General features: G+C 35.9%; 8 protein-coding genes and 1 long non-coding RNA gene across 11 annotated transcripts; 4 read left to right on the top strand and 5 right to left on the bottom strand.

Annotated features, from left to right (window-relative positions):
* The first annotated feature begins 6,184 nt into the window (after positions 1–6,184).
* On the top strand, positions 6,185–15,664 carry LOC105960629 (Transducin family protein / WD-40 repeat family protein). Its single transcript, XM_088825202.1, has 20 exons — positions 6,185–7,322; positions 7,767–8,229; positions 8,886–8,973; positions 9,122–9,303; positions 9,469–9,605; positions 10,223–10,289; positions 10,391–10,559; positions 10,648–10,759; positions 11,469–11,544; positions 11,647–11,829; positions 12,041–12,201; positions 12,461–12,569; positions 12,743–12,938; positions 13,036–13,316; positions 13,446–13,567; positions 13,682–13,826; positions 13,939–14,031; positions 14,588–14,661; positions 14,880–14,933; positions 15,012–15,664. Exons 1-20 carry the CDS (start codon positions 6,325–6,327, stop codon positions 15,307–15,309), a joined length of 4,008 nt encoding a protein of 1,335 aa, XP_088681328.1. The 5' UTR covers positions 6,185–6,324; the 3' UTR covers positions 15,310–15,664.
* Positions 15,665–17,699: 2,035 nt separating this feature from the next.
* Positions 17,700–20,286, bottom strand: LOC105960686 (putative clathrin assembly protein At4g32285). Of its 3 annotated transcripts, none has more exons than XM_088825600.1 (2): positions 19,939–20,286; positions 17,700–19,554 (listed from the first exon to the last, which is right to left on the bottom strand). In XM_088825600.1, exon 2 carries the CDS (start codon positions 19,550–19,552, stop codon positions 17,885–17,887), a length of 1,668 nt encoding a protein of 555 aa, XP_088681726.1. In that variant the 5' UTR covers positions 19,553–19,554; positions 19,939–20,286; the 3' UTR covers positions 17,700–17,884. The 3 variants fall into 3 exon arrangements, with proteins under 3 accessions (XP_088681726.1, XP_012840339.2, XP_012840340.2); XM_012984885.2 differs by having other exon boundaries at positions 17,700–19,564; positions 19,939–20,276; XM_012984886.2 differs by having other exon boundaries at positions 17,700–19,699; positions 19,939–20,079.
* Positions 20,287–21,663: 1,377 nt separating this feature from the next.
* Positions 21,664–24,278, bottom strand: LOC105960685 (beta-1,4-N-acetylglucosaminyltransferase family protein). Its single transcript, XM_012984884.2, has 2 exons — positions 24,080–24,278; positions 21,664–23,121 (listed from the first exon to the last, which is right to left on the bottom strand). The coding sequence occupies exon 2, from the start codon at positions 23,116–23,118 to the stop codon at positions 22,009–22,011; it is 1,110 nt and encodes a 369-aa protein (XP_012840338.2). The 5' UTR covers positions 23,119–23,121; positions 24,080–24,278; the 3' UTR covers positions 21,664–22,008.
* A 1,414-nt stretch (positions 24,279–25,692) lies between these two features.
* LOC105960628 (auxin-responsive protein IAA5) lies at positions 25,693–27,355 on the bottom strand. The gene is made up of 4 exons (XM_012984818.2): positions 26,962–27,355; positions 26,559–26,836; positions 26,039–26,120; positions 25,693–25,911 (listed from the first exon to the last, which is right to left on the bottom strand). Exons 1-4 carry the CDS (start codon positions 27,171–27,173, stop codon positions 25,860–25,862), a joined length of 624 nt encoding a protein of 207 aa, XP_012840272.2. The 5' UTR covers positions 27,174–27,355; the 3' UTR covers positions 25,693–25,859.
* Positions 27,356–34,165: 6,810 nt separating this feature from the next.
* On the top strand, positions 34,166–35,628 carry LOC105960643 (uncharacterized). Its single transcript, XM_012984830.2, has 3 exons — positions 34,166–34,444; positions 34,748–34,877; positions 34,972–35,628. The coding sequence occupies exons 1-3, from the start codon at positions 34,312–34,314 to the stop codon at positions 35,465–35,467; spliced, it is 759 nt and encodes a 252-aa protein (XP_012840284.2). The 5' UTR covers positions 34,166–34,311; the 3' UTR covers positions 35,468–35,628.
* A 2,791-nt stretch (positions 35,629–38,419) lies between these two features.
* On the top strand, positions 38,420–40,042 carry LOC148766770 (uncharacterized). The gene is made up of 2 exons (XR_016034283.1): positions 38,420–38,857; positions 39,098–40,042. It is a non-coding gene; the product is annotated as an uncharacterized LOC148766770 (long non-coding RNA).
* A 974-nt stretch (positions 40,043–41,016) lies between these two features.
* On the bottom strand, positions 41,017–44,193 carry LOC105960683 (receptor-like cytoplasmic kinase 176). The gene is made up of 6 exons (XM_012984882.2): positions 43,678–44,193; positions 43,089–43,393; positions 42,593–42,728; positions 42,368–42,501; positions 42,164–42,287; positions 41,017–41,559 (listed from the first exon to the last, which is right to left on the bottom strand). The coding sequence occupies exons 1-6, from the start codon at positions 44,069–44,071 to the stop codon at positions 41,150–41,152; spliced, it is 1,503 nt and encodes a 500-aa protein (XP_012840336.2). The 5' UTR covers positions 44,072–44,193; the 3' UTR covers positions 41,017–41,149.
* A 1,854-nt stretch (positions 44,194–46,047) lies between these two features.
* LOC105960684 (uncharacterized) lies at positions 46,048–51,357 on the top strand. Its single transcript, XM_012984883.2, has 5 exons — positions 46,048–46,668; positions 49,294–49,429; positions 50,409–50,626; positions 50,719–50,892; positions 51,008–51,357. The coding sequence occupies exons 1-5, from the start codon at positions 46,456–46,458 to the stop codon at positions 51,092–51,094; spliced, it is 828 nt and encodes a 275-aa protein (XP_012840337.1). The 5' UTR covers positions 46,048–46,455; the 3' UTR covers positions 51,095–51,357.
* Positions 51,358–52,031: 674 nt separating this feature from the next.
* LOC105960642 (calmodulin-like protein 3) lies at positions 52,032–53,116 on the bottom strand. Its single transcript, XM_012984829.2, has one exon. It carries the CDS (start codon positions 52,923–52,925, stop codon positions 52,299–52,301), a length of 627 nt encoding a protein of 208 aa, XP_012840283.1. The 5' UTR covers positions 52,926–53,116; the 3' UTR covers positions 52,032–52,298.
* Between the last annotated feature and the right edge of the window lie 1,479 nt (positions 53,117–54,595).

Here is a 54,595-nt window from a genome sequence, read left to right as displayed (position 1 = left end):
TGCGAACTTGGTAATAGCCTTTTTGTAAGTCCATCTTTGTGTATATCTTGGCCTTACCAAGCCTATCGAATAAATCGGCTATCAAGGGAATGGGGTACTTGTTCTTCACAGTTACCTTGTTCAATGTCCGGTAGTCTACAGACATCCTCCAGGAGCCATCGTGCTTCTTTTGGAATAAGACCGGTGCGCCATAAGGTGCCTTTGATGGCCGGATCTTCCCCGTCTCGACCAACTCGTTAAGTTGTTTCCAGAGTTCCTCAAAGCTCCGGCGGTGACATGCGATAGGGAGCCATGGCGGGTGGCTTGGATCCCGGTTCCAACTCGATGGCGTGGTCCACCTCCCTCATAGGTGGAAGCTTGTTGGGTAAAGTCGGCGGCATCACGTCTTGGTTGGCCTCCAAGACGGTTTGGATGATTGGTGGCACGTCCTCCTCTTTGTTGACGGGCGGGCTGTCTTCTTTTAAAGTGGCTAGAAACGTTGGCTCGCCTCGTCGAACTCCCTTGGCAACTTGCATGGCCGATAGTTGCCTTGGTTGTGTGTTTTCTTCCTTAGTGGTGCCGTTGGTGGACGACACCATGCAAGGTGTTCCCTTCTCTAAGATGCAAATTGAATTGAAACAAGGCATCGGGATAGCCATTACCTTGCGGAAGAAATCCATGCCTAGCACCACCTTGAAGTCATCCATCGGTGCTACCGAGAAATCCACTGGCCCTTCCAAGTGCCTAAGTGTAGCTCCGCGTCTCGTGCTACACCGTTGAGCGGTTGTGCCTTAGCGTTGACGGCTTTGAGCCAACCGTCCCGTTTGGTCCACCGTAGGCCAACCCTCTTGGCCTCGTCATCGGTGATGAAGTTGTGGGTCGCTTCCGTGTCCACCATCACCTTTGCTGGGGTACCGTTGATGCGGGCCTCCACGTACATCAGCGCCTTGTTAGATGTTGCCGACATCGGATTAGCCTTTAAGGCGTTCAGAAGTTGGAGCGATCCCATGTTGTTTAGCGCCTCGTTTGTGCCTTGCTCGGCCTCTTGTTGTTGTAAGAGGGCTGACAACGACCCCATCTTGGGACATTGACTCATCGCGTGCGGCCCGGCACACGAAGCATCCTCCTTTGGGCACAAACGACTTTTTCTTCTCCTCAAGTTGTTGGCGCGAGGATGGCTTGTCTCCTCCCCTTGAGGTTGATGCTCGCCTTAGGTCTCGGTTGTCTCGATGGTCCCGACCATGATTGTCCTGTCTCTCTCCCCCGCCTTTAGTCGGGTTCCACTTCTCCTTTCGCAACGAATCTCTCGATTGGTACTCGGTTAAAGACTCGGCGGCGGCAAGGGCTTCATCGACGGATTTGATGTCTCGTCGGTGGAGTTATTGCTTGGCCCATCCTTGTAATCCATCGGTGAAGTGGAAAAGAAGGTCCTCCTCGGAGAGGTTTGGAAATTTGAAGGGTGAGGGTGGTGAACTCCTTCACGTACTCGCGGATTGAATTTCCTTGCTTGAGTTCCCTCAACTTCCTTCGAGCCTCATAAACGACGTTCTCCGGGTAGAAGTGTCATTTGAGTTCCCTCTTGAACTCTTCCCATGTATCGATCCGGCAAGTGCCTTTCTCGATATCGGCATGCTTTCTACGCCACCATAACATAGCCGTATCGGAAAGATAAAGGGAAACAGTTCTTACCTTAGTTGTTTCATCGACCAAGCCGATACCCTCGAAATATTGCTCCATCCTCTATAGGAAGTTCTTAACTTCCTTGGCGTCCCTTACGCTAGATATGGCCACGGGGCGGGTCGGGTCCGGGTCCGGGTCCGGGTCCGGGTTCGACTTTTAGGGGACCCGAAACCGACCCGCGGGAAGCCAGGTCCGGGGCGGGTCCATCCGGATCCGGGGCGGGTCCATCCGGATCCGGGCCGGGTCCGGATCGGGTCCGGGTCCAACCCAGTTTTTCAATTTTCTTTTCTTTTTTTTTAACAAAAAAAAACTTATATTGAAACTTGAAAAAATATGAGATTAACTTTAAATTCAAAATTAAAAAAATAATTGAATTTAAACATTAAATAATTTTAGAAAAAAATGAAACGATTAAGACCTTGAGACATAAACTAAATAAAATGAAAGTCGTGAAAATTGGATTATGGGTATTTATAAGTGAAAATAATAATTGAGAAAATTGTCAAAATTTCAAAAATCAATATTCAATCAATCTTTCTTTTAAATTAAATCGTATTTTTTTATATTTTTCAAAATTAAATATATATGCATTTGTTATTAGTCGGGATTTTTGATATTAATAATAGTCAATATGACAATTAATAATTTGTAAAACATTAGTTATACAATTATTATAATCATTTGATAGTGTTATTTATATTTTTATATTTATAGTTAGGATTATTATAACAAGAAATATATATAACATAAACAAAAGGTGTAAAATGATTATAATAAATAATATTAAATAGATTATTAATTATCATATTCATTATTATTAAATAATTTAATTAAATTATTAAAAAAAATGAATGGACTTGAGCTTAATTCATTTAAATCTTACGATTCGATTCTAATATTTGAATAAAATGTAAATGTAAAAAAAATGATTAAAGCATATGATGTATGATTTAATTATTACGATTTTTACAAACTAAACCAAGTATTAAAAGAGAAATCACATCATAATATTTTGATTATACTAGTCATATATAATGTTATTTTTAAAATAAGAATATTAATTGAAATGAGATATAATCTATTTTTGTTAAAATAAACATCATTAATATTTTTAAACTTATGCACGGTTCGGCGGGTCGGGTCGGCCCGCCGGTTCAATCCGGTTCCGGGCCGGTTCCGGGTCGGCCCGGAAAATTATATTTATATATATATTTAAAAAAAAAATACTTAATGGATAAATAAATTAAAATAATTACTTTTAAATAGGAAAAAAACAAAAGAAAATAAATAAAAGGACTTTAACTTAATTTTATAGGAAAAAATGGGGTGTGAGGGTATTTATAAGAAAAAAATGGGGGGAAAAAAAATTCAAAAATAGCGAATAATGGCCGGTTCACAGGGCCGGTTCACCGGCTGTTATATGCTTTTTTTTTTGAATTCTTTTGATTTTTTTTTTTTTAAAAAAAAGAAAAAAAAATCCGGGTAAACCGCCGGGCCGGCCCGGCGGTTCACGGTTCATCGATTCATAGAACCGGACCCGTCCCGGGGACGACGGGCCGGTTCACGGGTCCCGGGCCGGTTCACCGGTCAACGGGTTGGGCCGGATCGTCAACGGGCCGATTCCGGGCCCAAAACCGGCCCGTGGCCGTGTCTACTTGGACGCTCCCATTACCCGCCTTTCATCAAATCCACGTTCCCGGAAGCTGATTATTTGTATTACCCTTAGAGATCCTCTTGAAATTCGTCGTCGTCGTCGTCGTATTGCATGGGTTATCTACGACCCCACCTCAAACGATTCAATTTCTCCCCCGCGCTGTTTCGGTAAGTTTAATCGATTGGAAATGGTCTTTTGGATGTAGAATTTTTTATCGTATCTCTAAGCTGCTGTGTTTCTTTAGTACTATCACTCCGAATATTCAGTTTCTTATGTTTATTTCAGAACCAAGTTCTTGTCGGTGGACGAGTTCCCAATCTAGGGATAGGCCCCGCATTTCCTAATTGTCCGCCGCATAATGTGTACGGTCTTAGAAAACTCCCCAATCACCCGCGGCATTTTCAGCCTCTTATGGAATGAGGGTATTTGTTGGTGCCTTGGGGTTTGATCCTTACACCTATAGGCATCGTCATGTCGCTGAATGTGGATCTTGAAAGTTTATCTTTCGACATGCCAGTTAATCTTCCTTTGCGCCCTCCTCGGCCGGGCCATGTGTATGTTATCTTCATACACCCTAATCAACCACCACTTAATACGGATCTTGGGTTAGGCCCTAGTGAGAACCCACCCTTGATGTACAAGCGTCCTTTGCAATGTCCGTTTGCGAGCGGCTGCCGAATGAAGAGCCCGACACTAGTCTTTATGTAGTGCATGGGGATCCCGCTGCATTGCCACGGGTGCAGCGCCTTCAGGGAGAGGAGAAAACTTACTTGTTTCTACTCCATGGATACGGCTTTCGGATGTATCAAGAGATGATCCCTGAAAACGGGATGCAGCTTTGAGCAGAAGAATCTTGAGGTAACTTCCAGTCCTATTAAGTCAACTTTTTAAATATTATGGCAGACTGATGTGCCACTTGTTTTTTAATTTGGTTTTTTTGTCTTTCTCCAACATGGTGCTATTCACTCCTATCACTAGATTTATTTGTTTTAGGTTGAACTACCGAAACTATATTTGAAAGCTGGTCTAATTATAAAAGCCGTCCGGCTAGGTAACTTCAAAAATTACACGTACTCCGTGGTATGTTGGATGATGCAGTTTGTAAAACATGGACAAACATCAAAGGGATGAATAATTTACAAACTTGACTTTTTTTTTTTCCAGAACTAAGTTGAGTTTGAAGAATATAGTTTTGCATGCAACGGTTTATTTTATATGTTTATAGAGAAATGAGTATATAAGCATTTGTTTTGTCCAATGTTACTTTTGGTGATTAAGCGGGAAGTGATATTGGAAACCGCAATTTCATTACATGAACGTTTTATTATTATTCGACTGTAACTTGTATGAAATCAGACTACATACATGTTGTTCAGCACGTCGGAATTTATTACTAGATTAGGTAGTTGTTGACCTTATGCATATTGGACGTATTGTGAGAGATATTATGTGAATGTAAAGACATATTGATGATGCTAAAAATAGATCACCTCAAGTAGTTGAGATATGATGAGCTGGAAGAGCAGAGTGGATCACTGGCTCACGAGCTTGATGACCTTGAGATACCTGCGATCATAGAACACGTGAACTACGCCGGGGGTTGATCCGGCGGAAACCCCTCCGACGCTCAAGTCAGATGTGCGGATAGTGGAAAAAATTGAGAGAATGTGACTCCTAGTATTATTTAGATAAATAGGGCTTACCTTAAGGATTGAGTTCAAACCTTTATTTATAGCTTAGTTGAGATTGTCGGGCGCAAACCTTACTTGAAGGTGATTGGGCCTCGATGATAGTGGTCTTAAATATTGGGTTCGTGGCCCACTAGATAAAGAAATTGTAGGCCCATTGGGTTGGCCCAATTATGCATATCACATATATATAGAGAGTATGTGTAGGGGATATACTAGACACGACCACGGGCTGGTTCGGGCCGGTTCCGGGCCGGTTCAAACCGGTTCACGGTTCACATTTTCCGGAACCGGAACCGGTCCGTAGTATGGGCGGTTCAGCGGGCCGGGTCGGCCCGCCGGTTCGGGCCGGTTCCGGGCCTATCCGGGCCGGTTCCGGGTCGGCCCGGAAGTTTTGAATTTTTTTTTTTAATATTTTATGAATAAGTAAATTAAAAGAAGTACTTTTAAATAGAAAAAGGGAAAATAAAATAAATGAACAGACTTGAACTTAATTTTAAATTCAAATTTTAAAGATTTCGAATTTAAAATGATTTTTTGAAATATTTTATGAATAAGTAAATTAAAAGAAGTACTTTTAAATAGAAAAAGGAAATGGTAATAAAATTGGGTGGGGGGGGGGTGGGAAATCGGGTTGGGGTGTGAGGGTATTTATAGGAAAAATTGGGGGAAGAAAAATTCAAAAAAAAGTAAATAACGGCCGGTTCACCGGGCCGGTTCACTAGCCTTTATTTGCCTTTTTATTGATTTTTTTTTTTTAAATTCGGGTGAACCCCCGGGCCGGCCCGGCGGTTCACGGTTCACCATTTCTCAGAATCGGGCCCGTCCCGGGTAGGACAGGCCGGTTCACGGGTCCAGCCTGGTTTGGGCCGTCAACGGGCCGGTTCGGGCCGGTTCCGGGCCCAAAACCGAGCCGTGGCCGTGTCTAGGACATACCACAATGACCTTAAAGTTATTTAAGCTTACCTCAAGAGTGTGGGTGTAATTTACCTTTTTTTTTTTTTTATAAAACACATCTTGAGCAAAGTTGTCCTAATTAATTATACAAAAATTACAATTCCCTCCATTTTCCCTTCAATAATGAACACACACACACACAAAATTAAAAAATAAATGACAATAATTAAAAAAAAAATCAAATCAAATAATTATAAATAATTGTCCTAGTTGAATTTTTCATTTTATAACAATTTTTGTTTTCCTCGGACCGCAATTTGCATGTAAGAACTCAGATCTCTTCTTCCACTCTCATTCTTTCATCTTTCTTTCACAAGTCACAATCTTTTTACAGTAATCGGAGAGAACAAAGCTTTTGTATAATCAATGCCGCGGCCGCCCAATGAGCCCTCATGGGACTGCATGCTGCCGGGGCCGCCGTCCAAGAACAACGCCGGATCCGCCGATCTCTCCTCCGCCGGCCTCCTCGCCTACGCCGCCGGCAGCTCCGTCGCCATCCTCGACACTCACTCAATGCAACTCGTCTCCACCCTGCCCCTCCCCGCATCCCCTTCCTCCGCCGCCTCCCCCTTCATCACCGCCGTGCGGTGGTCGCCGCTCCCACTCCCCCACCACCTCCTCGAGAGCGAGACTTCCTCCCCGCACCTCATGCTCTCCGTCGGCGATCGCCACGGCCGCATTTCCCTGCTCGATTTCCGCTCCAAATCCCCCATCCTCTTCCTGGAGACCAATTACCCCAATTCGTCCAAATTAGGTATTCAGGATCTCTGCTGGATTCAGACGCGATCCGACTCTTGGTCCCTCGCCGCCATTTCCGGACCTTCGCTTCTCTCCATTTACAACACCGCCACCGGCCGCTGCTTCTTCAAGTACGACGCCTCGCCGGAGTACTTCTCCTGCCTCCGCCGCGATCCCTTCGATTCCCGCCATTTCTGCGCCCTGGGGCTCAAGGGTTTCCTGCTGTCGGTGAAATTATTAGGTGATGATTCTGAAAACGACGTCGTTTTGAAGGAACTTCAGATTCGCTCTGACACTTCGGAATTGCAGAGGCTGGAGAGGGATTCTTCTTCTTCCTCTTCTTCTTCTTCTAGTGGTGGTGGTGGGGTTAACAATGGGGCGCCGGCATCTGCTTTATTTCCCAATTACGTCGTAAAATTCGCATTCTCACCGCACTGGAAGCATGTGGTACTAGTGGGGTTTCCAAGAGAGATGGTGTTGTTCGACTTGCAGTACGAATCGGTGTTGTTCGCCACAGGGTTTCCGAGGGGTTGCGGCAAGTTCTTGGAGGTTTTGCCAGACGTGAATATGGAGGTCTTTTACTGCGTCCATTTGGACGGGAAGCTCAGTACATGGCGACGTAAAGAGTGAGTGTTGTATGTCTGACGTAACTTTGAATGTTTTTTCTTCTGTCGGTTGTGTAACATTTTGTGTTTACCTTGAGCTATATCGATGATCTTTGATACATGTAGTAAACTGTTATCAAATAGACGAACTCGATAATCAAATTAGTACTGGGTAGACTAGAGAACCGGTGGAGACGAGTGGGATATGAAACCTTAACAGTTGTCAGAAGTTTAGTGAATCAAGAAAGGAGAAGAAACCTATTTGATGGTTATAGATTGTGGTTCTTGTAACCTCGTTAATTTGCTAATTCAGTTACGCACCAAGCTGTAGTAAGTAAGAATAATGCGACGACGTGCTTCTCTTGTGAAGTAGTAGTAGTAATTCTGTGTTATCTTAGCTATATTCCTGTCATTTTAGAGTACGATTTTAGAAAATCTAACTTGAGTCACTGATTTTTCTTTTAGGGAAGAGCAATTGCATATTATGTGTTCGATGGATGAATTAATGCCCTCAATCGGCACAACTGTTCCTTCTCCCTTAGTTCTTGCAGTCGCCATCTCGCAGTCAGATTACACGCTCCAAGACATTCACAAGCTTTGTCCTGACTCGGATTTAGACGTTATGGATTTCAGTAATCCTTTTGATTTCCTTGACGAATCTCGTATCATTTCGAAAACACATTTAATATCCGTTTCGGATGATGGGAAAGTGTGGAAGTGGCTTCTGACCGCTGAAGGGTCTAGGGATAGTCAGAAGGATATCGAGAGTGCGAAAAGGGTTGCCAAAGTTGGTGAAGATTCACTGGCTGAAATTGAATCCCGATCAGAAGGTTTTTCTGCTGTTGAAGTCACACAGGTGAATGATACAAATAGCAGAGAGAAGCGCAAATCTGGTCCCGCTATTGTTGCAGATGAAGTTTCATTTAAGGTTGGTTGTCTCGTAAATCTTATCTTTTGAAGTTAGTAATTTCTATCTTTGCTTTTGATTAAATACTGCCCGTTGTTTTTGCTGTTACTACCTTTGACTGGATTAGATGTTACAGGGATTATAACTGGAGATGTAATGTTTTGCATGTTATAATTATTTTTTTTTCTTTCTATTTCTTCTGAAATATATATATTTCATCCAATAAAACGGGCTGTTGTGATGCTCCTAAAATTTGATTGGTAGCAAGACTGTTCTTGGTGTTTATTCGATTTGAATAGTAGAATTCTTTTGCATGGTGTCAACCCGATTTTGAAAAGTAATAATTACTTTATTCAGTTGAGCCATGATTGTAGTTCTGTTCTAGAAGGTATGGAAGGACACCCTAGAAATCATGTTCTTTGTATGCATATCGAGTCGAGTATTAGCTGAAAAGTGTTTGGCCTATTCCCATTTTTCAAATTTTGCTGTTGAATTAATTGATCTTATACGACTGTTTCCTGTTGAGTTTTTCAATCATTGAATTCTTTTCAGGTTTCGTTCGATTTCCAGAAGAAGGAAAAAATCTTTATGTTTGTTTTGGATTTTGAATTGAGAGTGTAGGTTATGCTGTCCTTCGTTTGCATATATTTTAAATTGCTACTGTACCTGTAATGCAGATGAATCTAGTCGGACAGCTTCATCTTCTCTCATCAGCTGTGACTATGCTAGCTGTACCATCCCCTTCACTGACAGCTACTTCGGCACGTGAGTGATGTTCCACTTTTCCATGCGTGAAATCCTTATTCCCCCTTACACTCCCCCCCCCCCCCCCCCCAAAAAAAAAAAAAAAAAAAAAAAAGGAAAAACGAAAAATGTGGCAGCATTTAGTGCATTAACTATGCAATACATGTAGGTGGTGGAAACTCTCCTGCTGTAGCTGTTCCACTGGTTGCTTTAGGAACGCAAAGTGGCACGATTGATGTGATTGACATCCCTGCCAATGCTGTTGCTGCAAGTTTTTCTGTCCATAACAGTGTAGTCAGGGGCTTACGCTGGCTCGGAAATTCAAGACTGGTGTCGTTTTCCTATACGCCGGTAAGAATTGTCTGTTTGGAGCCAATAAATTATTGAGAGAAAGCAGTTACAGCTCCTTTCATACAATTTGTTTAGGATATCTTGATAATTGGTTCACATTTATTTCTCTTATGGATATTTTATTTTTAAACTGCAGCTTCTTATAGAATATCTATCTTTATGCAGGGAACAGAGAAAACAGGAGGATATGTCAACAAGCTTGTTGTAACATGTCTAAGAAGTGGTCTTCATCGAACATTTCGAGTAATGCAGAAGCCAGAGCGAGCACCAATTAGAGCATTAAGGTCTTCATCTTCTGGAAGGTTTGTTGATTTCTTCGTCGTTCTTTTTGTTTGTTTTGTATTTATTTACACCATTCTGTTGGATTTCCTACCCAACTACCGAAAACTTGGTCTTCTTGTGAATGCAATAAATAGCTTTAGCATTTAGTTTTTGATATTTTTTTTTATTGTGGATATTAGCCACAATCTGTAGTAAGCATAGGATTGAAATCACGTATCTACTCATCGTATAAAGTTTTGGGATAGCTGAGTTTTTTTTTTTTTTGGGGGGGGGGGGCAATCAAAAGTCTCGATTTAGTAAAATATTAAAACTTAGTATTGCTTAATGTTGCTAATCCATGATCGACCATTGTATTCCCATATTGAACTTCAAAAAGGTAATAAACGATCCAGTTATGTGTGTTCGCCTGTTTAGGTGAAGTAAAATAAGACAAAAAGAGAGTTGAAACTGTGTTTTATGCTGTAAATTCTAGTTGATGAAGTCTATGACTTGATTAACCTCTATGATTTATGTTCTATTATTTCTAATAGTGAGTTTTCTTTAGTATGCAGTTGTTCAGAGTGATTTTTCTTCTTATTCCACCACTTCTTATCAATTTTTTGGATCTTCTTTCTCATGTAGTTACAAATTCTTTTAGATATCTTTTGATCTTGTTCCGGGATGCACCTGTAGAGGTTTGGGCGATGACAAAGACTCCAATAATGGTTAGTTTTCCGATTCTTCTTCTTCTTCTTGTTTATCTGCCGTTTTTGAATTGTCGTTCAACCTTTACAGTGCCGAATTGATAATTTTTTTTGTAATGCAGCTGAGATCATTGGCTCTCCCGTTTACTGTTCTTGAATGGACTCTTCCAACAGTTCCAAGGCCGGCCCAAAATAAACCTTCGAGGACCTCTTCGTTTTTATCCAAAGACCGTGGTGGCATCCCTCCAGCTGGGACCTCTTCCCCTACTAAAGTATCTTCACCAGATGCAAGTAAGCAATTTTTGCTTTAACTTTTTCTTTTTTATAATTAATTTAAAGCTTTCTCTAATATTTACATGCAATAAATCATGAATTGCAGAGGAAGGAGCAGATGGATCTAAAGATGAATTTTCGGAAAGCTTTGCATTTGCTTTGGTGAATGGCGCACTTGGAGTTTTCGAGGTCCATGGACGAAGAATCCGAGACTTTAGGTATGGGTTTCTCTTGATGCTTCATTTCTCATGTTATATAGGAGGCGTCACCATTCGCATTTCTGGCTACATCGATGTTAGTAACCAGCAGCTGTGAAGTGGAACTCAAACTCAATTTGCTCACGAATCAATTTATTTGTTTAAAGTTATTGCTGATAACCATGCCTCTAAAAGTAGTATTAAATCTTGATGAACTTGGCTCTTGCTGATAACCTTTTATATCTGTTCCAACTTCATGGCTGTTTTTACCTGCGTCGTATCATAATGTAAGGCTGCATTTGGATCGAGAGATTTGGGCGAAGGAAATCAAATCCATAATAACAAATCATTGAACTTGTGATTGATTTGTCTGACAATGGATTTCAAATCCTTAGCTCTCGTTTTTAGAATTTTTTTTGAGTCGTGGTGGATTTCAATCCATCTCATTTGGAGCCATTTGAAATCCTTCCCCAAATCCTCTCCTCAAATCCAAATCCTTCAATCCAAATGCACTATATTTATACTTTCATGGTTTCGCCTTGTGTTTTGTATGCACTACATTTCGGCTTTACAGTCATACTTCAATTTCCGTTCGCCAAGTAACTATTTCATGTTAGTTTTTCTGCAGTTCGTGTACCAACTTTGAATCTGCATGGCTTTCTTTATTTTCTTAACATCATGAAAAGTACTCTATTTCGTTTAATCTTGAATGAATTTGTCATTATTTCAGACCAAAGTGGCCATCGTCTTCATTTGTTTCCTCCGACGGATTGATTACAGCTATGGCGTACCGCTTGCCTCATGTAGTATGTACCAAATTTCATGGCTAATTTTTCATTACAATTTAAATTCAGTTTTCTACCTTTTTGGGATGTTTCATATGAAAAGGATGTATACTCAAATTTCAGGTCATGGGCGATAGGTCAGGAAACATACGGTGGTGGGATGTGACAACTGGCCAATCATCTTCATTCAACACTCACAGGGAAGGTATTCGGCGAATCAAGTTCTCCCCAGTTGTTCCTGGAGATAATAGCCGTGGACGAATCGCTGTTCTGTTTTATGACAACACATTTTCTGTCTTTGATCTGGTAAGATTACACGTCACTCGTTGAATCCTTTGTCAGCGTGTCAGTCATTACGTGTGAATTAAGCCGTCAATTTTCACATATCATAAAGTTGCACGTATGACGATATAGAATAAAATGATATTTATTCTCTTCGTCTATCAGTTTTAAGAAGAGCCGGATTACGAAAACCTTTCCTACCCGATTCTAAATTTCAAGTGTTTCTGAACTGTAGGATTCACCCGATCCATTGGCTAATTCCCTTTTACAACCGCAATTTCCTGGAACTCTAGTACTCGAACTCGACTGGCTACCTTTGCGGATAAATAAAGACGACCCGCTGCTATTGTGTATTGCAGGAGCCGATAGTAGTTTCCGTCTCGTTGAACTAAATGTGTACGTCTCGTAATTCCTTGACGTTCTCTATATATTTCCATATTTCATGTTTTTACTTGCTTCATCCACGTGTGTGTGTGTGTGTGTGTATATATATATATATATATATATATATATATGTATGTCAAGTGCAAGCTGCTTGAAAAAGCACATGGTCGTATTTATTATGTTACTCGATCATTATATACACTGGTTATCACTATGTAAATATACACCACCGGATCAATATAGTCGATAATCCAAATTTCTCTGTATGCAGACACGACCCGAAAATTGGGGATTTCGGATCCCTAGCCCAACCATCGAAAGAGAGGTTTCGGCCCGTACCATTGCCCTCTCCCGTATTGCTCCCCACGCCACACGCACTGGTATTTTCCGAAACTTGATTTCGTGTTCTACAAAATGGATCTACGAAACACTGTCGCTATTTGATACGATTATAACTACACACTGCAAAAATGTTTGACCATTAGAAGTCGGAATTGATGATGAGTACTCTTTTATCAACCTGCTTATTTTCTTGCTCGTTTGTTTTCTACAGGCACTGCGTATGGTTTTACAGATGGGTGTGAAACCGTCGTGGTTCGATGCATTCAGTACAGCCATGAACGAGGCACATATTCCCGGAACGCCATCAGCTGGAGACCTTCGTGGTTATATGATTGATTCGCCACGTGTCGGTGACTCTGCTGTACCCGAGATGCTTCTCAAAGTATTAGAGCCTTACCGTAAAGAAGGTGGTTTTTTCCTATCCCACTCGCTACTAATATAATATTACTTTATGCAAGCTTAAAAATTTAATTAATTTTTGTTCTTCCTCTACATATTGTTAAGGCGGCCTCCTCGATGAAGACAGAGTAAGGCTGTATGCTAAAATTGTTAAAAAAGGGTCCACTTTGAGGTTGGCATTTGCAGCAGCCATTTTTGGCGAATCCATGGAAGCGCTTTTCTGGCTGCAATTACCTCGTGCTCTCAACCACTTGATGAATAAATTGGTTAACAAATCGGCACAAAAGGGCCCACGTACAGCTCATGCTCCTGAAATTGACGAGGCGTCCATGTTAAGCAGGATATCTTCAAAAGGAAAATCAGTGCCTGGAGAAAAAAGTATTTTGGTTAGTCAAATTGTCCGATAATTTAAAAAAAAAGTAAAAAAAAAAACCGTCTTTGCTGGATATGTTCGTGTTAATTTATCAACGATATGCGGTAACTGAGATTCTTTGCGATGAATTTGTCTCAAACAGGGTAATGGTCAACTTAAACTGATGGCTTTCGAACAGCAAGAATTGTGGGAGCGTGCTAACGAACGTATCTCGTGGCATGAAAAATTGGACGGTGAAGAGTCGATTCAGAACCGCGTACACGAGTAAGTTTTTACCTTGATACATAAACATTTGGAGAAACTGAATTATACGTAACTTTTGACGCGAACAAAACAAAATGCGCGTGCCTTATTATGCTCCATCTCCTTCGTGGTCAGGCTTGTGTCGGTTGGAAACTTGGAAGCTGCTGTTAGTTTGCTGCTCTCAACTTCTCCAGAGAGCTCGTACTTTTACGCAAATGCTCTACGAGCCGTCGCTCTTTCTTCTGCCGTGTCTTCGTCTCTACTCGAACTCGCTGTGAAGGTACTTACCCTTTTTTTTTCGTTTTTTAATTGTGAAGGTACTTACGTATCTCTTCTTAACTGCCTACTTTCCCCCATTGATCATACTATTGTAATTTACTATTCGTCGATAGGTAGTTGCAGCCAATATGGTCAGAAATGATAGGTCGATGTCTGGGACCCACCTGCTTTGTGCAGTAGGGAGATATCAAGAAGCTTGTTCTCAGGTAGAGCTTTATCTTTCTACGTATCTGGCATATTGTATGTACCTACGGGTGGAAATTGGAACTGAATTTCCGATTTCCGCCGAATTAGATCCGAATTTTTCCAATTTCGGAACAAGATTTTTTATTCCAAATTCCGATTTTTTTGGATTGGAATAGGAATATATACGAGATTCCGATTTCCGATTCGATTATTTCCGAAAATTCCGATATTTTCCGAAAATTACACTTACAACACCAATATTATTATGCATTTTATATTTTTGGTAAATATAAAGTTGGAAATTTCGAATTCCGCTGATTCCGATATTTTCCGAAAATTACACTTATAACACCAATATTATTATGCATTTTATATTTTTGGTAAATAAAAAGTTGGAATTTCCGAATTCCGCCGATTCCGATCCGAAAATTTCCGACTTTGGAACGATTTTTTTTAATTCCAATTTTCAAAATTCCGATTTCCGATTTTTTTTACTGGAATTGGAATGAACTTTTTACTCTCCGATTTTTAATGGAATTGGAATTAATCTTACATGCTGTTTAAACTCTCTTGCAGTTGCAGGATGCTGGATGTTGGACCGATGCCGCCACATTAGCTGCAACACATTTAAAAGGATCTGATTATGCAAGGTTCTGTTTTATCGCTTATCGCCTTAATTAATACCTAATTAGAATTACAATTGCCAAATTATTATCCCTTCAAATCTCTATTATCGGAAAATTTCTTCCACGACTCGACCAAATACTACGGAAAAATCCCATTTCCAGATCATGAAAATTTTCAAGCGACGAAATTTGTAGGACCTTATTTTTTTTTTTAATTTATTATTTTTTTGAATGATCCACAGGGTGTTGCAACGATGGGCTGAGCATGTTCTTCACGCGGAACATAATATCTGGAGGTACGAAAAAAAAAAACAAAAAAAAAACATATTTATCTATTTTATTTCTAACGTTTAATTGACGACGTATTTTCGCAGGGCATTGATCTTATACGTGGCAGCTGGCGCATTACAAGAAGCACTAGCGGCACTTCGCCAAGCACAGCTGGCAGACACTGCAGCCATGTTCTTGCTCGTTTGCCATGAAACCCATTCCGAATTTTTATCCCGTTTAGATTCCGACGAAGAGGCAACTTCTTCTTTCAAGGATAAGGTTCCACATTTGCCTGGACTGAACCCTGTTGACGAAGACGTTGTCGCAGTCGGTGAATACTTCGGACAGTACCAAAGGAAACTAGTACATTTGTGCATGGACTCTCAGCCTTACACCGATTAATATACTTATGTCGTCGCTTCTATTTTTTCTCTCTGTGCGCGCACATCTGGCAATTAAATCGGACTTTCTCGAAGAGATATAAGCTGCTTCTGTTATATCATACAATTTCTGGTGAGATATATATATATATATATATATATATATATATATATGTGTGTGTGTGTGTGTGTGTGTGTGTAATCGGTGTCGATAGCGTCCAATAGCACAGGGCTTTTCGAACAGGTTCTTTGGACTTTGTGAGCACATTTGTATATATACGAATTCTCTGGGTACGAAATTTTGTAAGACTGCTGTCAACAAACTTAACGATTGAATTGTCGAGATTTATTTTGAAAGATAATTTCTTACAAAAATATGGTTATAAATAAAAGAAACAAATATTAATTTGCACTTAAACAAAGCGTTTCTTTAAAAAATGTGAAAGCGTGATTTTCACTAGAAAATTTGTCTGTTTGTTATGGATTGCAAAATTGAACACTATAATAATCCAAGCCTGGCCCATGTAAAAAATAAATGTTTCTTTTTTCAGTTACAATTAAAATCTAGTATTTTACCAATAATATAACATGCTCTTAATTTATTTATTTTGTTTCTATTATATTTTTTATCGAACCAAATTTGAGAAAAATGTATACAAGATTGTATTACCAACGCAAACGTCGACCGGAGACGAGTTTAATTGTACTAATATTGAACTTAAAGATGTTTGAATTGTTGGACGATATCCGCACATGACATACAAAGAAAATGTTTCGTGATGCAAATGATTTCTTTAATAATTAATTTGAAGGGGAAAATGTGTAAACTCGAAATTTTTAAAATTTTGAATTTAAAGCTAACTGTAAGTCTTTTTATTTATTTCTTTTTCCCCGCTTAAAAATTAAGTCATTCAATTTATTTCCTTATTTGACCTTCGATATTTATATTTTTCATATATGTGGTTGAAAATAACACAAATCAGCCAAAAATAGATTAAATTGGGTATCTCACCCTAGAAGATTCGTTATTTCAACTTCACCCTTTGTTTCTTCGAGTTCGAATGAGCTTTTGTTGAGCCGAAAACGAGTCAAGCTAAAGCAAATTCAATTTTATCAATATTTTTTAGCTCGAGCTCGACTCGAGCTTCATAGCTTATGGACGAAAGTATATCAAGGCTTTCATTAAGCTAATAAGTCAAGCTCAAACGAGCTTCCGGCGGACAATTTTGAATCAAGTGTAGTTTTTGTTTGATTTTCAGCGTACTCAGAATGTATCATTTAATATTAATATTTCCAATAAAACGTACGAAATTAATTGAATAAAAATTAACAAGAAGCCCTAATAAATACCAGATTGGATAGGGCAAAATTTCTTTTATGCCCTTGACATCACACGGATAATAGCACGACGAGAAAGTACGATCCTTGTAGCTAAAAATGCCGATGTCATGCCGCCGTAATTGATCTCTTGACGCACGTAGTAAGTGTCGGTAACATCGGTGTAGTAAATCGAATCCGCCTTCAATTCCGGAAATTCACCGGCATCAATGGCAAAACTGTGATTTCTACCGATAAAAAGGGCGAGACCGCCCAACGACCGATCCATGTACCTCAAAGATCCACTATCCGAGTCGTATTTAAATACATCGAAATCGATTGTTTTGTAAGGTTTACTATCATCCCACCTCTCCTCCGGAGAGATGTAGCAGTGATAGGGATTGACAAAGCAACCGTCGGAGTCCACGTATACGGATACGAACCTTCTCACCACAAAAATTTGACCCGATTTCTCGTTCACGACTAGGGAATATGTCCAATTTCCAATTTCTGAAGCGGCGGGACCAGAATGGTTCGGGGATGTCCAATTTCCGAAGCGGCGGGAGATTTACGCGGCGGCGGGAGAGCGGATTCGTCAGGAGAAGATCGTTGCTGCGCCTGTCCAACACCGCAAGCCACCCGTGTGAAGACCCGACCAATTTATAGTCTTCGACGGAGAAATTTAAATTTTTTTCTCCGGCGAGGCTCAACACTCCGTTCTCGGAGAGGCTGAAGAACTTGTGAACCACGTCGCCGCCGCCGGCGTCGACGGCGGGTGGTAGCATCAGCCACGGCGAGATTTTTGAGGGCGAACTCGACGGAGAACGGAGAGATTCACCGGAGACACTCAAGGTGCTGATCGGAGAACGGAGACAACAGCCTCTCCGGGAAATCCATTTCGAAACTCCGGCGGCGGCGCCTTTCCGCGAAAGAAATGAGAGCATTGAGGAAGACAAATGTCTATAGCAGCCACCAACCCTATAATTCTCTAGATTTATACTTCCAGACTATTTTCTCACGTTGTGTGTGTGTAATCTAGTATTGTATATTTCCTTCATTTACAATAACTTGTAAACCAAGAAATGTAAATTAAACTAGGGAATAAACTATTTATGATGGTCTACCAAAAATAATTGGCTACATTTTATTGCAATTAAACCAACCACAGGACAAAGCAATATCAAATGCCATGTAATAAATTTACCTTATTCTCACTATCAATTTCAAGAAAGTATAGAACAATAAAAATAACCGAAAAAAACGCACTCACAAACACGAAATTAATACGAAGGGTAGTACCCGTAAGGCATAGAAGTATCGTAATAACTCGCAATCTTAGCAAACCCCATCGGCCCTTGCATCCCATTGGTCGAGTACTGCTGCCACCTGTGCTGCTCTTGAGCCAGCAAAACTTGCTTCCTCTCCATATCAGCAATCTGCACGTAAGAAGGTGGAGGCACGGATAGCGATGCTGCAAACGGATCTTGTTGACCGACCGGTTTGACCGTTCCGTCAGGTGCGGGCAATGCCAGCACTTTATTATTCATCATCGCGCCATTAATTCCAGGCAACGCTACGCTACTCGCACTCCCACCATTACTCGCGTGTTGCCTCACTTGTGTCCCGTGATCGTACATGCCGTTCAACATTAACGAATCGAACCCCCCTGCTAAATCAGCCTTCTGTTTCGATAAATTGCTCGAAGAATCCACCAACACCAACTCCCAATCGGATCTACCGTTTTCCACAGCGGGATTCTGCCATGCTGATGTGGCTTTAGCGTCTCCATTTGTCGAAAATAAAGCCAACGCCAAATTATCGCCCTCTTGATCATCGAAGTCTACTAGATTCACAAGGTTTTCAGTAATTAGCTGCTGATTTTGATGTGGCTGAGGATTGAAATTCTCCGGTGGAGGGAGAGCTTTGATTTCGTTTATTGCATTTTGTACCGTCTCTTCTTTGGTTTCTTCTTCCCTCGTTTCGTTAGGGCTCTTTTCTGTAGTTTTCTTTTCCTTCAAGACCATTTCGAGTGCCCTCAAAATCTCGTCACTAATTTTCTGCACTTTAGGAAAATCCGACGGAGTCGCAAAAACCAACTCCAAATCCTTGCACCAGCTATAGAAACCGATAAGTCCATCCATTATTTTTGCAGCCTTAACATAAGCATCGAAAGCCCTTACGCAGTAAACATATTTCAGCTCATGAAAACAATCTTGAAAATGCTCCAACACATCGGTTACGTCACTGTAGACCGCAAAACTCTCCTTCACAAGCACTTGCAAAGCCACGAGCACCATTCGAGTGTTCCTCGCAGCTCCTCTCGGCCTACAAGCCAAGAACCGGTCAAGAAGCTGAAGCTGTAGATTCAACCTCTCTACAACTCTAATAAATCCCAACTCATCATTCTTATTCTTCTCCCCCTTCTCCTTGTCATCATCATTGTTACCATTACCAAGAACCCTCGATTTTTTCAGGTCATACACAATAATCTCGAGCTTCTGATCCAGATACGAGGCGAAGCTCACCAAGAACCCCGTCTGCTCAAACAAATTCGTGTTATGCGCTTCGTCACGAAAATCAGACATATTCAAAACCCTCGTACCCTTCCAGCTGGCGAACATGAGCTCCTGCCCGAAAAGAGGGTCACCTTCACACAACAGCCTGTGCAGCAGCAATAAAGATTTTAGTGCCACTATCCAATCGCGGGTTTTTCTCAGCCTTTTGGAGATTGCAAAGAGGCAGGCCGTGATGTAGAGCTTGGAGGATGACATCATCGCCAGAATGTCGCGGCCGTACTTGTCGTCGGCCGGCTCGTCGACATGCGAGGTGGCTTTTACGATCAAGACATCGAGGTAGGGGGCGGCGGGATTGCCCGCCACTTTGGCTAGGCTTATGCTTGTCTGGTCCTTCACTGCCCCTATTGCCTTCCTGATTGTGCTTGATGCCATCACTATAACAATCTATCAATCACAATTACCAATAAATTCCTTTTTTTTTTTCAATTTTGTTGAAATTATGCCAACAACTGCACCAATGTAATCTCGGTTCCTCTCTGATGATTTCTAATTCAACGAACCCACAAATCAACAGTGTAACTACAAACAAGATTCTCGCATTCAATTTATTTAATTTTTTTTTCGGTCAGGCATTTTCACATTCATCTTCTCCGCATGTATCATTAATTGATAAAAAAAAAAGAGAGTGCAAAATGGGCGAGCATAATCATAGAAAAACTCGATCTTTTGACAGAAAAAATAAACATACGAAACGTATAAAATTTACATATATATAGTGTACATATATATAGAGTAAGAATGTTTCGGAGAAAACTTACGGTGAATGGGCAAATTCCGATGAATATACTGCGATCGGAGGGTAATTGAGTGATCTGGCGACGGCCGACGGTGCCGGAATCCCTAAGTATATGCAAATATGAACGTGGATGTGTAAAATATGGCTATTTGTGTGTGTGTGTGTGTGTGTGTGTGTGTGTATCTATATATATTCACATAATTAAAGAGGAGCTTAGAGTGGGGAACGAACGAAGAGTAAGGATCACTGTGGGAAGAGAGAGAAAGAGAGAAGGTAAAAACGCGTAGAGAGAGAAAGAAGAGAGAGAGAGAGAGAGAGAGAGAGAGAGAGAGGGGGAGACGCAGTGCCACCTTCGTATCTTTGGAGTAATCTTATTTCTGTGCATTTATCATTAGCAAACATTTTTTTCCCCATAATACCCACACGTTTATGGGTAATTTGTGCAACTTTCAACATCTTTTGGGGTGCTTTGTGCGATTTTAAGCATATTTTGGGGTGATTTGTGCAATTTTCAGTATATTTTCATGTTTTTTCCTTTTTTTTTTAAAGGCAAAACCACAAAAAATGCTTCAGATAAAAACAATTTATATTAGGAAATGTAATAAAACCGACACCAAGTCAGTAATTTAATATTGAAACTTGAATTTGAATCTGCTTTGAATGGATGGTTTAACTTTAAAAAAAGACGTGATAAATGTCGTTCGAACTTTAATAATACCGTTACGGCTTCAAACGTTTTTTTTTTGATTATTTTTAATTCCAAATTTTGCAAAACCCGAAAAGTAGAATTTGTAGTATTATGAGTTAGTTTTATAATCCAACTTGAATCACCGGAATTGGATGTCGGACGAGAAAGATATACATGAATCAATGGATATTGCCCACAACTTTGATATATTGAGGTATCTAAAATTCAAAATGTCACTCATTCATGCATAACTTTGTCACACGACATCCAATCTAGTTGATTTAAATTGGATTAGAAAGCTAACCCAAAAGATTACAGTTTTCGTGTTTCGAATTTTGCCAAAATCAAAAAAAAAATATATCAAAATCAGGATCGAAATCAAGACGACATTAGTAAAATTGAAACAACATTTAACATTTCAACTTTAAAAATAATATTTACATTCTTTTTGTATTATTATTATGTGATATGTTTATTTTGTACTATTGTTAAGAATTGGCCTTATATAAAAGTCCCTAGATTAATATTTTAACTTTTAATCAGTCTTTAAGATTAATTATACATCAATTAATTAGAGTTACATGTGAAATTAATAAAGTTAAGGCTGATTTAGGAAGGGGTGGTGATAAATACAGGATGTGTTTTAGTAAATGTAGGACATTTTATTTTAAAAATTCAAAAGTTAATATATATCCCATCTTATTTTGTCAAATCCCTTTTTTTTAGAAGTTTTTAACTACATAAATGTAACTATCACATGAAGAGTTTTAATAAACGTAGACACTTTATTTAAAAATTCAAAACCTAATATATATCTTCTTATTCTTTAAACTCTTTTTTATAATTGGATGAGGAGTAATATTTATTTTAAAATGTGCTACTAAAAATGTTCGGAAAAAGGGGGAAAAATCAAAATAAAAAAAAATGTCCTACATTTATTAAAATTCGTTCTGTATTCATCATTTCACTTTAGGAAGATACATCTGTTTAATAAAGTCAATTTAGTAAGTTATGCATGAATTAGTTAGCACTAATTAATAACATGATAGATAAATGACATTGAAACTGACAATCTGAGAATTTCACTATATCAGAATACAGTGTGTAAATACAAATTATAATATTACTAACAAAAATTGAGCAGTTGTGCCATTTAATAATAATAATACAAAAGGATTAAATTACAACATAACCTAATTATTACCAGATATTCATAAATATCTTCATCCAATTTCATACACTGCTCACACTCAAAATCTGCCTCTGAATTCTCCAGTCACAAACTTCTCATGCATTCACGAAAATCGGAAAAAAACCCGAAGCATTTTTTTCTTAAACTATGTCAACTTTATGATCTCTATGGAGAAGTACGAACTCCAGATCGACGAACGTGTTTATATATATTCATTGCGAACGTAAACAACCGCCGGGTAAAAGAAACCGGAACTTTTCTGCATTCTCGATCAAGTACGCCGGGACGTGCACTGCGGAAGCCGACTTTGGAATGGGGCCCATCTTCTTGATCAACTCCTTGAAGGAATATTCCTCCGGCAACATATCGAACAAATCGTCCCCTCTGCAAATCAGCTTCTGGATCCTCGAGTACTTCAAAAACTCCCTATGCCTAACCCTATCCGCATGGCTGTACGCGGTCATCTTGAACACGAATTCCCGCAAATACCGAAAGCAGAAGCTACAATGCCACCCTGCGTCGGAAAGAATGACGTCCGTTTGTCTCGAATGGCGATACTGCGTCCAGTCGTTGTATATGTGGGCTGTTGCCCGCCAGCTGCTGTAATCCACAGGAAATTCGAACGAGTATAAGTAATTCTTTAGTTCGAGGTGGAGGACAGGTGGCACCCCGTCGCACCACCGGAGGAGTTTGACCGTGTGAGGGCTCGGGATTTCGTCGGTGTCCGACATGATGAGGAGGTCGCCGTTGGAGATGCCCGCGCGGCGGAGCAGGTGGTTCATGGCCACCCGCTGCTCCGCCTCGAGCTCGAACGGGTCGCGGTCCGACCCGTATGTCGCGACCCGGCCCGGGAAGACGGAGTGGACGATTTTGCCCTCGGCGAAGGCGAATCTTTCTCGGTTGGCGGCGAAGTGGAGGGGCTTCGGGATTCCGGTGAAGGTGGTGTTGGACTCGAGGATGACGAACTTGTGGACGTGGTGGTGGAGCTCCCTCCACCGGATCTCGAGGAGGTCGAGCTCGTTGCTGAAGATGACGGCGTCGAAGACGCGGCGGGGCTCGGAACGTGGGGTCCACCCGTGGAGGCGGCAGAGGTGGTCCGTGGAGACGTTCTCCGCGTAGTAGTGGGGTAGGTGCTCGAAGGGGGGTGGGGGTTTGTCCCAAAGGGGGCGGAAGAAGTAGGATATCTTTTGTCCGTGGGTGAATATTCCGATTATGGAAAGCGGTATGAGTATTAGTAGTAGAATGAACAGGAGCTTTCGACGGGAGCGTCTGAAGGTTGGCCGGGGGGGCCGGGGGGCCATGCTACGGAAGACCTTGATCATGACCTGCGTGTATATAAACAGCGCGGGTCAGACGAGAATCGAGAGAATTAACAACAATGCAGTTTAGAGTTTTAAAAAATGAAAATGAGGTCGATGCGTTAAAAACAAAATCGCAACTTTTAGGTTGCGTATGGGTCGAAGGATGGATTTGAAATCGACTACAATTGCTCATAAAAACAACCGAAGCTGAGAGGTATAAATTTGAAATTCCGTGTCAAAATGAGTCGATTGATTTCGATTTCCTCCCTAAAACCCTCCCATCCAAACGCATCCTAAAAGGTTTTTTATCGCAGAAACAAGAACTCATAAACCTAAAAGTGCACGAATAACTCCTAGTAGTTATAATAGTCAATCATCAAGATTTCTTCGTTAAACACGTCAAAAAAAAAAAGGTTCAATCGATGCTCGACTCGGCGAACTTCACTAGGTCATATATCCCCTATCCTATCATACAGTATGTGTATAGATCCATACATATTTTACACACATCCACTTGTACATGTGTGTAAATCAAACAGTTTAAGAAAAAAAAAAAAAACAGAATCTTTGTTAGATATCCGTTTAATTATACACACAATTATATCTTCAATTATTTATTTTTTTCATTTTTTTTTTGTAATAATTGCAAAGTGTGTACAAATGTATGTATAAATGGCAAGGAATTAAATTCATGAGCATCATTAATCACACATTCCATACATGAATCTCTTGTACGGAAATACACTCAGCTGAAAAAAAACAACAAAAATCTCTGATCTCAAAATACAGCTAAAAAAATTCAAAATCAAACAAAAGGCTCAAATCAGAATCAGATATTGAATCACTGTCATCATAAATTCAGCTCAAAAAAAAAAGAAAAAAAAAAGGTCAACCTGCAATTCATCAGGTGAAAAAGATCGCATTTTTATTTTGTAAAAATTGGTAAATTGGGCGAGATTATTCATAAATACGGATTGTATACCTTTCATTGCGAATCCGTATACGAGTATACAGACCCAATATACCAGCAGCGGGTCTCGTAAGATACGGACATTGAACGTGTATCTATATGTGTATGTATATCTATTTGCAGAATGAGAGAGAGAGAGAGAGAGAGAGAGAGGAGAGAGAAAGGGGGAAGTGAGGTGATTGAGATTGGGATTGACATGTGGTTCCGTATTATTTTAAATATTAAAATAGTTATTAATTGAATATATAATAGCAACAAAATATCAAAATACTAGTAGTTCATGCAAAAAAAAAAAAATATATATATATATATATGTGAAAAACGCATTAAACATGTTTATACTTATAAATCTCATGAATAAGGATGAAGAAATAACATGAAACTTTTGAGCTTAACTAAATAAAAATCTAATATTGTATCACTTACTTTGAATAATTAATTTGGACTACCGAGGCGTCGATTCCTGCGCGCGAACCGATGATTGTCGGGAGATGTTCTTCGACAAAGAGTTGATGATGTTGAACGAGCGAAGAAGATCTGAAATAATTGTATGCATGTTGTAAAAGTGAGGTGGATGGGTTATTTATAATTAACTAGTATAATCCTTGTTAGAGTATAACTCCAATTTAGATTAACCTATCTTAAAGGATTTATGAGATTATTTATTTTGTAGAAGAATTGTATTTTGAGTCTATTTGGTTGTTTATCACAATTTAGTTTTTAATCTTATTAAAGAAACGTGATTGTGTTTGTAATATTGAATGAGGTTCTCGTTTTAATAAATTGGATAATATATAGATATATCAACTAACAAAAATAATAATGTAATATGTAGCTATATATATATATATATATATATATATATATATATATATATATATTTTTTTTTTTTTTTTTTTTTTTTTTGATAATGCAGGAACCCGCAGCCAACCATATAGCTATATATACTATAAGAAAGTCTTGCACAAATATAATATTTTTATACGAAATTGATGACATCATCAAAAAAAATAAGTAAACTTCATGTTTAACCCTTTTGACCGAAGTTGACTATTCTAACAGGGGGTGTTTGTGTAATTGTTTGACTAAGAGGGGAGTTTTTTGTTATTTCAGTTTTTTTGTGCAAGTAAAATCAATCCTAATTAATATAGCAATTCAAAAAACAATTTCTTTTCTTTTTGTTAGGAAGATAAAAAGTTGATATAGTAATTGGGCCCGAAATATTAATCCCAATAGCCCACTATGAAGATGATATTGTTCAAACACGTGTTTCGAAAATAATAATTGGGCTATTTTTCTTGGCCCGTAAATTTAATTTCCAGTTATATTCCACTTATTCCAATAGCCCACTACGGGAAGTATTTTAATCGAATATTTTTTGGACTGTAAATGAAATTAGAAACTTTCAGAAATTTAAAAATAAATTATAAATAATTTCTAGAATAGAAAAAATTGAAATCATAAATTTTGGGCGAAATTTTTAGTCCGGGGAAAAAATTATAAAATTTCAGAAATTTAAAAACAAATTGTAAATAATTTTCAGAATATAATTAATTTCTTTAGAAATTTTGGGTGAAATTTTTAGATTATATATTTATATATATATGTTCCTCCTTACAAAATTCTGGCTACACCATTGTTTTGCGCATACATTTTTCGAACCTCCGTTACATAATTTCCTTACACAATTGAAAAAAAAAAAGAGCAAAACAAAAACATAAATCTATTTGCAAAATACTCACATGAATGAACATTACATTAAAAACATTTAGAAGAAATATTGGTACTATTATCAAATGCCATTCTTTTGCAATTTTATACGTTGCACTGATTGGACGAAAATTCTGCAATGAAAATCATATCAAATCGTTATAATTAGACCAAACAAATTACCATCTTAAATACTTATAATAAAAATATTTAAAATAAATAAAAAATTATAATGTTTAAATGAAAATCAAATTAACTTACTCCCAAGGTACATCTCTTGCAAGCAGCCAATCACCTTCCTTATCTTGATATGTCACCTCGAATTCCTCAACATGTTCTTCACCTATTAATATATAACACAACACAAATTAATTAGATTTCTAAATAATAATATTAATAATAAAAAATAATAAAAAAATTACTTTGGTAAGAAGAATATTTTAACCAAAAAAAAAATCATTTGCTTATGAAGATTATGCATAAGAAATGGGGAAAATACGTTTTCGTCCTTCATGTTTTCACTGATTTCAAATTTGGTCCTTAGCGTTTCAAAAATTCAACATTTTTAATCATTTCCGTCAATTTTCTGTTAGAACTAACATAATCAACAGTGTCTTCATCAATGCCTTAACTAACAAACTAACGGTAAATTGACCAAAGTCGGTAAATAATTGCGTCATAGGGGACCAAATGTGTGTTTTTTTTTACATGGGGATCAAATGCGGAATCGATGCAAAGTTAAGGGGTAAAAATTGTAATTTTCCCAATAAGAAATGCTTACATTTTCCGAACAAGGCCATGAGTTTGTGTGTGAGTGTGTGAAAAGACTGAAAAGTCCTCAAATCAATCTTTCTCGCTATCCCAACTCCTTCCATTTTCACTTTCACGTACTTTGAATTTAATCTACCACCACCGCCGCCGCCGCCGCCACCGCCATTCTCAACGTTGACATAGTTGGCGGCGCACCCGCGGCGGCGGTTCTGATCGCAAAACTGCTTCCTCCAATTCCTCACCGGCGGCCAGCCCACCACAAAATCACGATTTTCCTCTTCAGCATTTCTATTTAATTAATCCAAATCACATCAACAATCAAATTAACATTATACATACATACATACATATATATATATACACATACATACATAATTAATCGAAAAACACAAGTATGATAAATTTCAGCGTACCTATTGAAAACATACAATTTCTGAGCGCGCGTATCACACACATCCCATGTTAACAGTGGCAGAGTTTGAAACGGTGTCGTATCTACATGTTCGTCCGCTACAGCAAGAAACGCACTATCGAAAACACGTTTTTTCTTTTCGTCGGAATCTAGATTCGGGTCGGGTCCTTGACCCGAACTGCTCGAAAGCGTGAGCTCCAATCGAAGCTCCATCAACAACAAGAATATATCGAACACAACTTAGGGTTTGTGTATATATATATACATCATATATTTGCAGAGATTAGGGGGTGGGGTGAGGGGTGAGGGGGGGGGGGGGGGTGGTTTGGGGTTAGAGATGTGGGCAACATTTTCACAAGTATGTCTGTGTCATATGCTGGACTTTTGGCCGACCCGAATGCTGTGCTGTTTTTAATTGCTCAAAATTCTTTTTTCTGACCCGACAATTTTTTATTTCTTTATTCCAATACATATTACACTTTGTTGTGTGGCAATCCAACACGCACTCAATGAGCGTGTCCTTCACGCTCTTCACCCAAATTAGAATTTGAAATCGTAATTACTAATTATAATTATCATTTTGTTTTGGAAAATGTAATTGAAAATAAAATTTTAATATACATAATTGGGCCGATTGAAAAGACTCAAGAGTTGTTCTTTCCATATTGGACCATTATAAAAGACCTAAAGTACAACCCATCTACAAATAATTAAGTTAATGGGTTAATTTCGTTAATCAAATTGTTGACCGACGTCTCTAATTAGATCACATGTTTACGTGCAGTGACCTGCTCTCTCGTTTCTATCTAATTATTTCAACTAAGTGATACTTCATCAATTTTTTATTTATTTTTAATATATATATAAAAAAAAATCAAACTTTTATTATGTGCATTATTAAATATAAAATTGAATTATGTTCTTTGTATTCTACTGTGATTAATCAATTAAATAATTATATGTTAGGACATATTACACTGTTGTGTGGTTATCCAACACGCATTCAATGTGTGTGTCCCTCGCGCTCTTCACCCAAATTAGAATTTGAAATCGTAATTACTAATTCTCATATTTTTTATTTTTTAAAAAATGTAATTGAAAATAAAATTTCGATATATACATAATTGAACCAACTGAAAAGACTCGCAACAAATTGTTCTTTCCATATTGGGCCGTTATAAAAGGCCCAAAGTACAACTCATCTACAAATAATTAAGTTAATGGGTCAATCTCATTCATTTAATCGTTGACCAACGTCTCTAATTAGATCATCTACTCGTGTGCAGAGACCTGCAATCTTGTTTTTATCTAATTATTTCAACTAAGTGATACAACATCTAATTTTTTATTTATTTTTTATATATAAAAATCTTCAAAATTCTATTATGTGCATTATTTTAATATAAAATTAAACTATGTTCTTTGTATTGTACTCTCATTTGAGTTTCTAAACCGTCCCAATTAAATATATGTTTGTTTGTTTTATCAATCAATTAAATATATGTTAGGACATTATAAATAACTCATGATTAGTACTATTTCAATTAAATAAATTAAATAAAAAATAGTAATATTTGGGTTTTGTAGCTAGTGCCACACCACACGTGTATAAAAAAAAGCAGGCAAGCACGTATACACAGCAGAGACATGAATCCAACCATTTTCACTCTTGAAACTTGAAAGTACTATTAATAATTATTAAAAGAGTCAAAAAAATTATTTAAAAAATATATATAATTATTAAAAGAGTCAAAAAAATAATTTAAATAATTAATTATTATTAAGAGGGTCATTATATTGATGTGCATGGTGAAATGACTCAAAAAGACAAAAAAAATTATGGCATGTACACAAGGTTTTGGACAATGTGTTTTCCAATTAATTACATTTATTTAATTTTGTTTCATAGTATATGTTTCAAAGTTCATCCCCCCTTTGGCCTTTTACATATATATCAATTACTCCTATGTCTCAATCTCACTATAAATAAATAAAATAAATCCATGTAAAATAAACATTGAATTTTGATCCAAATTTGATGGTGCCAAGCTCTAAAAAATTGTAAAATAGATCGATATATATATAAGCCATCCCTGAGTTACGGTTAAATTACAAAAAAGTCCATTTATGTCTGGACAATTACAATTATGTATCCCTCAATTATGTATTTTCTTAGAAAAAAATCTCTCATCCAGTAAATAAATTTGATACTATAAGGACGTACATGAAGGATTTTTTTCGTAATTTCACATTACCTTAGAGGAGTGGCCGTAATTTGTCCTATTTATTCGTATTTTCAAAAATTATTATATATATATTAAATAAATCCCTTTAGACAAGTGTGCCCTCTTAAACCATTCAACAATGACTAAACAAAAAACCATATGTTCTTATGTCTACCTATTTTTTTTTTCTTCCATGGTGCAAATTAAAATATACAACTTGAAATGGCAAAAATTAAAGAAAATAACAACTCAATAAAAAAATATATATATATGTATTAAGTGTATGTAGATGTATATACATCACTTAAAGCACAAGGTACATGTATTTAGTATGCTGCTACCTTTGAACTTGACATGATTGTCTCTCTCAAAGCACAAAAGTCTGTATCAGAAATAAGATTTGGAGGGAACAATAGTCACGTGCGTTGCATGTGAGAATCCCAAGACCTGGGCAAATTAATCCCTTGTCGATATGATTAGTCATATCTGGTTTGAGCCCACGTGTCACCCTTTTTTTTTTTCATTTTTATTATTTATTTTCAAATATATAATATTATGTCACAAGGGGCAAATTTAATCTCTCTAGTTCACTAAATATAACTAATACAAAATCACGTTCTTCTCTAATTCTCTCAAATCTCAATTTTTTCTTTCAGAAATACACCAATAAAATTTTGGAATTGTAAGTAGTTTTGTGCTTCCCAAAAAGAATGATTTTTTTTCCAAAAAGGATAATTTCAATCCGTTGCATCCGACTTCCATTCCTAATTGTGAGAGCCAGTAAATTTTATTTTAGGGTATTCTTGAAAAAATAGACATGAAATAAGTCCATTATTATCCAAAATAATAAGACTATGTCCATTATTATCCAAAATGAGATATATTCTTGAAATTTTTTTCTTAATAAAGGACCACTAAATTATTAATTTGAATTTCATGACTGTTTTACTTTGGTAATGGATAAAGAATTCAACTCTTGATATAAAGTATTGAGTGGCTAATATTTCCCACGTCGAATTTCTTGAAAAAAAAAAAACCCGAAATTTTAATAGAGGAACGAAAATCATGGTGACCCAATGGTTTGTTAGGGTTGCGGACTTAGATCAGGTGTAAACAAGGAATCAACTCTCATTAAAGTCGGAATTTTCACACTACGGTTGTCAGTTTTCGATCCTAAGACTTTACACTAACTTACGACTAGGGGTGTAAACGAGCCGAGCCGACTCGTGAGCTCGAAGAGCCGGCTCGTAAAAAGCTCGAACTCGAACTCGAGATTTTCGAGCTCGAGCTCGAGCTCGCGAGCTCGAGCTTTCTGATGAGCCGAGCTCGAGCCGGTTTTCAGTTGTTCATGAGCTCGCGAGCCGGCTCGCGAGCCGGATTTATTATTATTTTTTTATTATGTTTTTTATTTTTTATATGTTATTTTTATTTAAATAATGTATAATAATGTAAAATATTATAGAAATAAATACAAATATTAAAAATATATATAATTACAATTTAGTTTTTATTTTTTTATTTTTTTAAATAATTTTTAATAATAAAATAATAATTAAAAAATGTTAAAAAAAAAAAAAAAAGACAATGGGCTCGAGCTCGAGCTCGACACAATTGACACGAGCTCGAGCTCGAGCCAAAAAAGAGGAGCTCGCGAGCTCGAGCTCGAGCTCGAGCTCGACAAAATAAACTCGAGCTCGAGCTCGAGCCAGCCAAAAGAGGCGAGCTCGGCTCGAGCTCGGCTCGTTTACACCCCTACTTACGACCCATAACCAATTGAACTATACCAATACGGGACTTCCATTGACTTTTTGGATTTGAAATAAAATTTTGTTCTATCTATTCTTTTAAATTAGTTGAAAATAGGTCCCCATTTGGAATAATAATTACATTCAAATCGGTCCCCATTTGGGGAAAAAAAGTTAATTTTATCCAAAGAGGTCCCCAACTTCTCTAATATATAGTTGACATTCATGGAATTATATTTTTGTTGACAAATTTTATATTGATAATGGCAAAATGTACTACCACCGCATATTTTATTTTCGAAAAAAATCAAAAAATCATTTTTTTTAAATGATATATTTGTAAAGAAGGAACATGCGGCCAACTATATAGGTGCACTGGGTAAATCTCCATTCTCGTATAATAACTTGCAAACCGTACGAGAGACGCAAACTACACTAGGTTAAACAATGTGTGACAAGCTCGACATAACAATCGTTGTCAAATGAATTCAAAATTTGGCCATTTGACACAGACTCGTTTGCTCCAAAGCCAGAGGTATAATATATTGTTTATTTATATTATAGGGTAAATTACAAACACCCCCTGAGGTATGGTCAAATTACAAAAACACCCCTCTTGTTTGGATAATTACAACCACCCCCTCAACTCCTCAAATTTAGTGGAATCTTCGAGATTATATGGAATATTATCACTTGTGTACCCGTTTTATCCCATTCAAACTCTACATTATGAAGCAAGATGATCATAATATGCGATTTTTAGCTTGTATATATCAGTTTGTGGTGCATCGGAAACTGTATTTTTACACAAAACGAGTAAAAACTAGAGCACATTCCACGGAATCTAGATGATTATGTTGAATGGGCGGCGGTGTAAGAAAAAATCATAGTTGAGGGGGGTAGATGTAATTATCCAAACAAGAGGGGGATTTTTGTAATTTGACCATACCTCAGGAGGTGTTTGTAATTTACTCTATATTATATAAGATGTCATTAATTTGTACTTCAATATGGGACAACTATAATTGGGCTTAATCGTTTATTTGTTTGTTGCTATCTAATTGGGCCTGTAAGACTTGTTGGGCCAAGACTTATTGGAGTATTTTCTGTAGTAATATTTATTTTCCTTTTTGAGAATATATTTTTTTATTGTTTTATGTACGATAAGAAATGTTAATTAAAAAAATGTAGGTTTAAGTTTCTTAAAACAATAAAGTCATAATTAAATTTTTTTATAAGGTCTTATTAATTAATTAGATAAATTATATGCCGACGAAATTATATTTCTAGATTTTTCGAGTCAAATCGTTACGCATCAATAAAATAAAAATTAATTCTTCATCATCTAACAATTATATATATATATATATATATATATATATATATATATATATATATATGTTGATCGTGGGTTCGGCTTAAAGTAAATTGATCAGATTATCAACGGGATTATTGAATAAATTGATTTTTTTTTAATTATTATTATTATTTCAATCCCGTGCATCGCACGAGTCGAATTACCAGTAGTGCATGCATAATTTTTAGGTGGGATATAGTTGAAGCATAAAAAGAAGATGCATTTGTGAAACTGATGTTTTTTCTGTCAGTCCAAAAACATTTGCCTGTAGGAAATTAAAAGAGATATCTTGTGATGATTCATTTGTTTTCTCTCTATTATTACACAAATTCTATGATTGAGCAATTGATTGATGCAACAAACACACAAAATTAATTAAATAAATAAATTGTGAAAGAATATAATAAAATAGTTTGATCTGCAAATTAAACTAAAAAAAAAAAAATGAAAGCCAGCCTAAAAGATCACTATATATAAAATGGTAATATTTGTACTACTGCCATTATATTATAGCATTATCAGTTCTTGCTAGCTATTTACAATGCATGGCTCAGTGGTGTCCCTTCACTCAGTCATTTCTCAATTTCATGTCTGCAAATTAAATTTATATTATTTTTAAGAGTTTACATTAATTCAGATAATCATTATTTATGATATTTGTGAATAAAAAAAAAAAAAAAAAAAAGAGAAAATATGGTATGGATAAAGGCATTATTATTTCAATATGATGATATCTAGCAAAAGGATTTCCTTGGAAAACCCGCACCCGCCCCGCTAGTAAAATTTTCCACTTGTACCCGTTAACCCCTTCCCGCCCTGGACCTGCAATTTCCTTTTATTTTATTGTATTTATAGTTTATTTAATTAAAAATGTCTAAAAATTAGTATCTTATAATATAGAAAATATATAAATGGGTAGGGTTTAGATGTGAGGCTCGTAAGGGTGCATATGTTCGAAACCCGTACCCGCCAAATTAGCTATCAGATTGGAAATTACTCCGTAAATCTGAGGCGGGGCGGATTTAATTACCATCCCTAAATATAAATAAATATGCCATTTCTTAGTAATTAGCATTAGTTCACCAAAAATATATATCTGTCATATTTGCATATGCTTTTGAAATATTAGAGTTAGTGGCCACCTTTAAAAGCTGCAAATGACAGAATGTATATATACAGAATATATATATATATGCAGTAGTACTATATATATGTATGTTAATGGCAGGAACTAACTTTCTTCCCTAACTACTCACATTCATGAAGATATAATTTATTTCAGAATTTAGTACCTCATCTTTTTTACGTGCATGAGATCTTCTTTTCAGAGCAATCATTATCCATTACTACTATTATACGACACACTCCATTATTATTTTCATGTTTAATAAATATTATATTAATTAGAATATAATTAGTTTCAAAATAAAATATCCTCCTCAAATTATTAGAAATTGACCATTTTCTTCCTAATTATTTACATATCTTCTTTACAAGAGTGTTGATTAGTCGGATAAATACGATAGAATGATATAATATAATATTTAACCGATCTTTTTTTTTTTTTTTTGAATAATTAAACTAAAATTCAAGATTTTTTTTTTTTTATTTTTTTTAGAATTTTATAATTCACTATCTATATGTCACAACCTTTGTCTCATTGTCTACCAATAATATGCAAATCATGTGTTTTTCTACCTTTAGTACTTTGCCTTAGCTTGTAGTGGAATATATTGATTTCCTTTTGAATTTAAGTTAGCAACGACCAAATCAATGAACACAATTTAAGGGCTCCATACTTACGTAAATGTTACATCTGGTGAAATATATCCGATAATTTACCATTATATAAATTATCTACACGCACACAATCCTTCTAAGTATAGATAGACACATCTCTCTCTCTCTCTCTCTCTCTCTCTCTCTCTCTCTCTCTCTCTCTCTCTCTCTCTCTCTCTCTCTCTCTCTCTCTCTCTCAGCTATATATATCTACATATCGACGAAACGGAAAAAAACACATATTCATGGAGGGCACGAGCAAAGAGTCGAAGCCGAGGTTTAAGAAGGGTTTTTGGAAGCCAGAAGAAGACTTTATACTTAGGAAATATGTGGAGACTCATGGAGAAGGAAACTGGACTACTCTTTCCAAAAAATCAGGTTTTATTTTATTTTATTTTATTTTATTACTCCTTTAATTTAATCAAAATACATATATGCATTCGTTCATTCGATATGCTACGCGCTTGTGCGTATTTTGCACGACTTGATTTGATTCTTTGGAAGGACTTGATTCTTGAGTGAGTTTTAATTTACTAATTAAATTACTAGAAAATATATTATAAATTACAAATTCCCTTTGTATTAATGAGGCAATTTTATTCTGCATGTAATTTCATTTGTGATGGGATTTTTTAATTTTAATTATTTTTTTTTTTAATTTTTTTTTTTTGTTGTGATTAGGTTTGATGAGGGGTGGTAAGAGCTGCAGGCTGAGATGGAAGAACTATTTGAGACCAAACATCAAACATGGTATGATGTCTGAAGATGAAAAGGATCTCATAATTAGGCTTCATAAGCTACTAGGCAACCGGTAATTAATTAACTAATTAATTAATATCTACACTAATTATACTTAATAATGTGGTCTAATATATGAACATTTTTGTATTTTATTTTTTGTGAAGATGGTCGTTGATTGCGGGTAGGCTACCGGGGCGTACGGACAACGAAGTGAAGAACTATTGGAATACACATTTGAACAAGACTAAACTTTGTCCCACTATTACGACGACTAGTAAAAAACGGCAACTATCATTGTCGACGACGAGTCGTCATCAAGAACACGTGGGAGAGAAGAAAGAAACTACTGCGGACAATAGTAATGTTGTCGATTCTTGGGTCGATCACCAAGACGACGACGAAGATCAAAACCTAATTAAATTAAATAATATTGAAGAACTAGACTACTATAGTAACGATTGTCCGATATTGATCGATAATATGCGATACTCGCCCCCGTTGGATTTCATTGAGGAGGATGCATTTATGATGATGACGATGATGCCTAATTTGTTCGACGTTAGTAATAATTATTTCGTCGCGCCGCCGTTGTTTGGAATCGGAGGCTGCAGCAGCCCGGATAATGAAATATTCACGACCGGAACGCCATTTTTCCTCTAATGATGTGTGCTGATTAATTATTATATTATGGCTTATAAATTATAATAATTTATTTAATTTAGGCAGTAATTTTATTTAATGATGAAGTTTCGTTTATGCATATTATGTGTGATTTCTTCTGTCAATTTCTCTGTTTGTGAGTAGTGTTGAATTGGAACAAACTCACTGAGTTGTGTTGAATGTGTTATTTTTTGTGATTGTATTGTTATGTATGTTATTAATGGATATGAATTTCAACAAGGGGTATTGGTTTCGGTTTTGGATTTTGATTTCGGTTTCGGAATCGATCGGAATTAATTATTAAACTCTTCGAAAAAAATTCAACTTTTTTCAGAAATACAAAATTAATTCCAATTCCAAAATTTTAATTTCCGTTACTTATTAACGGAAATTAAAATTCATGCAAGAAAAACTAAATTAAATTTAACATATGGTTCTCCATGAAATTTACCAAAGCTAATATGGTTCAACTTGATTTATATACTCTTTAAAATTAAAAAAATATATATATATAAAAAAAAAAGTTTATATGTTAGATAATGGGCCATGAGGCGTGGGCTTAAGCTAAAAAGGGCCCAAAGACGATCCATTTTTTTATTAATTGACCCAATTAGTTTGAAGATCAACTAACTCTCAGTTAATTAGGTTTTGGTCCTTTTGGGCACGTATGTAATTCTCCAAGAATGCAGCACAAAAGTTTAATTGAAGTTCACCCCCGCATCTTTGGCCCGAATTAAGAAATACCCGAATTTTTACTTGTATTACTTTAGACACCACAACCATTTTACTTATTTTCAGTTATACCCTTCGACTACACATTTTACCTCTTCACGAAAAAAGAAAAAAAAAAAACTATTTCAAGAAGAAATTTTACTTATTATCAATTAATCATTCAAATTTTAAGGTGATAAATAATTGAAAAAAAAAAAAGTTTGAAACAGAAAGAGTATTATTTGTATAAAATGAAATGTTGAACGACGTCTTCTCAATTTTACTAATATCGTTTCAGCTTCAAACGTGCTTTTCACTTATTTGATTTTGGCTAAATTCAAAATTGTGGTTCTAATGTTAGCTTTTTAATTAATCCAATTTGAAATCATCTAAACTGGTTGTTGAGTAATAAGATTATGCATGACTGCGCGTTACATTTTGAATATTAGACAACTCTAAACATCGAATTACTCGGCACTTTTTTCATTGATTAGTGTAGATATCTCACCCCCGACATCCAATTAATTTTGATAACTCAAGTTGAATTAAAAAAACTAACTCAACTCAAAGACCTACAATATTTTTTTAAAATTTTTGCCAAATTCAGACTCGAAATGATCAAAATCGCGTTTGAACGATATTATTAAAAAAATTGAGGGTCGCTTTTTGGAAGTCTAAACCGAGTTTTTGGGGGTTTTAAAAAAAAAAATTCAAGGAAAAAAAGAAAGGGTAAAATTGGAATTACAAAAAGTTTAGCAAAACCAAGGATTGGTTGTCGACCCCTTGTCTTTTTCATACCACATCCCACTCCCCTCATTTGGCGCCACTGTTTCATCTTTGCCTTCTTTTTAACATTCTCCACACTCCACTGCGTGTTCTTTGTGTTAACTTTTGTGTGACAAATATTGCAACTCTTTTATTTAATTTGCCCTTAATTTGGGGTTACTTCATTAAACAAAATCAAGCACCCCTGTTTCCAATACCATGTTGCTTTTTTTTCCATTGTGCATTTCTTAATTGATCATTTGACTAACTAAATAGTCAAACATGTGACATATTCGACGAATATTAACATGCAGTATTTTCGGCAAGAGTGGTCAAGTTGGTAGGTTACGAGAGTCAGCATTCAATGACCTGAATTTGAATCCATCTACCAACATTTTTTCAGATGATCGGTTCACTTTTCGCTCGTGGTAGGCGAAAATTGCTTAAGAGTCCATCGTCATTAAACTAATTTGCTATAAGGACATTATTTGTTTTATTTTTGCTATAAGGACAAAACAATTTGTTATTTGCTATAAGTTCCTCGCAATTCCGTTGTATGTATAATCATCCACATATGAATTGTACCAATTGACTAAGTTGTGTATTCTCCGTTCAGTATAAACTCTTAAACTCGGGGGGGATTCCCGAGCTACCCAACTTGAGTGCTGACTGATTCTGCATCATTTACGCGCAATTAGATTAAACTACACTAATTAAGTTGTGTGTACACTATCAAATTTAACTAAATACATTGTGGACAAGTTGTGGATTAAATCTAATTAAGCTATATATGGTGGATCTATTGCTAAATTCAAAAAGGTAAATGTCCTTATTTGTATGAATTTATTGTTAACCATTAACTTAATTCAATTTTTATTTATTTTAATATTTGAAAAATGTGAATTGCTAACCTTGGACAAATGAAATGATTAGTATTAATTAAGGTGTCGGGAGTGATTTGTTCACTCCCATGATTATAAACAAAAGATGTGCAAATAAGCCAACACGACACAATTAATTAATGTCACACTCTCACTAAATTAAATAATCAAACTTTGGAGCATGGTGTGTATATATATATATGTATGTATATATAATATATATATATATATAAAGGGAGTACAAATAAAATAAAATAAATAATGAAGACAAAGGTACAATAAAAAGGGGATTTTGTGTTTCTTGGGTGGGGGAATATTTGGAGATGCATGCGCAGGAGAAGAAGGAATTAAATCAAACTCTAATTTATTTATTTATTTAATTATTATATACATATTTTTGTTGAGTGTAAACTAAGCATGGAAACCCTAAAAGTTGTATTTGTTCCCTCCATTTCATATATATATATATATATATATATATATATATATATATATATATATATATACACACATATATATATATATATATCATCATTTTCCTCACCTTCTTCTCCTTCCACATCCCAATGCAAAAACCCTCTTCTTAATTCTTCTCCGTTTAATATATATAGCATTAATTAATTGCATGAGTGATCATTTTTATATGTAATGGCTTCTTAATTTGATTTTCTCATGTAAATTAAATTAGCTTCTATGTTTATTTCACATTATTATGGCTCTCTTCTCTTTCTTGTTTCTCTTCTTCTTCGTTTATCGATTGTGTTTAAACCGTAGCCGTAGTAAGAGTTTTTTTTTTTGAACTCACGTTGTTCTAATTGGTCGTCGTCTTCTTCTTCGGTTTTAATTGAAGTTTGCGATGTTTTTATCAATCAAATAAATCCTCAAACTTTTTTTTATAAGTGGTTTCGGGTATTTTGGCTAATTTTCATAATCACAATCTTGGTGTATAAAATCGAATTCGGAATTCGGGTTGGGTAAATTAAAGAAAGCGATGTTGGTGAGGTTCAATCCGAAGACGGGTTTACACATGAAGGTTTGTAAAGAACGATCTCAGATTGAGCCGCGCCAATATCACTCTCTCTATATATCTCATTCTCCCTTTTCAACAATTTTATATTATATATATATTATTCAAGTTTTCTTGTTTTAATTAATCCAACATTATCTTCTTTATGGAAAAAAATAAAATAAAAAATAATCTTTCAATTCAAAATTCAGATGATATAATGATCATTAATTAGTTAGTCATTACATTAATGATTTAATGATGCAGATAGCTCTTAATATGTCGATTTTGGAGGCGGTACGGTGTTCATCGAGGCATCGTGTGTATATATAGGCCGTTTTACGTTACCGTAAAGATTTGCAAGGTGATTACAGTTTGATCTTATCATACGCGTGTATTGGTTATAACTACCTATTTCGCTCGGACACATGCAAATATAGAGTGCTGTTAGAATCCGGGAGGATTCTAATTTCGGTTTTTCAACACGAGTGTGAAAAACGTGTTTACAGCTAGGGAAGTTTCCTTAGTTCTTTTAACTCTTATTTTGTCATTAATTTATTTAATTGCCTAAGTGTTTTTGTTTAACAAGGAATTTTATTTGGAAAAGGATTTCCTTTGTTACACAACTCTCTTTTTCTTACGTGAGATAAAATAACCTAATGGGCTCCACTTTTGTGTAGGGCTCTACTAATTCACCTAAGGAAGTATAAGAGGGGGAGCATCAACGTTGTTTTAGGTTGTCCCTTTTATTTTTGGAGAGAAAATTTATTTTTCTGCTCTTACGTTGCTGCTCCAGACCTTTTGATCTTAATTCGAGAAAACAGAAAAAAAGGATTTGCTTCTTTCACCGAAAAGAAGATCGGTTCTTCGGGAGGAGAACTCAGAAGATCTCGGGAGGAGGTCGATCCGCCGACTGAGGGACTCAGCGTTGAAGGAATTTCAACCGTGTGGAAAAAGGACGTGCTGCAAAGTGAAGATTGACAATTAAGCGTAGGATACAAGAACGGCGTCTACAAAGAGGGAGTCTTTGCATTTCGATTAAGTCCTATTATTGTATTCGTAAAACTAAAGATTAGTGAATTTCATTTGCAGGTCCCCGTGGATGTAGGGTACAATTGTATCCGAACCACTTTAAAATTTGTGTCTTTTTATTACTGTTTCATTAACTGTTGCAACTCTTCGTAAAACAGTAAAACGGTATTAAAAACTGAATCTGAAATTCATCGGACACAAATATATAATTAATTTGCACGAAATAATTCTAACAAGTGCGAAAGTACGGTGGGTACGGTTGTAACCAGGTAACCGGGTGTAGCGTATATAGAAACCCGGTGAGTTGCAGAGTTAGGGTTTCTTTTATTTTGGTAATTTATAAGAAATTGATTCTTGATTAGCCTCTGTCTCGTTTATCCATTTAATTCAGAACCAAGTATATAACTATTGTATATATTTTATTTCAATTCAAATTATTCATCATTGTTAATATTTAGCATTTACACCAAATAATTATTTCTTATAAAACATTTTCAATAAGTATATATGTAATAAACCTGCTACTGTAATGCCCTCTTGAAAAATGCGATAATTGGAAACTCCAAAATCGGATGTTCCGGTTGGACGTAAGAGATCTCCGAATACTCTAGTGACCGACCTCCGAAAAAAACGAGACGAGCCGTGATATATTTATATATAAACCCTTTTAGTACTTTTATTAATTATTTTTATTATTTAGGGATAAATAGTTACAATCACCCCCTCAACTATAAATCTTCTTACACGTCCAATCTTGCGGTTTCAAATTTAGTGGAATCTTCAAGATTGTATGTAATATTGTCGCTTTTGTACCCGCTTTATCACATTCAAACTCCACATTTTGAAGCAAGATGATCATAAAATGTGTTTTTTGGCTTGTATATATCTGATTGTGGTGCATCAGAAACTGTATTTTTATACAAACAAGTACAAATTAGAGCACATTCCACGAAATCTAGATGATTATATTGAATTTGACACCATAAAGGTGGAGGTGTAAGAAAAAATCATAGTTGAGGGGGTAGATGTAATTATCCAAACAAGAGGGGTTTTTTCGTAAATTGACCATACCCTAAGTGGTTGTAATTTACGCTATTATTTAAGAAACCATGTCAGATTTTTATTTCATTTATTAAAAAAAAAAAAAAAAAGAATAACAATAAATTTAATATAATATTAAAATTTAAAGTTTCAAACATTCATAAAAAAACACACAAAATAAAACATACAATAGTGTTAGAACCAACAAGCAATATTACAGAACAATCTACGAAAACGGCAGTTCCGTTATTTACAACGATGTTTGCCAGATATGAATGGAGAATCGAGTTTCTTCTTTCGCCTGCCCGCCTGAGAAAACCGAGTGTGACACGACAATATCGCGAGGTCGTTCAGTTCTTGCAGCGACGTAAGAACCTTAACAACTTCATCCATCGAGGGGCGTGATTTAGTATCTCTGCTCAGGCAACTGCAGGCTAATTGAGACACCTTCTGCACGCCTTTGATTGAGTAGTTCAGCTCGAGGCGTGGGTCCACTATCTGGTAAATCTTTCGTTTGTCGGACAAATACGCCCTTGCCCACGTCACGAGATTTTGCTCTCCGCTAGGGCGTTTCTTGTCCATCGACCTTCTACCCGTTAGAATCTCTAGAAGTACGACTCCGAAGCTGTACACGTCGCTCTTTGAAGTCAAGTGACCTGAGAGAAATACGAGGTCGTTTAATTTAGGCGCTGTTTGGTTCGTGGATTTTGAATTAGTAAATAAAAACAAAAACAAAAAAAAAATATTGAAAATATCTCCAGTAGAACATCGATAAATTAATACTCGATAAATTAATAACCTCGTTTAAATAATAATTTCTTACTGTCCCGACTCGGTAAAAACGTACTAAATTATTAGCTCGATAATTTAATATTTCGCTAAATTATTGAAAATATCTACAGTAGAACCTCGATAAATTAATACTCGATAAACTAATAACCTCGCTTAAATAATAATTTCTTACTGTCCCGACTCAGTAAAAACGTACTAAATTATTAGCTCGATAATTTAATATTTCGTTAAATTAATTGAATTTTGTCAGTCGTGATCGTATTAATTTATAGAGGTTTAACTGTAGTATGTTTTGGTTCCTAAGGAAAATCGTAATGTAATTGATTTTGTGGAAACTCGTTTTCCTCATTTGTAATCTTAAAATGGAAGATACGATTAAGAGTGGTATATATATATATATATATATATATATATATATATATATATATATATATATATATATATATATATATATGAATAATTAAATACCTGTCATTACGTATTCGGGAGCTGCGTAGCCGTATGTACCAACAACTCTCGTAGAAACGTGCGTTTTGTCTCCTTGTGGACCGGCTTTCGCCAAACCAAAATCAGAAAGCTTTGCGTTATACTCCTAAGGAAAAAAAAGAAAATTCGTTAGAAAATTCGACTGTGGAGAAACCGAATTAATTTCTTAACTTATATTAAAAATACCGAATCGAGCAAAATGTTCGATGTTTTGAAGTCCCGATAAATGACAGGCTCGGGGCCACTATGGAGGAAAGCTAAGCCTTTTGCTGCTCCGAGTGCAATCTTGAGTCTATTGGACCAGGGAAGAGGTATCGTCCCTTCGATCATGAAATGATTTTTTCTTTTTTTTAATTTCTACAAAATCGAAACAATATAATTTAAAAGCAAAAATTATAAAATAAAACTTACTCCTAAAGAGATGATTTTCGAGGCTTCCACGAGTCATGAATTCGTAAACAAGCAGCCTTTGATCGTCTTCGATGCAATATCCGATAAGCTTAACGAGGTTTGGATGATGAAGCTGTCCTAGAAAATCTACCTCTGCCTGCATGAACAAAAATTTCATCAAGTCATAAAGGGTTTATTGCATTAAGCACCCCTGTATTTTTTCTAATAGCTAAAAGCTCCCCCATGTTAATTCATTTACAAAAAAACCCCTACGTTTCATTTTTTTTGGAAAACTACTCTTAAAAAACTCACTAGTTAGTTAGGGGGTTGAGTGTTAAAACAAATGTTTTGCCAATAAAATAACATGAGGAGTTTTTTAGCAATTCGATACAACATATATCCAGAATTTTATCTAGTGGGGGCCATGGCCCCCATGGCACTGTGGTAGCATATATCATTTTTCATTCACTATACATATGACTATGATAATGAACATAATCAACTAATTAGTAATTACCACCCATTCTCTATGGCCTTGGAGCCCGTCGGGCTTCAAGCTCTTAACAGCAACCGTGATTCCAGAACCGGGCTTTGCGGGGCCCGTTCCGTTCTCCTCTATCCACCCTTTGAACACAAATCCGAAACCGCCCTCGCCAAGAATGCTATCGGGCCGAAAATTCCCTGTGGCGGATTTTAGCTCGTGGAAACTAAATTGAAGAAGTTGGTGTTGCGGATGTGAATTGGGGTCGTCAGATGAGTTTCGGGATTCATCTGGACCGCACATTTCACGGTTGCTTGCATTCAGATACCGTGTCTCGGTGGCTACATTAACAATAATAAAAAGAATTAATAACTTTTGCTTTAAGACTCAAGAATGTAACTTTTTTCTCAGAGGACTTTCTTCAAACAGTTGACGTGCATTAAACAGAACAAATGATCAACATAGACACAGACAATCAATGGAGGTCAGATTCAGCAATTTCGTATGAATAAAAGATTCAGCCAGTACCCATTAATCTAAAAATACCGATCGACAAAGACAGAGGCAAAATTGGGCTAATTCAGAGCAAGAAAACAAAGAAATTATTTAATAATTTCATTATTACCAGCAGCATCATAAACAAGACTACTCCTCGGAATGGTGGCGGATGAGTTTCTTGCATCGGAATTATTACAGGCGCTTCTTATTACAGTACTGCACCTCAGAATAGCCCAACACCCACAGTTGTTGTTATCCATATTTTCTCTATCTAGAAACAAAACAAAAAAACAAAAAACACTTCTTTCCTTTCTTTTTTCATGGGCGTTGATCACTTTAGAGAGCGCATGGGAATAAGAAAGTGTGTCTTTGAGAGATGCAAAAAAGGGAGGGAAAATAGCGTGTGTGTGTGTGTGTGTGTGTGTGTGAGAGAGAGAGAGAGAGAGAGAGAGAGAGAGAGAGAGAGAGAGAGAGAGAGAGAGAGAAGGCAAAGCAAAGGCAGCATCATCATTCATCGCCATGATCACATTGTGTACAAAAAGAACTTTTTTTCCCCACCACCTTTACTTGTGGGAACGGCCAGTTCTCTCTCTCTCTCTCTCCCTCTCTCTCTCTCTCTCTCTCTCTCTCTCTCTCTCTCTCTCTCTCTCTCTCTCTCTCTCTCTCTCTCTCTCTCTCTCTCTCTCTCTCTCTCTCTCTCTCTCTCTCTCTCTCTCTCTCACACACACACACACACACACACACACACACACACACACACGAGATTGTTCTTTGTGAGGGACTGTTGAACAGGGAAAAGATTCAGTTCTGTATTATCATCACCTTTGCATAAATTCTAATAGCATATATTATATATATCAGCATTCTGTCATTTGATGTGTGCATTTTGACAAGGTGATAATGCTGTTTTTTTCACATAAAAGAATAATAGTTTGGTGATTTCTAACCGTCGAAATTAGCATTTTCGGAAAAAAATAAATAATATATATTTCTTAAGTGAAAAGTCGATTGTAATTATGTTCCAAAAACAAATCAGAAAAATCGGAAATTGGAATGAAAAAATACTTCTTCCAAATTGAAAACAGTAGGATTGGAATCGACGTAATTCAGAATTTTCACTTTTTAGTCGCCCGTAATATAAGTGTATAATATTGATATTATAAGTGTAACTTTTTGAAAAAGAAAAGTCGGGATTTTAGAAATCGAAAATGAGTATCTAATATATGTATTCCAATTCCGTTTCAAAAAAAAAATCAAAATAGAACTTTGGAAATCTAGAATTGTTCAAAAAAAAAAAGGATTGAATCGAAGAAATCATTTCCAATCAAATTTCCACCGTTAAAGATTAGAGTACATCCAATATGTATCTTAACTCGTATCATCTTAAGTTCTATCGATTTGAATAGTTCTCGTTTTTTTTAAAGATAGTTACTGGTTCTCCAATTTAACCACTAAATATGGTTCTCCAATTTAAGAACTAAATAAATCCTATTTAGGTAATGTTTAGGTACTATTGATCATCAAAATCTGATTCCTATAATTGTGTGGTCAAAGCCAATACAAAAAAAAAGTCAAGGGACTAATGATTGCAAAATCCCTATAGGTAGTACAAAAATATCCCTTTTACCTTTTGGGGTTGAGATGTCATTTCATCAACAACCGGCAACTAAATTGCAATTATCTAATGAGCCCATTATATGGTCTTCTTTTATTTTTCTACCATCAAAAGAATTTTTTTTGACACAAAAGGAGTGAAAGATCCCATTCTTTTTACAACTTGATGATGCCTTGTTGGAAAGAAGAGTGATACCATTTGCTCCCCACTATATTGTTAGTGGGGTCAAGTAATTAAATTTAAAACAATGTTAAAATTGAAAGATTTAAAAAAAAAAATTATAATTGTTGTATGTTAAATATCTTCTCAATTTTACTAATATCGGTTTGTCTTCGAACTGGATTTCGACGCTTTTATAGCTTGATTTTGGCAAAATTCAAGATACGAAAATTGTTGCCCTTTAATTTAGCATTCTGATACAACTTGAATCAGCTAAATTGGAAGTCGGGCGAAAAATTTATGCGAATGGGTTACATTTTGAAATTCAGATAACTCAAAAGATTATTTTTTTAGGCAACGTTCATTTATTCATGAATATCTTTCTCATCCGACATCCAATCTTGATGATTCAAACTGTATTAGAAAGGTAACTCAAATAACTATTAATTACGTGCTTTGCATTTTGCCTAATTCAGACTCAAAATCTTGTATGAAATTGAAACGTTATTATTAAAACTAAAATCGATTTTTGTACATTTTATTTTATGGGCTTGATGAAATGAAGATAGATCCATAATTCAAAGCCCAATATATATTAATTATTATTTTCAGGCCCATAAGTTATGGTTGAGCCCATTTATGCAAATAATGCTGTTCGGCGATACGAATCTCTTCCACATCCACGTGGCATACTCTTATTGGCATTCTCTAATTAATTATCACAGGTCGGTTATTATATCATATCAGCCATCCCTTCACCGCTGCCACCATAAACGCCATTATCAAAATCCGCGAAATGGAAGAAAATTACAAAAAGTCAGCCATGGCGGAAATCCATACAGGAGATATTGTAGATATTCAATAGATACAGATATATGAGCTGTATAATCGCATATCTATACTCGTCGATTTCTCATAAATTAAGGATACAGAGAGTGGAATCATTGTGAATCGGATTATCGGATCAATTCAATTTTGACTTGATCTGATTCTAATTTTGTTTTTCAATTTTGGGGATTAATTTATATTCGTTGTGTTGAAAGAATTTGGTCGATTCTGCATGAGAGAATTGGGGGCGGAGTAGAGAGAGAGAGAGAGAGAGAGAAATTTTTTTCCTTGTGGTAGCGAAACATGTCTGCCGTAGTGTGCGGAAAGAGATCGAACATCTTTGAGGAATCGCCGTCGTCGCCGCCAGTGTCCAAGAGAATCCGCCGTTCTTCTACATCGTCATCGTCTCCGGGCAGAAATTACTCTCCGCCGAGAGCCGCCGCCGCTTCCAACTACTCGTTCTCCAATTCGCCGCTCGACCATCTCGTTGCTCTCTTTCCTGACATGGACAGACAGGTTATTTTGTGATTTTTCCCTCTTTTTTTCCATTTTTTGCTTAATTTGTTAACTGATTCTATTTGGATTTAATTTGTAATTCATGCTTTATGTGATTTATAGATGTGATTTTCGAGAAATGAGAAGTGAACTGGCTATTGTATTGAATGAACTCTATCAAAATTTACTAATCTTATTTTTTGGGGATGTTAGGCATCTCTGGATGTAAATTGATTCATAGTAGCTGCAGATTTTGAAGTAGAATTAAACTTTTATCTAACAAGTAACAATCATTAGAATGAACTTGGACAATATATAATTGCTAATTCGTTGACTATTGCTGTCGTGGCTATGGTTTAAGATGTACCAACCGAGCTTTAATCATGTAGACTAGTTCGATGTTCGAATGGTACGTTAGATGGACAAAGTAGGTTCTATTCTGTAGGTCATAGTCTAATTTTGCTCATGAAGGTTTTGATGTGTTTCGCGATTAACCACTGGATTTTAAATAATTTCTGGCCATAAACAAAAATTACTTTATTATTTAATCTTCCTTTCTTATACATAATAAAAGGTCTCCTCTCATTCTACAACTCAAAATACAAACGAACGTTACTTTTTTCAAATAGTTTTCATAAAATACCTCAATGTTCCTTAAGTGGTGAAATTGATTCCCAAAAGCTTTCCTAACATAGTGTAAGATATTGAGGAAAATGGTAAATAAAAAAAAAATCGTCTTAGTATGTGAGGGTTCTATTCGTCTTCGTACTTTAACGGGATAAGGTAAGTGATAAAAGAATGATATTCTTTGTTATGCTTTTATGGCATTATGCCATTAATTCAGTGCGATTACGTTGGAAGATTTTGAGGCACCGGTTCATTTTATACACAATTAACCATGATCACTAACATACAAATTCATATTTTTCCAAGACTTGCATATGGGACATAAAAAGCCATAATTTAAGGTTGCCAAAATTATCAAAAAGAATGACATTTCTTGTTTCTTAAGATACATTTTGTAATCACTTGGAGAGAGTACGACTTGACTTGGTGCTACGTGCATTAACAGCCCAGCCTCAGAATCTTGGAATATTTGGCGCAAATATTAATAACTTTATCAACAATTGGCCAACATCAGATAAGATTATTTTCTTCTCGTGTTTTTTCCATCGGAAGATCAACAATATGAGTTCACCCAATAATAAAGCCTGAGCTAATGAGGAGAATTGGTTGGTTTCACGAACCTTGGCTGTGGAGGTGAAGAATTTGCTAGGAGGCGTTCTCCTTTTGTTTTCGAGTTTAATGTGAAGTTTACAATTTCCCCTCATTTTTGACATATAAATGGACAAAAAATGGTTCCAGGTAGGAGCTTGGCAAAATGTTGTTACGCTAAAAAACAGTTTTAGTTAGTTCTCTAGGATTGTTCGTATGTCTTCTATTACCTAACTAATTAGCTTAGTCTATCATATAAGCCATGAATATAGTTACATCTATACTCTAGGCAAGAAAAAATGTTCTCGTGATATTTAATGTGTGATTGTATTAACTTTCTCATTTACAGTTATTACTTGGTTCTTGGTGTAGATAACGGCTGATACTTAAGTTAATGTTGGTGCTAGAATTTCTTACATCTATTTTTTAAATCTTAGATACTTGATATGTCAACCTATACTTATTACCATGTACTTGCATCTTATTGTTTTTTTTTTGGCTACTGTTCTTAAATCCAAAATGGAGTTTATATATTAAAGAGGTTCAAAGTGAAGCCTAAAGGAACCGTCAGATTGTCTTTGTTATATATATCAACAGTTTATTTACTATAAAATGAGAAAGATGCGTGGAAATATGTAAACATTGCTGATTGGAATTTTTTCTAGTTGTGGTTAATTGAGTATAGATAAATATACTAATAAAAGATTACATAATTGTTCGGTGATCAAAGATTAACTGTACTAAAACCTATGTAGAGTGGGTAATAAAAGGAATCTTTTAGTTCTAAATATAACACTGTTCTATGGGCATTTGTATTGGAATGCATTGTTGGAATAAGGTGTTCATATCTTGACTTGAGGCTTGGTCACTTGGAGACCTGTCCCTCCAAAAAAAAAATTAATCCACTAAAGTCAAGGTAGGTCAAAGAAAGGACTTATATGTTATCAGATTTTTTCTTTTCTTTCCTAAATCGACTAAATTTTGAAAATTTTGACCTACTTAACAATCTTAGGAGCCTTTCATGGTATTAATCAGTTCTGTCCTGTTGTGCTTGATGAGTAAGAAGTTATGAAAGGGCTACGAAGCACTTACCTTGTATAATCCAAGGACCATTATTATTTCTTGAAAATGATAACTTGCTACCGAAATTTCCGACGCCTATTTAATTCTCATCTCCGATGTGTGATTGCTACATTTCGCAAGATTTTATATTTTTTTCTGAATCGTAACGCCTGCTCTCTGATAAACACAAGACCATGGTAATAAATTAGCTCCACACTTTAGATCTTTGTGAATGGATGTATGGTAGTACATTTAGCATATGCTTTGATTGAAAATTCTGTACTGCAAAAATCTGAAATACATTATTTGTATTTCTTTTGCCTGAGGCGTTATATTAATTAATTGAGTTTTAATGGTTTTGCCTTGTAGTTTCTGGAGAAAGCCCTTGAAGAATCTGGCGACGATCTGGATCTTGCAATAAAAAGATTAAATGAACTTCGGTTGAGTGCTGCAGCAAGTACATCTGATCTTACACAGGAAATTGACCCTCAATTTTCGGCTAAAGGTGCTTTTTTCTCTCTTTGCTTCGTCGATAAACGCTTAATTTTCAATGCTTTGTTCAGTGATCTTTGCTTAAGATGCTTCCATATCATTCAGCTAGATATGAATTAGTATTTCAGCAATTTTCTTATAAACCCAGTTATAAAACCATTGGTAATTATAAAATCACCTGTAGATGTTTGTGCTCTAGGGCTACCGTCTGAACCTTTAATTAGGTGGTCATTATCGGTCTGATGCTATAATGAAAGAGGTTTCCAATTCTAGTTGTGTGGTTGTCTACTCGTCCGTCCATAAGATTCTGATGTCATTAGTAGATAATCATCTGCAGTATCTCGTCAGTCCAACTTCCTTTTCAATCTCGACTTATCCTGTGTCGTTTAAGTTATTCTGGTTACGTATTGTCTTCATTATACTAGCTGATTCCTTTTTCACGAGAAGTCCAGAGTACTGCTTCATTAAGTCTCCTTTATAGCCTGGCAATCATGGTCTGAGCAAAATCTGTCTAGGAAAATTGGACTTGGATATGCTTTTGTCATCTCTATTTAGCCTTGTCGTTTGTTCTCAATTCCCTACATTTTGCATCTGGCACACCGTTAATGTTTCAATTAGATCCTCTGAGATTTTAATGTCCCATAAATATGTGAAAAAACTTGTTTTCTGTCTATTTTTGGCTGTTCGTGAAGTATGGCTTACTTATTTGAAGAGTTATTTGATAATTATTGTCATATAGTTATTGACTAGGCGTGGAAACGGTGTGATTACTGACTACTCATGGACAATAACAATGAACTCCCTGGTCATATTTGTTGTATCAAGTTCAACTTGTGTTGCTTGTGGTGGTTTTATAGTCCTGCTTTTTCTTTTTTTTTTTTTTTTTTTTTTTTGCAGAACTCATGACCGTTGTTGATGCTTGAATTCTTATCTCTGCGCTTAGTGAAATATTTTGTAAATTGCTTATGCTTTACTTTGTGATTGTTGTACAGTGGGGGGGAATAATGGGGAAACAGCTCCAAGAGAAGAACCACCTATGGGAAGCAATCTTCCTGTAGATGGAGCCGAGTGGGTAGACCTATTGGTTAGAGAATGCGTAAGTGCAGCAAATATCGACGATGCTAAGGTACGCTTGTCCAGAGCACTTGAGGCATTGGAGAAGTCCATTTGTGCAAATGCAACTGCAGAAGCTGCCAAAAACTTCCAAGAGGTGTGTGTTCCTTCATTTATTCGGATCATTTAATTATTTACTTCTGCCCTCCTTTTCTTGCATAGAATTGACATACGTGTTATGCTTTGTAGGAGAACATAATGCTAAAGCAGCAACTAGATGCAGTGCTGCAAGAAAATGCTATTCTGAAGAGAGCAGTTTCGATCCAACACGAGCGTCAGAAGGAATTTGAGGAAAGGGGTCAGGAGTTGCATCAGCTCAAACAGCTCGTGTCTCAATACCAGGAGCAGCTCCGAACTCTTGAGGTCAGTTTAATTAGTGAGGTTATTGATAAGATTTTGAATCATGTCGATCCACATTTTATAGTGAACTCGAGTCTGAAATACGAGACCATTTCTTTTTTGTTAATGTAATCTCCAGGTGAACAACTACGCTCTTGCAATGCACCTCAAGCAGGCACAACAAGGCGGTTCCCTTCCTGGACGTTTTCACCCCGATGTATTCTAATTAAATAATCCTTTGCATGTAATAATAATAATTAACAGGGTTTATTAGCCTACAATCGTGGCCCTCGTTTTTTTTTTTTTAATTTATTTATTCTGGCCCTAGTTCGTATGTCTCGTTTGGCTGAGTACCGTGTTATAACGCCAATCTGCTACTTTCCGATGCAAGACTTTTATAACATTTTGTTTTTGGTATTTGGACTTTTTGTGTTGCATTAGTATAACTGGATTTCGCTGATCAATGGAGAGCCACTGGCTTTGTATTTATTCTGCACTTGAGTTTTTGTGCTACTACCTTTTTTTTTCTCTTTTTTTCTGCGCTTTATCTTTTTGCTGCATCATCTTCCATTTGTAAATGGAATGTGTATTCTGAGTTTGTTTGATTTGACATTGTCTCTTGTCTTATCTATTACAATGTGGTCTTGCTTTTCTAGTGTTTTTGCTTTTAATCTTCGGAATATCCGAATAATCTTTTATTTAATCAGAAAATTATGTTCTTGTCTGTTGTCACAATTTGTATTATTATTACACTTGGCGAGTATTTTGATGCAGGTTTTTTTTTTTTTTTTGGTAATAACAGCAAGGCAACTACAATTTGAAATTAAAAAATATATGTATTAGAAAATTTTGGACCCTAGTTATGTACATGATACTGACTCGAAAATTAAACAAGTCAACCCTGGATCGTGGTGACTTATAAGTTATAAATTATAAGATAATAGGAAATAAATAAATAAAATTGGTACCACACTCTCGTGTATGCGCTCGTTAGCAATGAGATTGGAACTCAGTCAACACAAATTCACTTGCTTCAGTCGTTAGGTCACCACTTGCAGAACATAATACAATAGAATTGTTCTTACTTGGCCTGCATTTTGCACTATTTTTAATCTCCCTATTGAATCCATCACCAAACACATAACTAAACAGTAGAAACAATGTACAAAAATTAGCTTCAACCACGAAATCAAGCCATATTCAACATACTTTTTACACAGATATATACGCGCTCGATTGTACGTAAATCAACGGTAATATAACACACCAACCGAAACTGCAGAATTGAAGCTAGTCTATTGTTATAAATGTACATAATCACCAAAAATCTAACAGCAAAAGAGGGAATCTTTCTAAATCACCTGTTCTTTCATCAAAAAAAAATCAAGATTACATAAAAATTAAAAAAAAAAAACATTCTTGATCAAGAATTAAGAAACTGAAACAAGTCTAGCAAAGCCAGATTTCATCATATTCCGAAACTCATCAAAATCGACCATACCATCTCCATCAACATCGACTCGTCTAATCATCTCTTTGCAATCATCGATCCTGTTTCCCTGATTGAATCCCATTGAAGAGAGAACTAATCCAAGCTCTTCCACACTAATCAATCCATCTCTATTCTCATCGAACACGTCGAACGCTTCTCTCAAATCTCCGTCTTCATGCACCTTCACCTGCCCTTGTTCGTCGTCCTTGAACGAGTCGAAAAGAACGCAGAACTCGTCGAAATCTATGAGCCCGTCTCCATTCGAGTCCACTCTCTGCACCATATCCGCCACGTCGCTCTCCCCGGCTTCGATACCGATCTTCTCGAGGGAGTCTCTCAGCTCGTGCTTCGTTATGTAGCCGTCGTTGTTCTTGTCGAACGTCGCGAACACTCCCCGGAGATCGGCGGCGGGTTTGGGTTTGGGTTTGGTTGAGGTGGGGTTTGATTGTGTTGGAGAATCTTGTGGTGGGGTTTTGATGTTCTTGAGATATTTCTTAGTGTTGGAGAATTTGATGAAGATGAGGCTGAATATGAAGAGAAGAGAGGATAATAGTATGGTGATCATTTTTTATTTTTTTTTTGTTTTTTTGTTTTTTGAATGAATTTATGTTGATGGAGTTTGAGAAATGAGATGAGAGTTGAAAGAGAGCAATGTTTTGTTAGTGAAGTAAACGCGGTTTGATGGATCAAACCGCGTGAAACTGTCATAACGGCAGAAATTATAATATTATTTTCTTGTTTTAGTAAAAGCAAAAGATGTGGAAGTTCCCATGGTCATATAAAATTGGTATATATAGTCACTCTCACTTGTGTTTTTTTATTTTTAAATTACGGTCTAACCCCTGAGGTCAGGTTAAATTACGAAGAAAAAAAAATCTTATGTTTTGATAATTACAACCATTCTCTTATACTAGGAATCTTCTTACATGTTCATATTTATTGTGTCTAATTCAGCATAATCTTCTACATTATGTGGAATGGTATCTAGTTTGTACTTGTTTTGTGCAAAAATGCAGTTTCTGATGCACCACGGTCTGATATTTACAAGACAAGAAACATATTTTATGATCTTCTTGTTTCAAAATTTGGAGCTCGAATGGAATAAAACGGTTACAAACTGGAGAATATTGCACGTAAGAAGATTCAGAGTTGAAGGGTGGTTATAATTACCCAAACATGAGGGGTGATTTCGTAATTTAACGTCACAATTTAACCCCAAAAAGTAAATTGATATAAAAGTCTAAAAATTAATCTTAAAATTTAGAAAAATAAAATCTGTCCCCAGTACTTTTACTCAAATAAATTAAGATAATAAATTGATATTTTGTGCCCATTATTGTAGCTGACACGACCATATTGTAACATGGCAGTTTCATTGTTTTGGGATACATATAGCTGGCTAAAGATTCTCTTACAAGAAGTTTATATACTCCCTTATTATCCTCGTTTTGTCCCTGCAGGGGCATTTTGGTCATTTCACACTAACAACTATTTTTACCTCAGTAATTGCAATTTTATAATACAGTTTATATATATATATATATATATATATATATATATATATATATATATATATATATATATATATATATATATATATATATATATATATATATATATATATATATATCCATTTTATATAAACAAAAAATATATTTGCAAACGCCAAATAGGAAGTAGTCAGCACCACACTGAATAATTCACTTTATGACAAATTCCACTTTGTCACTCATTGACTTTAGACAATTTCCATTTGAACATTTCCTAAGGTATTATGTATGTATTATGTATATATATACATTAAAATGCTCTAATTTAAATTGACACATAAAGTATTAGATATAACTAAATTATGTACACATTTAAGAATAACAATTGTTTTCACTAAATATCATACAGTCCAAAGACTTTTTTGTGTCTAATGGTTAGGTGTTGACTTTTTTGTGGACTAAGAAGGAAAAGTAGCAACAATTCCAGAGGAAAAAAACAAATCTTGCCCTTCTTATTGGGACAAGAATCTCAACAAACTTACAATATTTTATAATTTAAACAATTTGTTTTCCTTTATATGATTTTAAATAAATATTTATACTTCAGATCATTGACTTGTTAAAATTTTCCACTCAAGTTAAACTTGGAAATATAATTCTAAAAATTGTTAAAATTCAAAAAAAAAAAAAAAAAAAAAAAAGACACATAATATGTAAATGGGACGTCTAAAACAAATACCGTTTA

Source organism: Erythranthe guttata, chromosome 11 (genome assembly GCF_056151865.1).
Source record: "Erythranthe guttata isolate IM_541 chromosome 11, IM_541, whole genome shotgun sequence".
In the NCBI taxonomy this organism is placed as follows: Eukaryota; Viridiplantae; Streptophyta; class Magnoliopsida; order Lamiales; family Phrymaceae; genus Erythranthe; species Erythranthe guttata.
Note: the sequence above shows the minus strand (reverse complement) of the source record. Positions and strands in the feature narration are given on the sequence as shown.

Excerpts from the sequence above, each read along its gene's own strand:
- LOC105960629 (XM_088825202.1), top strand. The coding sequence starts at position 6,325 with ATGCCGCGGCCGCCCAATGAGCCCTCATGGGACTGCATGCTGCCGGGG. Across the intron at positions 10,560-10,647 it reads AGTATCTTCACCAGATGCAA|AGGAAGGAGCAGATGGATCT; the intron begins GTAAGCAATTTT and ends CATGAATTGCAG. Across the intron at positions 12,570-12,742 it reads TCCCCACGCCACACGCACTG|GCACTGCGTATGGTTTTACA; the intron begins GTATTTTCCGAA and ends TGTTTTCTACAG.
- LOC105960683 (XM_012984882.2), bottom strand. The coding sequence starts at position 44,071 with ATGGCGATGAATGATGATGCTGCCTTTGCTTTGCCTTCTCTCTCTCTC. Across the intron at positions 42,288-42,367 it reads CGAACATTTTGCTCGATTCG|GAGTATAACGCAAAGCTTTC; the intron begins GTATTTTTAATA and ends TTTTTTCCTTAG. Across the intron at positions 41,560-42,163 it reads TCCCGAATACGTAATGACAG|GTCACTTGACTTCAAAGAGC; the intron begins GTATTTAATTAT and ends TATTTCTCTCAG.
- LOC105960684 (XM_012984883.2), top strand. The coding sequence starts at position 46,456 with ATGTCTGCCGTAGTGTGCGGAAAGAGATCGAACATCTTTGAGGAATCG. Across the intron at positions 49,430-50,408 it reads CCCTCAATTTTCGGCTAAAG|TGGGGGGGAATAATGGGGAA; the intron begins GTGCTTTTTTCT and ends ATTGTTGTACAG. Across the intron at positions 50,627-50,718 it reads CTGCCAAAAACTTCCAAGAG|GAGAACATAATGCTAAAGCA; the intron begins GTGTGTGTTCCT and ends TATGCTTTGTAG.
- LOC105960643 (XM_012984830.2), top strand. The coding sequence starts at position 34,312 with ATGGAGGGCACGAGCAAAGAGTCGAAGCCGAGGTTTAAGAAGGGTTTT. Across the intron at positions 34,445-34,747 it reads TACTCTTTCCAAAAAATCAG|GTTTGATGAGGGGTGGTAAG; the intron begins GTTTTATTTTAT and ends TGTTGTGATTAG. Across the intron at positions 34,878-34,971 it reads CATAAGCTACTAGGCAACCG|ATGGTCGTTGATTGCGGGTA; the intron begins GTAATTAATTAA and ends TTTTTTGTGAAG.
- LOC105960628 (XM_012984818.2), bottom strand. The coding sequence starts at position 27,173 with ATGGAGCTTCGATTGGAGCTCACGCTTTCGAGCAGTTCGGGTCAAGGA. Across the intron at positions 26,837-26,961 it reads AAATTGTATGTTTTCAATAG|AAATGCTGAAGAGGAAAATC; the intron begins GTACGCTGAAAT and ends TTAATTAAATAG. Across the intron at positions 26,121-26,558 it reads CATGGCCTTGTTCGGAAAAT|GTGAAGAACATGTTGAGGAA; the intron begins GTAAGCATTTCT and ends ATATATTAATAG.
- LOC105960642 (XM_012984829.2), bottom strand. The coding sequence starts at position 52,925 with ATGATCACCATACTATTATCCTCTCTTCTCTTCATATTCAGCCTCATC.
- LOC105960685 (XM_012984884.2), bottom strand. The coding sequence starts at position 23,118 with ATGATCAAGGTCTTCCGTAGCATGGCCCCCCGGCCCCCCCGGCCAACC.
- LOC105960686 (XM_088825600.1), bottom strand. The coding sequence starts at position 19,552 with ATGGCATCAAGCACAATCAGGAAGGCAATAGGGGCAGTGAAGGACCAG.